Source organism: Armigeres subalbatus, chromosome 1 (assembly GCF_024139115.2).
Source record: "Armigeres subalbatus isolate Guangzhou_Male chromosome 1, GZ_Asu_2, whole genome shotgun sequence".
NCBI classification, from domain to species: Eukaryota; Metazoa; Arthropoda; class Insecta; order Diptera; family Culicidae; genus Armigeres; species Armigeres subalbatus.
In genome coordinates, this window is record NC_085139.1 from 132,514,526 (window position 1) to 132,578,279 (window position 63,754).

The following is a 63,754-nucleotide window of genomic DNA, read 5'->3' on the forward strand; positions in this document are numbered from 1 at the left end:
AGCACTTCTTTGCATTTATATGAAAATACTGTTCTCTGACTATCTATTATCGAAAATTGATAAAAAAAAATATAGAAATAGGTAAACCAACCAATCACGTACATGCATCACTAGCACAGACATCAAAAATCAATCACTTGCGGATTTGGATCTAATCCTCAGTTTGAACAAGATATCACGCAGAGCGGACGCATCAAAGCGATCGCAGCGGAGCGGACACAGCATCACGGAGGCGCTGGTAATATTTTCAATGGAAATCAATAGCATTGGTGGTGGTCCTCGGTGTGTTGTTGCAGATTATTCAACCTCAACGAACCAGCATTTTATATAAAGAAAGGGTTGACTATAAAAATAGCACTCTTTCAATCCCGTGCCGCCAGTGGCGATGCTTTTATTACATTATTGGGAAAGCACATTGGAGAAAGAAAATTGGTTCTTCTCAGGACTAGCATTTTCTGAACAGAATGGTTTAATTGCGAAAATGGACTGTTTCGGTGGCATCGGCGTTTGGCGTGGAAGCTTGGTTTCTGTTCGTGATTGCATCCATTCAAATTTACGGGCTTAATTTATTGAATACAAGAAAGCTGCTTTCCGGCGCGCGACCCATTTTAATCGGGATTCCGCAAAGAGTGGTTTAACCATTTATAAAGCAATGGCAACTATATTGTCACCAACAAATTATATGTATTTATGTTTATTAACAAGAGCTCTATTTATTATTTCCCATGTGGTCAGTATATTTACTACCAAGTAATCCCCCAGATGAATTTGAAATGTCAATTTGAGAACGGTTTTTTACGAACAGATCGTAAGTTTCGAGCGGAAGATGGATTTTCAGTTATAATTAGTTGAAAATGATGACAAAGATATACTTTTTCCCATTGGTAATAATTATTTTGAACCTCATGTGTTAGACTATGGCGTGATTACCGTGAAAAATACTTTGCCTTTCTTGTATATTTGGTTTTTGGATTTTTGACAAAATTGCTTTTGTTCTCCAACTAGGACTCTTCGCTAAAAAATGTATCGTGCCTTGTTTTGATTTGTTTTACGTAAAACCTATTTTTTTAATCTCTTATTTATTTTTTCCCCGCTTGCAATGCAGCGGCAATTAACATTCTCCGACATTGTCTGCGGAATCCCCATCAAATGGCTCGCACGCGCCGAAAAGCAGCTTTTTAATATCTAATGAAGTAATTTCATTAGCCCCGCCCCTTCATTAACCGTTATGAGTGCCCATTATATTTACACCCATATCAGATCACAAAGGGGCGGGGCTAACGGGCTTAATTTATTACATACAAGAAAGCTGCGGTTCGAGATTCGAAAATTTATTCCAAATGTTGGAGGCTTAGCGAAAAATCATCAAGTGGCGGTCGGACAGTTTTAACGCGAGGTGCTGACAAGCGTTTAGATGCACTTGCCACTCAGTTATTGAAAAGGCGCATTGGGAAATGAAAAATGGTTCTTCTCAGGATCAACATTTTATGGAAAGAAAGAGTTAATTGCGAAAATGGACTGTTTTGGTGGCATCGGGTTCAGCGTGGTAGCTTGATTGCTGTAAGTGATTCCATCCATTCAAATTTACTGCATCATTTCCTTCCGACGCGCTATGAAATTCACTATTTACGATTGAGTTTTGCACTTTGAAGAAAGTTTATTTCGTATAGTCAGATCAACCTTCTTTTGTAAAAAAATCAATGAAGATGCCACCTCTGTGGAAACTATCTACAGCAACCACCCATCAGTGAACGTCGCTCGGACAGACGGATTGTTATTCCTCGCAACAATACGCATCTTAGATAAACAACAGGATGACTGATGACAACTGGGTATGAGACCCAATTCAGAATCTTGCGAGAAAAATTCATAAGATTCTTCGAATTTGTCATTCTCCAAACGGTCCGTTGTGTGCGGAATCCCGATCAAAATGGCTCGCGCGCGCCGGAAAGCAGCTTTCTTATATCTAATGAAGAAATTCCATTAGCCCGCCCCTTCATTGATCGTTATGAGTGCACATTATATTTACTACCATAGATATCACAAAGGGGCGGGGCTAACGGGCTTAATTTATTACATACAAGAAAGCTGATGTTCGGTGCGCGCGAACCATTTTGATCGGGATTCCGCGGAAATAGCGGAATGTGCGGTTCGACAAAATTTGATTCAGCGCCGGACACAGCAGCACGAAGGCGTTGGTAGCAGTGGCAATGCTGAAAATTTATTCCAAATGGTGGAGGCTTAGCGCAAAATCATCGAGTGATTGTCGGACAATTTTGACGCATGGTACCGACAAGCGTTTGAATGCAGTTAGTTATTGGAAAGACGCAATGGGAAAAGAAAATTGGATCTTCTCAGGACCAGCATTTTATGGAAAGCATTTTATGGAAAGCATTTTATGGAAAGAAAATTTGCTAGTTACGATTGAGTTTTGAACTTTGAAGATATTCGGATCAACCTTCTTTTGTATAAAGACCTTTTTGAAGGACACCATCCTCAAAAATGGCCGAAATAATTGAGAAATAAGCAGAATCAGAAGTGGCGTGAAACCAAACGCAAATATATTTATTTGCAACGTTTGGTTTCGCCCGCGATGTAAGCGTACGTGGCAAAGTGAGGATTGTGATGTCCCCAACTGAAAGCCAGTTGAGTGGCTTCAGCGGCCGATGAGTCATGTTAATTCCACGGCTAGAGATTCAAAGTCCATCCTACTGGGAACAACTATTCAACTTCTTGATTCAGTTGGCCTCCGAGCAGTTTACTCAATGTTACTTAAACGACACAAATTATTAGGGCAAATACCATCAATCTTGAATAGCTACGTAGTCCTACGACACCTTTGCGTACAACTCGATTGGGCTGCACGTTTGAGTTTTTTTCCCAAGTTTTCTATGTTTTTTTTTTCTCGAATACATTTCCAATCAAATTGTAAATATATGTTAGTACCATATTTCTAAATCCAATTATTCAAACATCTATACACCACTACATTACTCCCCATCTATGCTATAACATAGTCTTTGATTCTTTCTTGTTGACTGTTTTGTACTTTTCTTGTTTTTTTTCATCACGTATTCTTGTATTATATTACCTCCGGTAAAAACAGGATTGAGTTTTGACTTTCAAAAGCATCATAGGTCATTATAGCAGCATGTTACATTTCTAAAAGGGAGCAAATAGATCTTTCGTTACGCGTTTTGACCTATAGCTATAGCTATAGCCGTGATTGTTGATTCTGGTGCAAAATACAATCAACGTTTATCACAAAAAAATAAAACCCTTGGCAGACTACTGCATCTCGCCACACTGCCGTAATCTGGCAAAGTGACGTATACGCCATTTTCCAAAAATGGTGATAACAGGTAGTATTCATCGTACTCTTTAACAGAAAAATGGAAAACATGCATGTTGTAAAATAGTGCATACGTCACTTTTTCATATTACGGCAGCACAATAATAAAAAGAAAACATCGAGGAAGAGAGCTCGGTCAATTCAGTTACATCCCCTATGATTCTATTCGCGAGTTTGGATTAAGTAAAAAAAACTAGAAAATTAAACAAATACTTTTTTTGTCATATTCTTTTTACATCCTCCCAAAAAGTGACGTAAAAAGAATCAATGCCATATACAGATGGGACTGACTTGTGTTTAGCGTCAGTATAACACTAATTATTGAACCAGGTTAATTGATCTGGGAATTGCAAAAATAATCTTTCTCACAAAAATAACTTGTTGCAATAAAAACATTAAATTTTGTAAAGGGTCTGATAGCGGCATGGTCATTAATGGTTTACAATAAGAGAGTTTGTACATATTTACATTTTTGATTGCTTATGTGGAAAATAGAGAAAAATAATACATCGACTGTGAGGCAATCATGCGGTGCTGGGTTTCCTAGAAGCAGGAAGTTTTGACCAACGATTTCGCTTGAACCACAGAAAAATCTCTTGCGTTATATCCCATTTTCCACTTGCCAGATAAAACCCAGATGCGAAACACGAAATCAAAATCCTTTTATTGTTTGGGCGATTTCGAAATTGCGGTGGTGGCCCCAAGCAATCAAAATCCAAACAATTTCAACGGCAATTCGATAAACAATCCACCAATTTTTTTCCTCTGTCAGTATACTGGAGGAGGACTCAACAGCAGATCATCTTTCCTTGGCCAAAAAAAATCTCGTTGTTTAATTGAACGGTTTTTATTCTTTGGGGGAAAAAGACACGCGCTCACCCACCACTAGTTTCACTTCGGTTGATGTTACACTCCATCCAACGCAGTGTTCTAATAGCCGCGGTTAGACGCATAAAATCCTCCTCTTCACGCAATATAGACCCCGAAGTGAAACATGTGCTCCATCACTGCCGCCATCGATCGCCTCAGTCCGCTGTAGGAGCAGAATAAACGGCCAGACTAACAATAAGCCGGCAGGCGAAAACTCGTTGCGCCCGGGTCGATAAAAAGTCCACCATAACACAGTAGTTATAGTACCTATCCTGCTATTTAGTTTATCGAGAGGAAAATCGTTCGCTCACTTTGGATAAACAACGGTTCTTATGTTTCAGCGGAAAAAATAACTGGTGATCATTTTCACATTCATATTGGATGCTCACTAATCTAAACAAGTACATGCCGAGTTAAAGACTCTACTGTTCGTTTGTTTGCTCAGTGGCGTAAGAACGAAGGGCAGGCAGTACGTTCATAGACCCAGACAATTATTTTCTATAATGAACATCCTTTTGCAAACCTGCGAATGTTCCACAAAGTATGTCCAATTATATTTCCTCAACAGAAAGAAAGTGGTTGAGGAAATTTAGAGATAGTAAATGTGATTGGTTCATACATCAGTTACCATCGTAATAAATGTAACTCCATCTAAACTTTGATCGGAAAACAACAAAGTTTCTCTAATGGAAACGTACGAAATTCCATGTCCTAGTACTGTGCACATCCATGATCTTGCTTGTTTCCCAAGCGTAGGTAGTTTTTACTTACTTCTCCTACGGTAGCCAGTCGGTGGCCAAATCAAGCCAATAAGGGAAAACGTTAGGAACGAGAAGAAAACATGTCTCAGTTTTTATGAAGTTCGAGTTTGCTTTTCCACGCAACGAGAGGAAAACACTGTTTATATTTGTTTCGACACGGAAAAAATCAACCGAGTTGCTAACGATATGCAATTGGGTAATGGCGATGAGCCTAGGGGTTCACCGGCTCTTGATATTTTACAAGAGCAGCAAATTGTTAACTCATCTAAACAGGAAAATATTCTTTTGAAGAACCCCCTTCTTCATCGGTTCGTGTGGACGGATTAGGTGAGGTAATTGAAAAGATTGAACATTAAAGATATTGAGTCAAAGAGTGATTTATGGGTTCCAGTATACTGAAATGATGATGAGTGGTAGGCGTGAAAAAGGGTTTCATTTTCATGCCACAACGAATTTCAGACCTTCAGCGGCAGTTTTATTCCTTTTATTGTTGTATTATGATTGTGAAAAGATAGTTACTATATATATACATATAAATATCTAGAAATGTTCACTATGATTATTTGATCTTACACGTTCATTACATCCATTATTAAGCATATGCGGTATTTCGAAAAATTTCGTTTCAGGTGGTTCGAAACGAAATTCCGCGGAATTTCGCGGAATTTGAGCATGGCGAAATCTGATTTTTTGATTTCGTTTCGTTTCGTAAAATTATAAAAATTTCGCTAGAAAAAACTAGCTTCTAACGAAATTTAACGGAATTCCGCGGAATTTCGAAACGAATTTAAACTAATCCATACTTTATACCATTAAAAAAAATTTGGCTGCGCCGCTAAACAAAATGGTTAAGTTGTTTTCAAAACTTTAGGTTATACAAATTATTCTATTAACGCTTACTCACCCCATTCTTAGTAGACAAATACGTAAGTAGTTTTCTTCTATAAAACATCTTCAGTGTTTCCATGATTAAAATTTTGGGATATTTTTTTACTATTTGCACAATATGAATGCGGAATGATCGCGTAGCAGAAATTTGTTTGACCAGTGTGCAATCGATCGTGTTGATGCTGATCACGCCAGCTAGTGTGGGAGAACGCGAAGTGATAAATATTAGCGTAACTAATGGAAAATTCTAGGGGGGTCTAACTTTTTTTAAAATTATTTCTACTTTTTCACTCAAAAAAATTCAGTTATCGTTTTCGCTCAATGCTCCAAACAACTAGTATATATTGTTCGCAAGTTGGCCGACCAAACAAACATTGACCTATTTACATACAACACATCCATTCACGACTTGAACATTATAAATTATGGTCCACGACACTCAGCCTATAAAAAAGAAATGTCGTGAAAAAATCATACGAGCCTTAGCAAAGCAAAATTGGATTGAATTGGAAATTGAATCTGAGGATTTTTATAATCCATCTAACAGTATTCTAAGTTCTTTCTCATCAAAATTTAAATTACCTTTCTTTAAAATCTGAGAGATTTGCCAAAACTTTGTCGAAAATAAAGAAACCTAAATTGTTTACTGAAAATTTTTAATTTTCAAGAAATAGCAGCATTACGGAATCCCTAAAACACTTTACCAGACAAATCGGAAATGCCTGAATTGGATAGATGCATATGAAATCAATACCAAATTTTCAAAATGACTTATCTGCTTTTGTAAACAAAGATTCAAACGACGATTTGGCGATTCTGATAGCACTCCCAAGCAAACCAAGCTTTCGCCTACGTGTTGATAGGGTTGATTTGCGTGGGAGAGCTATCAGAATCGCCAAATCGACGTTTGAATCTTTGTTTACAAAGGCAGATAAATCATTTTGAAAATTTGGTGTGGAAATATTGTATCACATTTTTGATTCTGCGCCTTATAGGTCTATTTTAGAAAGCATGAGATCATAATTGTTTTCCACTAAACTTCAAGAAATTTTTTTAAATATTGCTCATTTGCTGAGAAATTTGATTGATAAAATCAGGATTTGTTTGAAATTCTTCGGTCATCTAAGCATGCTAAAGACTTCAAGCCATATAGATAAAACTGTAGCATAATTTGAAATCTTTTTGTTTAAAGTAGTGTTATTTTTTATATAAATTTAGATCTTTTAACAACATTTTGCTTCAAATTTGAAACAAATTTTGTTGAAGAAATTTAAAACATAATAACGTATATAAACATAATAACGTTGATATAATTTTGATATGGGCTTTATCATGAGGCATAGCCCATGAATCAGTTCATTATCGCAACAGATTCCGAAAAACGTCTCTCACAGTATGCCACCTATCTAGAGAGTATACAGACATAAAAGTGAAAGATTTTGTCTTTCTCCTTTGGATTCAAACCCTGGCCAATCATGATTAGCAACTACGACGTGTACAGTTAAGAAACGTTATTAAGCTCTTCTTCGACTATTTGCACAATATGTGAGGAACATTGCAGATTTGTGGTCATCTCTAAATCTACGCATGGAATCTGCAAAAAAATCCAGAACGGTTTAAATTGCTGAAAATTCTTTACTTATGATTGCTTTCAGCACATACTGACCATAACAGCTGTTTTCATCTGCCAAGGACACACACACAATAGATCAGTTTGTCGAGCTGATTGTATAAGACTATCGGACTGTGAAATGCACATGATTCTTCTAGTGAGCAAATGTATGCTATATATGTAGACGAGGAATAAGAAGGAAAAAAAATTGGCAGACACACCCTTTTCAAATGTTGATCTAGTAATATCAATTCTATATCTGCGTATACGCCTGACAGATGTGAATACATAGTTAAGTATCCCACTAAATAAAAAAATAAATCTAAGCATTCGTTTTCGAATTTTGACTAAGCCAATACTGTAAAATCACGCTGACAAGATAATCCCAAGAAACATTTCAAGTTTTATTCCGCTCTAGGAATGGTTTTCAAGATAGAATTACAAGAACTGACAATAAAACCCATTACTACAGGGTTACCTTCTGATGACCACTATAAGAGTAAGATATGTCCAAATGGCCCTCTCTGGATTACCACTATAAACCTCTTATAAGAGTATATAAAAATCCGTTTCAAGCCTCCCGCAAAAAAGGGAATTTGGCTGCGGCAGCTGTCAAAAATGTTGTTTTGAAAAAAGAGAAACAAAACCTTGCAAACAAATAATAACAAACTAAAGTGTTGATGAAAATCATGATGAGGATGAATACAAAATAATACTTTTTCAAGTTTTTTTTTTCAACATACTTTCATTAAAATGAGGTGCGCGCTTGATTTCATGGTGAAAGCCTGTGCAAAAATGAGATTAAGCACTACGCGCCCGCAAAATAATATAATTTTGGGCAATAAATTTCAAATTATTATAACATCAATAACGTAAATCTTCACTAAATTTATTGATATTACACCCAATATGTTTGTTTTTATAGCTTTTACCAAAAACGTGTCATTTGCGGCGAAAACACCGTCTAATCATAAATTCTAGTGATAAATTTCACTGACTTGAAGATGGTTATCCATTTCCAATATGGCCATCATAGATTTCGATCAGAAAAATGTTGCTTTTATTGAACACCGTTATAAACCCTTTGCAATGTAAATATTCTTATTGGGGTTATTCATTTGACCACATTATGACCAAATATCATGGCTTTGATCAAGCTTTGTAAAATTGGACTTTTTACGCTCTTCGTTACAACCATAGAGTTGCTAACAAGACCAATCGGCATTTGACGTTTGAAGCTTTTCGAGCAGATTTATTAGAGGTTTATTGATAGCAATAAGATCGCCAATAAATCTGAGGAACTAGCCATGGTGACTGCTGTCATAAATCCGCTATAAGAATTAAATAAATCCAACAAGCATGAAAATTGTTACTTGGGATATGAAGTATGCTTCAGCATAATTACATAATTCTTAAGTGAACTAAGGTTTTAAACGAAATTTGAATCCATATATGAAAAATCCCTCAATTTCTTTATTTTTATATACTTTATATAAAACTGATATAAAATTGATCAGATTCAGGAGCACGCGCTCCACGATGAATTCCTATAAAAGCGGCACAAATGCTGGAGTATTGCCTTATCGCCAATGGCATATGCGGCGAGAATGTGGAGATTTATCACAGATTGCCTCTTTAGTTTTTATAACTCTTTTGGTCGCAAAACAGTTATTCGACTTCGAAAAAGTGAAATCAGAATTTCGTACATAATGTAAAACCAATTCAATAAAAATTCCGCGGAAAAAAAAATCAAAATTTCGTTTCGTTTCGAAAAATTTCGAATTAAACGACCCTCGATTTCGTATCGTTTCGAAGTCTCGAAAGAAATCTATATTTCGTTTCGTTTCGATCCGAATTAACATAGACATTTTAAATTTCGTTTCGTTTCGTTTCGTTAGGAAAAAGTGTGTTATCGCATACCCTTATCCATTATATAGGTAGGAGAATCATATATTTTGTTTACACTTTTTTGTATACACATTTATCTCCTTCATCTGTGAGAGCCACAAGAAAGGCGACAAGCTGGAGTGTTTTTTTTTTTTTTACAAGGGAGAATGCATTTACACACTAACCCAGTACACGTGCATTGTAGTTGCCAAACTACCACACGGAAGTGTACTGGAGTGTCGGACTCGACCATACCGGTAATACCGACTAAACTCCCTTGGGCTCCACCATCGTTTCCCCCAGGAACTACCTCCCAGTACTACTTCTGGGGGATGGCAGTACTAAACGAGTTATTGACCACAATCTAGATTCAACCATAGATCTAAAGCCATCGAACATCTAAGTGAAGACGATTACCATAAGCCATAATTATCCTTCATCATCAGCGGATTGTATCCCAACTTCCAGAAGCCCGGCACTTAGCAACAAGTTACACAGCCGAATCTGCTGATAGCGCAACATGTGGCAACGACGACGAAGACGACGCAGCACCGATGGAATTCAGGCCAACTGACACTTGCTAGGAGCTAGGTCAGCATTTTGTATGCTGTAGGGACTTTGATTCATTTTAATTTAGCAACAATAAATCATTCCGTTCCGATCGTTCGAGGTAGTTAGTTGAAATTCCCTTGTCTTTTTTAAAAATCTCTTTTGAAAGTTAAAAGTAATAATTAACGTACTCGCTCATTATCGCTCACACAGGCACCCGTCCCATGCGAGACTGACTTGGGTGCTCGCACACCATTCACTCCATTTGAGTCTTACTTGGATGCTCTCCCGGGCGCTCCGCTGCCATGCCTCGAGGTGTCAATAGCGGTAACTGCCTGGGCCTACAGATATTACGCTACGACACTCCTGCCTCAGCACGAGCAGATCAATCACACCACTGCCGAAGCAGACCACACGCTACCCTGCCGAAGCAGGGACACTCCCCATGCACCACATGTGCACAACTGTAGGTGTGTGGGTACAACCCACTGCTACCCTGCCGCCGAAGCAGCTTCTCCAAAGACCATTCGCTCCATGTGACCCTTTTTCGGGTGCTCACTCTAACACTCCACTGCCATGCCTCGAGGTGTCGATAGCTACCTCGACTCCTACCTCAGCATGTGCAGTCCATACTCAGACTTCTGCTGCGCTTCGAGGTGACAATAGCGGCGACACGCTATGACACTCCTGCCTCAGCACAAACAGATCACTCACTCCCTGCCGAAGCAGCTCACGCGCTACCCTACCGAAGTAGGGACACTCCCCAACTCACTCTAACACTCCACTGCCATGCCTCGAGGTGTCGATAGCGGTATGTAGGGACGAATCAACGATACTACGCTACGACACTCCTACCTCAGCATGAGCAGTCCATACTCAGACTTCTGCTGCGCTTCGAGGTGACAATAGCGGCGACGCGCTATGACACAGACACTCCTGCCTCAGCACAAACAGCTCACTCACTCCCTGCCGAAGCAGCTCACGCGCTACCCTACCGAAGTAGGGACACTCCCCAGCCAATTGGCACTCCCTGGGCTTGTGCTTTTGAAGCGGCACACAGTCGCTTTGATAGAGTCTGATTACGGGCACTTGTGGTTTTTTGGGAGGAATTTTAGCAGAGCCCACTGCTAAATCCCACCACGCCCTAGGCAGTTCTCTCTGACTCACAGACAGCTGGGGAGGGGTCGTCAAGCCCTTGGACATGGTCCATGCTGTCCCTGCTGTCCCTGCTGCCCCCAAGCTGGAGTGTGAGAACTTTCAAGCGATCACCATCCTCAATGCCGTCCACAAAGTGATATCCCAGATCATCTTCCGACGCCTGTCACCATTAGTGAATGAGTTCGTGGGAAGTTATCAAGCCGGCTTCGTTGACGGCCGCTCGACAACGGACCAGATCTTTACTGTACGTAGGACTGTGACGTAGGACTACGTAGCTATATGAAATGGATGGTATTGACCATAATAATTTGTGTCTCTTTATCAACATTTAGCAAACTGCTCGGAGGTCAACTGAATCAAGAAGGCGAATAGTTGCTCCCAGTTGGATGGACTTTGAGTCTCTAACCATGGAATTAACATGATTCATCGGCCGCATAGCCGCTGAACCCACTGGACTCGCTTTCAGTGGAGGATATCACAATCCAAGAAGACAACTTCTTCTTATTGGCATTACATCCCCATACTAGGACAGAGCCGCCTTGCAGCTTAGTGTTCATTAAGCACATCTCGCCCGCGGTGGGAAGGTACGTGGCAAAGTGAGGAGAACTTCAAGAAATAATTACACATAGTTCTTTTCAGGGCTTAAACTATTTATCCAAGAAGAGGTATTGGCGTCTTCATCAATTTGGCTGTCATCGGTGGAAAGTGAAATTTTCTGGCAAAATTATTTGGTTTTGTTTCTATTAGTCATTAGAATTGAAATCAGTTTTTTCCGAACCACCATTTCATACAAAAGAAAGTCAATCCGAGATAAATTTTCTTCAAAATGCAGAACTTAATCTCTTCGGTAGCAGAATCACAAGCGCCCGATGGAACAGATGATGCAATAAATTTGTTGAATAGATGTAATCACTAACAGCAACCAAACTACCACGCCAAACCCAATGCCACCGAAACAGGGCTCCATGACATGGAGGAAAATGAGCTCATCCAAGAGTTGGAAGGCAGCGGACTCAAGCCAGTCGCGGTGCACAAAATTGCTCGTCACGACAAGACGAGAAGCAGGGTAGTGCATCTTTAGAATCAGATATTGGCAAATTTTAGCCGCTGTTTGTTGCGACATCTAGTGGTAGAAGGAAAGCTTTTTACACGGAAAATTTCCATCTGTGTTATACAAGATTTCAGAAGAGATGCAAAGAGTTACATACAAAGGTGCGAAAAAAGGCCAAGTGCAAGCGTATTAGTAAATGGTAAAAAGTGTGAATCATAATAATTGAACCGTTTGTTTGAGAAACTGCATATGTGACATTTTTGGCCATAATGAGATTTTCATATATTCTGAATCCTCGTCCAAAAATACGTATTCTGGCATAAAACATGAAAAAAAAATTTTGTTCGGAAATGTATGAAGAATTTTTCGTTTGTTTGTTACATATGTACACGCACTTTGAAGAGTAATTATGAAGTACTTCTTGCAGTTTTCAAAATGGAAATGCTCCAGGATGTTGAGCTTTGTCAAAAACTATTGAGCTGTATCAAATTAATTAAAAGATTCGATGCCAATTTGTTCGAAAACAGTTTTTTGTTGTTTTCTCGGAATTGTGAAAAATGGATATATGAAGTTTCTCAAACAAATGATTCAATTGTTTACACTTTTTTACCATTCACTAATACGCTTGCATTATTTTTATTATTATTAATGACGGTTTTTTTTTATGAGAACTCAATTGTATTTGTACATAGTAGTGTAAAATAGTTTGGCAAAGAACGCCATTCTTATATGGTCGCGCTTAAATATCTTTTTCTAGAAACCGCGGTGGTCTTACGCTCGCAGGCTCGACTGCGAAGGTAAACGTCAAGATAGCCGCCGGTTTACAAGATAGGGAGAATTTTCCCACTGAAAACAAAACCACTTGTTCTTTGTCAAATGCCAGCAGTGTTCGATTGTATTAGTGAGAGACAGTCTCTAAGCACACAGAAAGTGTTTTTCATGACAAGTGCATACGATGGGGAAGATTCATATTGACTCTGTTGTATTTAGTGGTTGTTGCGATAACCTGAGAGGAGACAATCAGGAATAAGCAATATTTGTGTTTTTCTCGAGATGCATAATATTCATTCTCATTGGACTACAGTGACCGTTCGCTAAATGAGGCACGACCTCGCCCGACTAGCAAACGCTGTTCGCTAATTGGGGCGTTTTGACAATCTTCAAAGTTGTTTACTTTCTGAACTAAGCTAAACTTTGCACCTATTTTCTTAAAACTATTTTGTCGCTTACACCCCTTTGCATTCGACCCCCTCAATTACCTTTACAAAATCAGTCAACAAGTGAAACAAATTTAGAAATCAACAACACAATTATTGGAATAATTGTGACGTCATCTATAACAAAAAGTGTTGTGTCGTATTCCAGCCGAAAACGGCTGATTGGAATCCGCCGTTGAAAAGCGGTGCGACTGTTCGTTTTAAAATTCGACAACAAACTGCCAGTGCAATCTTCGTCGTTGCTACTCAACCCGATGGCGCTACCAACACCATCTCACACTGCGGTGGCAGCAATGCGCTAGCATTGCCATACCCCGCCGCGCAACCTCTCCCAGCCCCTCACAAGCTACCGATTCATTGGCACACGCTTAAATGAAGCAAAGTTCGTCAGAAAATTCAATATGTTGCTCTCCATACTTTCAAATACTCAATCATGCACAGATTCTTTCACGATAGAGATCAGTATTAGCGCATATGCAAAATTGAGAATTCGAATCAAGTCTAATTTAAAACTTGCCACATTGTACTGTAAATTGGGGCACGCGAAATATGTGATTTCACGATTGGTATATTTGATTGCTGATGCTTAATGTACTATCCGCAATAGCAGAATCAATTCATACTCTACAATCACTTAAACAAACTAAAATCATTAGCCGCTTGCTCTGAATACTACATCTTTCTCCTTCCCTACTCTTTCAACTTTGTAAAAATATGATTTCAATTTTATAAATATTTCATTATAAAGAAAAAATCATACCTAAATTGCTTCAAAATAAATTAAAACAATTCATAATATTGTAATACCATCAACATCTAATGCAAAAAAGAACAAACTTGATATGTTAAGTATCGTCATATTTTTGCTAAAAACCAATAATGATTGTGGGTCCCATTATAATTTTTTTTCGGAATTCTACTTGCTCCTGCACAATTCGGAATACACAAAAAAATGCCTCGGAGTCCTGGTCGGTACTCGCAAAGAGCAATCCTCTATAGAACTTGCAAACGTAGTCCTACGTCAACATTCTTTGGAGTTCTACTCACTCTGGAATAAATAGAAAACGCCTCGGAGTCCATTTGCAAAATGTATTCCTTCATAGAAGCCACAGTCGTAATCCTACGTCAACATGTCTCGGAGTTCTACTCGCTCCGGAACGAACAAAATTGTCTCGGAGTCCTGCTCTGCATTCGTGTGGTCTTCTATAGAATACCCAGACGAACATGTCTTGGAGTTGCATCGGAGTCCTGATCTGCACTCGCAAAGTATACTCTTCTATAGAATACACAAACGATGTCCTACCTCAAAATGCCTTGGAGTTTTTCTCGGAGTTCTACTCGCTCCGGAATAACCAAAAACGCTTTGGAGTCCTTCACATTCGCAAAGTGTACTCTTCCATAGAATACACAGACCTATTCCTACGTCAAAATGCCTCGGATTTTTACTCGCTCCGGAATGAACACAAAACGGAATAAACATAAAATGTGTTGGAGTCGTGCTCTGTATTCGCAGAGTGTGGTCCTCTACAGAATACCCAGACGAAGTCCTACGTCAACATGCCTCTGAGTTCTGCTCGCTCCGGAATAAACAAAAATGCCTCGGATTGCTTCACATTCACAAAGTGTACTCTTGTATAGAACACACAGACGTAGTCCTACCTCAATATGCTTCAGCGTTCTACTCGCTTCAGAATAAACACGAAAATGCCTCGAAGGTCGGCTCGCATTCACAAATGTTGTACCTGTTTAAGTTTAATATCTTTGCTGTGCTCATGTTTTTACTGGTATAATTTTATTTGAAATCACAGTTTTAAACTGACTTATGAGAAGGACCAATTTTTATGTGAGATCAATTTGATCAGTGGTTGAATTCAGAAGAGAATTTCGCGTTTTCTATCTATAATAATAAAACATTGGTTTTATTTCTCTTTTTGCCTTTCTCGTATACTAAGTATACGTAAAGGCTATAATTTCACTCCAAAACCAAACTTTTGATAGAAGGCTCGGAGACCCATAGTGTTATATACCAATCGACTCAGCTCGACGAATTGAGGTGATGTCTGTTTGTGTGTATGTATGTATGTGTGTGTGTGTGTATGTGTGTATGTGTACAAATTTTGTAGACACACTTTTTGGAACTTAGCATTACCCGATTTACTCGCAACAAGTCGCATTCGACGGGAAATGCGGTCCCATTGTTTGCTATTGAAAATTGGCCTGATCGGACATTGCATTTCGGAATTATTGAAAAATCATTGTTTTTTCCCAAGGGTCCCCCCTTGGAAAAAAAATTTCAAAATCGAAAAAAAATTTTTTTTTCAGGAATGGTGGGAATGCATAGTAATTAATGCAAAAACATGAAAAATTATAGAAAATATGCGATCTATCCCCCTAAAGTGCTTTTTTGACCTTTCCTATGTGATTTTTTCAGTACATTTTACGATGCACGAGAAAGGCATCATCGCCGCTAGGTGGATTAATCTGGGTTTTTTAAATTAATTATTAATTTATTAATTTATTATAATTATCAGGTGATAACAAAACTGCAGCAGCAAAAACTATTCGTTTGTTCTGCTCGATCATACACTGATAAAAATTATGTAGTATTTTCAACTATCAACTTGCGTTTACTGTTACCATGACATAATATAGTAAATTCAACCACATTGCTTATTGATATAACTATGACACAGCAAGAGTTACCATTCTGCTGTCAAACTATCATGGTAAAGGAAACAATTTGATTCAGTCAATCCAAAGCTGTTTCGAGTTGAGAATCTGCAACAGCCAGGAAAACAATCTTAGAGAAATTTGTTCTATTCTCACTGTTAACTATTATCTATTTTTTTTAGCAAAAGCCCAATTATATCAACAGAATTTTGATTGAATTACGCGGCATCATTATTTCTTTGATATGCATATATATTCATTGCTGCATATATGGTAAGTCAAATTCATAAAATATCAAAACTTTCGAGCCATTCCCTCACTGATTCCATACCACTCCCAAAAAATCCTATTTTTATATTGGCAAAATCTTTTCTGTTTCTTTGTTCTTCCAGGTTTCATTATAATCGTACGCCACTGATTAAAACCTCTTTCAAACTTCACTCGGAAACACCTGCAGTTAGCTTGCACTGATTTGCTAAACATTATTTCTGTAACAAGTCCGCCTGCGGCCATAATCATTAACATTGACTGGAGCTACGAGATGGTGCAATTGACAAAATCTTCCAGCAGAGTTGGATGTAATGAGTGTTTTATTTTAATCTTTAGGTCTACCCAAAAGCCACTACAAATTTTGATTTGCTGTTCAGAGTAGCATCAGAAAAGTTCGTTTTATTAATATTTTTCTCGGCATGCATGTGCTTAATAAATATCGTTTCTTTTGCTATGCGTATTTCAAATATGAAACCGAAAAACAATAAGATAAAATTACGACAGTAATTCCGTATGTGGTACCATTAACCTTGCTGCTATAGTAGTGCCTACTATGCTCATGCTCCACTTTGCATAGTACCCATGACGTTAACGTGGTAAAACCGACAGTTGAAGATTTCCCAAAACAACATAGTAAAACAGACTACAATTGTAGTAAGCTCAAATACATTTTGCGTTCTACCGAAATCAATCGGTAAAATGTTTTTAATTCTACCCTCGATATGGTAGCAGTTACTATGTCGTTTCTATCAGTGTATTCTAAATCAAGCATAATTTTTCATAACGACGTATCTAACAATTATGAGGATTCGAGAAATCCTTTGCAGAAAGTTGGCAAAACTTTTTTTAAAACTGTTTTAAAACTAAATCTTTTATCAATACTTTTTTCCGCTGGCATGCATCATTACATGACACGTAATAAGCGTGCTTCACAGCAAAGCTCAGTTCATTCAAATTTACTGTGAAAAACGATAAAATTATACATACACCGGTATGCTACACGTACGTCGGTGTACACTGGTCGGTTTTCCATAGTGCACGATTGACGCAACTGCAGTTTTGTTTTGTTTTGCTTTTTTTGTTACATAGGTCGCTCTCAGTTCCCATATGTTAAAGCGACGTATGTAACAGTGAGACTTCAAAAATAGACATTTTTACATACGTCGATTCGCAAAAAGATCGAATTAAATAATTTTAAGATCTGAAATCAGTAAAATCGATGCGTATTATATAAAGCCGCGTGTGATTGTCACGTTGTATTAAAAACCCCGTTTTGTTTACTTTTGTTACATACGTCGTTATGAAAAATTATGCTTGAAATGGTTATTTCTGATGAAGTATATTTATTTTAATTCGATAATGCATGTATCAATCCCACTTTACGGCCACTCTCGTTAAAATCTCTTATATGATTGAATAGTAATCTATCATGAATACCATCTTCTTCTTCTTCTTATTGGCATTACATCCCCACACTAGGACAGAGTCGCCTCGCAGCTTAGTGTTCACTTTAGCACTTCCACAGTTATTAACTGCAAGGTTTCTAAGCCAAGTTACCATTTTTTGCATTCGTATATCATGAGGCTAACACGATGATACTTTTATGCCCAGGGAAGTCGAGACAATTTCCAATCCAAAAATTGCCTAGACCGGCACCGGGAATCAAACCCAGCCACCCTCAGCATGGTTTTGCTTTGTAGCCGCGCGTCTTACCGCACGGCTAAGGAGGGCCCCATCGTGAATACCATACAGAGATGAAATATTCGTCTCTTTATTCAAACCCTTCCCAATATGTATTACTTTAAAATTGTTCCGATTTGGGTCCTTGAGAGAAACTCCACCAAAACATTAGCAGTTGCAACTCGATTTAATGTGAAAATGATGGATATTTGTTTTTCTAATTCGGTCAGCAACGCCACTTTTGTAACATCCACATCTATTTTTTCCGAGCCATTCTGGATTGAAGCCAAATGTTGAATACACTGGTCGTAACTCTAGGTGAAACCTTCCTAGCGTAAACTAATTATGTAAGGGTTCATGGGAATAGCTAAGTAGTAGGTAAGTCATTCCCAAGTAATCATGAGAGTCACGCCGACATTATTCACCAACACGAATGCACGGTTCGTGGTTGCAAATAATCCCATTTGATTGTGCCGTGATTGCAAACAAACGGTGTAAAAGTGTGAGTGAAATGTCCCTGTACATACACGCTCGCAGAAAACCTAATGAAGCTATAAATGCTTGTAAATAATACATCCCTAAAAGTTGACTAAATGAGGAACTTTTACGATTGAAATAAAGTTTCATTGCGTTGACATGTTGAAATATTGCTGATCAAGTGTATCTTGACCTGAAAATTGATAAATAAATGCATCTTTACATTGTTAAAACTGATGAGCAATTAGCAATTGGTATGCTGATGTGTAATTGATTATGTCATAATTCAATGCTTGATGGTAACTTGGGTGATCTTACACTTCATATAAATAATGATTTCATTGAATTTACTAGCTCAGGTTCTAGGTAAACCGCTGTAAAACGCATACTAGTGAAGTTAGGTTGAACGCATTTGTTAGTATAATCCAGCTTTGCTTATCGCCTATTCCAGTTGTCAATGGTTATCTTTTTTGTCATTCATTAAGAGAGAAACCCAATCAAGAATTCGTCTCCTTTCAAGTGTCATGCGAGAATTATACCACGAAAATTATACCATTATGCACTTCTAAATAGAAAGAATGAAAACTGAAACAAATGAAGTGGGATTCTGAACCCCATTTTTATCCACTTTTCGACCAATGGATTTGCACTGAGATGTACTTCCGTTCCGTGCGAGAAGGTATCGCGAACAGCTTTATCTGGTCCACCTGGAGCATGGCTCCACCACCTTCAAGGACCTGAAGCTGGTTGAGATAATCAACCATACCGTCGCTGACTGGGAGCGATATCGCCCAGTGCACCGCGACGTTACGCTGTGCACCAACTGCTTCCATTTTGGGCACGGAACCAGAAACTGTCGCATGAAGCCGCGCTGCAACAAGTGTCGCGAACCCCACCCAACTGACGAGTGCGACAAGATGGCCGATCCAAAGTGCGCTAACTCTGGCGAAAAACATCGGGCCACTACGAAAGGCTGTCTGAAATGCGCGGAGTTCCTGGAAACCCGAAGGAAAGCATCAACCAAAGCCCATCCGAAAAGAAACCGTGTTCCAGTGATCGACGAGGTGAACCTTCCTGCTATCACGGCTCCCCGACGAGCGGTACCAATACTTCCACCGTTATAGCCGCACAAGTGACTGGCCGCAGCAGCAGCATCGATTAAAGCCCCACCACCAGCTCCATCCTCCAGCGAATGGCCCCCGCTTCCTCCTTCTGGCTTCCGTTGGCAGCCGGAAAATCAAACTGTCCCACCTTAAGAATCTGCTCCGCTCTACACCCCGGAGCAGCTGATGCCGATCTTCTCCCAGCTCGCCACTCGACTGCGTGATTGCAAAACCCGATTCGACCAGGTCTTCACTCTTAGCATGTTCATCATTGAAAATGGCTGCTAGGGTGGGCCTGGTCAACTGGAGCGCTTGCTCGCTAAAGAGCAAAACAATTGAGCTGAAGGATTTCCTTGAGGAAAAGGAAATAGACGTAGTGTTCATCAGCGAAACGCACCTAAAACCGGAGGTGAACGTCAACATCCTGGACTTCCGCATAGTGTGACTCGACCGGCCGACCAGGAGAGGCGGTGTGGCCATCGCTCTTCGCTACAACATCAACTGTCGTCTGCTTCCAAGCTTCCTGCTCAGTGTCATCGAAGCCATCGGTGTCGAAATCACCACTTCTTTCCGCACAATTACCCTCATCGCGGCGCACTGTCCAACGCAAGCCAAAGCCGGCGATGGATTATCGGCTGCCCTTCGGAGGGACATCGTCAAGTTTACGCGGAGGCACGGCCAGTATATCATTTCCGGCGACCTGAATGCCAAACATCAAGCCTGGGGCAACAGTCGCGGCAATTAAAACGGCACCATCTTGAGCCCGGATTCCCCCACTCGGCTGAGTCGGTCCGGTGTCCACGCAACCCTCGATCTATACATAACCAACATGAACAACCACGTCTCGCAGCCGGTCGTCTACCAGGAACTCAGTTCGGATCACTATCTGGTGGTGGCGGAAGTGGGCTTCTCGGTCAATCGGCACCAGCGATCGGCGATCTACCATCAAGTGAACTGGCAGCGGTTCCAGCAGTGCGTCAACAACACCATCGATTACAAGGTGCGTCCAGGGACGCCGGAAAGTATCGACCGCCAGCTGTGCGCCATCGAAGATGCAATCTCGGTGGCCAGAAAGCAGCATGTCCCGACGGTTCGGCAGGTAAGCAACTCCTTAAACATCGATTCACTCACTAAAGATTTGATTCGATTGCGGAATGTCACTCGCAGGCAGTTTCAGCGTACTGGACTGCCTGAGCTTAAGGCACGCTGCAATCGAATCACAAAAATTATCAAGGCCAGAATGGTGGTCCTTGAAAATAACGACTTCTCGAATAAGATCCGCACTCTCCCAGATTATGCTAAGCCATTCTGGAAAATGACCAAAATTCTAAAATCCAAGCCTCGGCCCATTCCACCTTTGATCCCACTTGACAATACCCAAGCAGCACAAGTCATGTGAATCTAGTTGCAACAACTTAATTGTGACTGAATCTAGTCATATACAAGTTACTGTGACATATGTGTTTCATGTGTGCTGCTGGGGTAATGGCTCTAAGGATCGCTTGAGAACTCCTGCAGAGAAGATCGCTGAAATAGGTCGTCAATTCGTCAGCTCACACAATCTTGGGCAGAACATCGTCAGTCCACATGAAGCAGCCGTCAACGAGCATGCTAACAACATCCATTTGATTCCCAACGACTTCTCGGAGGAGTTGGAGATCTCAGCTGGCGAATTGACGGCCTATATCAAATTATCGAAGAACAAGAAGGCCCCAGGCTTCGACAGCATCCTAAATCTCGAGCTCAAACACATTAGTGCTCCGTTCTTTGAGCACCTTTTGCTGATCTTTAATCAGTGTCTCCGGTTCAGCTACTTCCCATCGTTCTAGAAGTCAGCGAAAGTCATCCCCATCCGGAAGCCTGGGAAGGATCCTTCCTCCCCCAAAAGTTATCGTCCCATCAGCCTTCTCTCAGGGTTATTCAAGCTATTCGAAAAAGCTATTCATCACCGAATAATTGAGTCTGCCGAAAATCTCAACATCTTGCTCGAGCAACAGTTTGGTTTCCGACGCGGTCGGTCAACTGTACACAAACTGACACGAGTTACCAACGTCCTCAGACGGAACAAGTTTGTCTCGAAAACATCCGCCATGGCCTTACTCGATGTCGAGAAGGCATTTGACAATGTATGGCATGATGGCCTGGTGTACAAACTACAACGCTACAATCTTCCCAGCTACCTGGTGAAAATCATCAACAATTACCTGTCGGCAGTGGAGCGAGTTCCAATGCGCACAACATCGTCGCAGGCGTCCCCCAGGGCAGTATCTTTGGGCCCCTGCTTTTCAATCTGTTCACCTCCGACATGCCAGAACCTCCAGAAGGCGGCATTCTGTCTCTGTTCACAGATGACACCTCCATCGTCTACAACGGTAGAGTGATCAGAGCGCTAGTGGCAAAACTCCAACGAGGCCTGGATGGCCTGACAGAGTACCTCACCAGCTGGAAGATATGTATCAACGCGGCGAAGACCCAGGTCATCATTTTCCCTCACTCTAAATCCCCTAAACATGTTCCGCCTGAGGACAGTAAAATCATCCTCAATGGCAAATCCATCTTCCACTCGAAACTTACAATCTACTCGTAACCGTTCTCAAATTGACATTTCAATTTTTATGGCTCAAATTCATCTGGGGGATGACTAAGTAGTAAATATAGCCAATACATGGGAAATAATAAGTAGAGCTCTTGTTTATAAACAGAAAAACATATAATTTGTTGATGGCAATATAGTTGCAACTGCATTATAAATGGTTAAACCGCTCTTTGCGGAATCCCGATCAAAATGGGTCGCGCGCCGGAAAGCAGCTTTCTTGTATTCAATAAATTAGCCCGTGAATTTCAATGGATGGAATCACTAACAGAAACCAAGCTTCCACGCCAAACGCCGAAGCCACCGAAACAGTCCATTTTCACAATTAAACCTCTCTGTTCAGAAAATGCTAATCCTTAGAAGAACCAATTTTCTTTCCCCAATGCGCCTTTCCAACAACTAACTGACACCACAATCTATATAATAAAAATGAAATGGTCTGTGTTCGTATCCGCATAACTCGAAAACGGCTGGACGGATTTTCTTCATTCCTTCAGCAGATATGTTTGTTATCCTTTCCGACGGGTTTATATGATATTTCCTTATGCGAAAATCACGGTTAGGTTGAGTAAATCGTGAAAAACTAAATTTGAGATTCGTATGGGCATTTTGCATGGGTAGTTCAGAACGGAACGGAAGTTCGCCTACTACGCAGGACAACGTCTGCCGGGTCAACTAGTTTGTAATAAAAGTAATGTAATAAAAGCACCGCCACTGGCGATGTGTCCGCTCCGCTGCGATCGCTTTAATGCGTTCGCTCTGCGTGAAATCTTGTTCAAACTGAGGATTAGATCCAAACCCGCAAGTGATTGATTTTTGATGTCTGTGCTAGTGATGCATGTACGTGATTGGTTGGTTACCCATTTCTAAACTATTTATTAATTATCGATAATAAATAGTAAAAAATCAGTATTTTCAAATAAATACAAAGAAGCATTGACTCATCCTTGATCGAATGGTCAAAAAAAAAATTGTAAATCCATCGAGAAACGGCTGAGATATTAAAGTTTAAAGTCTATCATATTTTCGTGACAGTCCCCGATTTTTGCAATCATAAAGTGTACCTCAAAATAGAAAAGACAGACGTAGTCCTACGTCAAAATCAATAGAAACGATGCTATTAAAAAAGTGCACGAAATCAGTAAAAAGCAACACTGTGCACTGGCGTTACGTGCAGTAAAACTAAAACTTTATTCGGTTTTCCGTACTAGACTAGACTTTACAAGGTTCGCTTCTTTTATCTAGGGGGAATGACGGCTTTGGCAGGTTTTGTTCTATTATTGGCAGGGTTTTTTTATGACTAACTATGCTCAAATTTGGTCTAAACATTCTGTGCATATCAAAGAATATTGTGGCCAAATTTCATAAAATTTGGTCGACAAAAACCCCCCTGACAATAATAGAACAGAACCTGCCAAAGCCGTCTTTCCCCCTATATATGTACAACACAGAATCCACTGTTCGCAGCTGTTTCTTTCAAAAACTCCGAGTGCGTATTGGTCCACCATAAGCATTATCCAGGTAATACATTTTCAATAGGGTGGCTAAAAAAAAAACACTTTTTCATTTTTTTGATGGGCCGCCCTCTTATTCTGTTCTATTTGATGCCCTGATGTTCTGGACAAAATTTCAGCCAAATCGGTCAACGTTTGGGCGGTGCTAAACTCGTTGGAAGTTTATATGAAAAAATGTATGCAGAAACATCCAAAAACAGTGATTTGCAGTTGGAAGGGACAATTTACACTGAAAACCGCGAGAAGATTAGAGTTTATTAGGCAAAGATATTAGCAAGTTACTGGAGTGTTGTAGAGGTGAATTTATTTCATTTCAAAGGTAAAAGAAACGAAATTTGCTCAAACCCCACTTCAGAGAAATGTTAATAACTTAGCCGGGAAAACTCTAACTTCTCGCGGTTTTCTGCATCACATTCTGTATTAAATCCTTAAAGAATGAGTATCATAGTTCTTCATCGTAAGTTGTGCCGCCCAACTGCACTTCACTGTTTTTGGATGTTTCTGCATACATTTTTCCATACACTGGTGGAAATAAGTATAAAGACATGCTCGGTTTCCATACAAAATGGCCATATTGGGAAGTCAATATCTCGATTCTTAGCGATTCGATTGGGCTGATTTTTTGCCAACAAGCCTAAAATGACTTGAATTTTTATTCAATGATGGTTACATTTATGCATATATTCTGGTTAAACGCGTTTCTGTTGGAAATAATTATAAAGACAGTTCCGTTGTATGGAGCTCCATATAAAAAAGTGGCGTCTTTATAATTATTTCCAGATTTTGAGGTCAAAATCAACAGAGATGTATACAATTTACTCAAAGATCGAAAGTCCAAGTTAAAAACAGGTGCCTAGTAAAATTTCAGGCAAATCGAATCGCTACGAATCGAGATATCGATCCTCAATCATGATGAAAATGTATGAAAATCATGCTTGTCTTTATACTTATTTCCGGCGGTATATAAGCTTCCAACGAGTTTAGCACCGCCCAAACGTTGACCGATTTGGCTGAAATTTTGTCCACAGCATCAGGACATCAAATAGAACCGAATAAGAGGGCCCATCAAAAAAATGAAAAAAGTCAAAAACAATGAAAAAAATTATATTTAACAGAGTTTCCTAAAACTAGAAGACAGTGTACTTACCTCAGAAAAATAATTTACCGATAAAATTCAGCGGATTCTGATGGCGGGAAAATGAGCTTCAAAACCTTTCATTTTTTTTCTCATCTGATGCGAATTGAATAAAAGTTGAAAGAATAGTAAAAATCAAAAACGATCAAGCTGAACCTGCTTCTATCTCCTCATTTATATTAACGTTCTTTAATTGGAAGCCACGGATGTTCATCAGAATAAAAGCAAATTTTCTGGTTAACTAATAAATTTATTGCATTTTTCCGTACACACTCTTACTTTAGATTCTTTTGGTACTTGATATACATAATTTATTCTCAATATAACATAATCTATGTACAAATCTTCTTCTCACTAAGCACATACACACGAAATGTGTTAAAATCATCTTTGAACATTTTTTTATTCTCGATCACTCGGATGACGAAAACGAGTTACAAATCAATCTATTTCTACATTTTCACTTTCGTCAGCTTCTTCTGCCGACAGCATCTCGCAGTCTCGACTGCTGCATCTTTCCCGCCTGTGGTGACCTTCGGGTTTCATTTCCCGATCGTAGCATCCGTCTTCATCGTTTTTCGCCGCTTCTCTCGGTGCCGTGGGCGATGGGTGTCGCTCATGACTGTCGTGGACCAAGTCGGATGGCGAGGAACGGGTTGAAAAATTGAGTGGCTGCTTTGAGGCAACAGCGGCCGCGGCAGCCATTACAGGGATTGTGCCCGGAAGCTTGGTAGGGTAGAAGTAGGAAAACGGCATCGGGGGCACTGGCATACCGTAGGCCATTTGTATCTGTTGAAACATTTGAGGATTAGTTTTGCATCTTGGCCAAAACTGTACTGTTCTTACCTGATGTCGATAAACGTTCAACAGGGCAGGATCTAGCCCCGAGGCATAGTGCGGTTGTCCAGCCAGAACAGCCGCCGGACCGTAGGTCCCGTCCTCGCGAACAAGCACCTGCACGGGAACTCGCTTCGTTGCACTAAGTATGGCTGCCTCGTGTTGCTGGATTTGCTTTCGTTTGGTTTTGTAGCGACGATTTTGGAACCAGATTTTGACCTGTGTTTCGGTGAGCCTTAGGCTTTTCGCCAACTCGGATCGTTCCGGGCCGGAGAGGTAACGCTGCTGGGCGAAACGTCGCTCCAGTTCGAAGACCTGCGAGTGACTGAAAGCGGCACGGGAACGTTTTTTTCGTGTCGCCGCAGGGGCGTCATCACCGGGGATTGATCCGTTGTGGTGAGTTAGGTTTCCGTACGGGGAAGGTGTGTCACAGTCTAGGAAAAATGGAGAAAAGTGTACAAAATTGTTAGATTGTACAACAAATCTTTTGGATACTATCATACATATCTATCTTTTAGATAGATATGTATGACAGTATTTTTCACCTCGTTATGCTCTTAAGATCTAGTTGATAATTGAATTATCATTTGATGAAAAAAAAATATAAAAGTTCTGTCGAATAATTTGGGACAGTTTCTTGATTTTTATACCTTTTTCTATTTGTATATGAGGATTCATTCACAACTTTACCCGAATATTACACTACTTTTAATAGATCCCAACCCTGTACAAGAGCGAGCTGTATTTGTATAAGTTTCCAGTGGTTGTTTCAGTGCCTTTTCGACGATAAAACAAATCTAATATTTCACTTTCCTAAAAAAAATGCGTGCTTCGAAAAGGAATTCCGATCGCTCTATTCCGAGAAAATAATCAATTAATCCACCTAGCCAGCCTGCGATGATGATGCCTTTCGCGTTCGATAATAAGGGTTCAGCAGTACATAAAAAAAAGTCCAAAGTGAAATCAATACACTTTTGTTTTTACTTATTGTACAATTTCCTGCGAGCGCAACGAATTCCAAGCCAGTCGTATGAGCATAAGGGCCAAAAAAAAGGAATTTTTCTATACAGATTTTTTTTCATATGTAGTTTACCGAACAAACAAGTAGTTGGCAGTACTTTTTGTATCAAACACTTGTCTTGTGTGTGTTTTATTTTACTAAAATGCGCATTTTTAGATGAGTATTCATAAGAATAAACTATTTTCCATCGTACTGGAATTCATCGCACTCTCCTTTTTTATAATCAGCCTATTTGCAGCATGATACGAATGTTTTCATCGGTTGAATCTGCTATCGATTTTGTAGTTTCCACATCCCAGTTTGTGAACCGATTGAAAAGACAGATACAGTCGCTTCTCCACATCTCGATATTGAAGGGACCATCGAGATAGGGAGAGATCGAGAAATGGAAGGAAAATTAAAATGGATACTAGATCAAGAAAAGCTGAATCCAGAACAAAATACAGACCCCATTCGATTATGGCAACAGCTTCGGAGCATTTATGTTGCCAAAATCGAATGTTGCCAAAATCGAATGTTGTCAAAATCGAATGTCTCATGATACTTCAACATTTCTTCACTTTTTGTGACGCTAGACACACTTTGACCCTTTTCATGCGAATTTTGAAATCTAAACGTTCACACTAAACAAAAATTATGCGGTTTCGGGGACTAACCAATTTCTTTTACGAAAATTTCAATATTTAGGCGCTCTACTTAAAAAAAAATTTACGCGATTTTTTACCATTTTTTTATGTCGGTTTAAGGGTCTAACCAATTTTTGTAACGAGGTTTACGATATTTACGTGGATTATAAGCAATTTGTTTTGCCAAAATCGAATAATTGTTGCCAAAATCGAATGGGGTTTGTATAATCAGAACACATCGAGAAAGAGAGATATCGAGTTATGGAGGTTTTTGAGATGTAGAATGCCCAAATGTACGTAGATTGAAGGGACCCATTGACATAGGGAGAGATATCGAGATATAGAACATCGAGATGTAGAGAGTCGACTGTACATACTTGAGCACTCATGTTGTTCATAAGACTGTTGAATGTCAAGGATTTTCCTTGCCTCAGAATAGGAAGTTGTGTTGGTAAGCCAAATGTATTATCTAGGAAAGGTTCATTCTTGTGCTTGTGAGTGATGCGATCTGCCGACAAACATAAAGCTTTCGAGAGGAGGAAGCAAAAGAGGTCGCTTTGATTATGATTCTTGTAACAACCAGAAATAAAACAAAAGAAATTCGCGACGTTCCCATAAGAACCAATCTACAAACCGATGTACACCAATCCGCACTAACTACATTAACCCTGCTATCGGAGTCATAAAAATTCCATCTTGGCTGTGTTTCGATATAAAATTTGCGAAAAAGAATCCATGTGTCTTGGAGGGACTCGAACCCTTAAACTCCTGCTCTCTAGATAGGCGTAATAACCTGTAGCATGATGGCTATTGTAAATATGTAAATAGAACTATAATGGATGATTACGGTAAATGAATGAAATAGATATTAATTCTCGCTTAACTTTTCAAAAGGACCTAAGTAATATTTTTTTCATGATTTAATTTGAGTACTGCAATCAAAAGCTTTCATGTTTTTCTGTTGATTGCGCTATTCAAATTAATTCATGAAAAAAATGTTACTTAGGACCTTTTGAAAAGTTAAGCGAGAATTAATTTAAATTGTTTTGGTTCTTGTTATGTAAATCTTGTATTCAAGTTATGGTTCAATGTTCATTAGATCTTTTTGTGTATAAATTATTCAATATAGATACCAATTCGACACCTGACAAGTTCACTCAACGCATATATGTTAAATGTTCCACGTAAACGTTCATTCAAAGAATGAACGTTCAAGTTCATCTAAGATGAACCGCCAAAGCTTCACAGGTCGCTTCGTGAACTTCCACGACCGTCTGAACCAAGGGGTGGGACTTAAGAGGGTTCAGAAGGATGAGAACCCTTTCAGATCCGATACGTTATGAGGGAATGAGATGGCAGTTTCATTCGTAGGTTTATGATGGCTAAAGATTTAGATCGGGAAGGTTGATGGCCTTTGGGAAGGTTCAACAACCCCGGACACGATTCGAACAACCTCACGACCTATCTGAGGCAATTTGGGACCACACTGGATCATTTCAACCGAGACCGTGGAAAGATCCGGGAGTGCTAGTATCGTGAATCTGTTGTGGTATGTTAAAACGACATTATAAGTCTTTGGTGTTCTAGATTTTACGTTTAGTCCTTTCCGTTAGGCTAAAGTCCAGTTAAAGAGTGTTGTGCGGTTCGTTAGTATTTTTGTGCGAGTATCCTAGAAATAGAAGGTAATTTGTTAAATATGTGTGTTCCAAAATGTGTGTGCTTATACGCGTCAAACAGCCGTTTGACGGCTTCTTATTGCCAGTTTTTGAAAACGAGATTCGAACCGACGCCTCTACCGACCTCTGGATATCGACCGCATCGCCCAACCCTCTCGGCCACCATTTTCGTCGATCCACGCGCTCTCGTTGAAAACTCTCCGAGTTGCGGATTTTGGTCCGTGAACCGGAAAGGGACCGCCATTTTGTTGTCATCTTCGGTGGCGCGTTCCACGAGACGCTGTATTGTTCGACCATCGTTATTGTCCGAACCCCACCATCCGTCCGCTATTGTGTAGCAGCCATCGATCGCCATTGCGATCTGCAGCGTCCAACGACACGCGTTGGCAACCGTCCCTCAGCAAGACCAACCATCATCGAACAGTCCGTTCGCCGGGTCGCGAACCTCGCGGTCACTTGGAGGAGTTGCCGCAATACCATTTCGACAGCGAGCCACATCAGGAAAGGTCGGTAAAGCAGAGCACCAGAAAACATCCACGGTACCGTGAGTAGAAATGCGCATGCGTAAATGAATTGACACACACACATAAAAGCTAGCTAAAATTATAAATACCGCACATATGAAGTAGACAGACAAGATAAAGTAGAGAGAAAGGAAAGGAAAAGAGGAAGTGAAATGATCCTAGGATAAGTTTGTAATTCAAATAAAAGCATGCTTGTTAATCGTTGCCGTTTTGCCCTACAAAAATAAATGTTTTTCCCATTCAAATGCAACGAGTTTGTAATGTCTAGGTACTAAAGGTTTTTGATGTCGTTCGGTTAGTGTTTTTTTTGTCGTACTTTGTGATTTTTACTCCTAGTTGGACTGCTAGGGAAACTCAGTCCCTCCTTTTCCGTTCTTAAAACGAGAAGGGAGAATTGTGAAGGTTGGTTCTGCCAATGATGATAATTTGAGCTACAGTGACTAACCGAACGACGATCTCTAGCCATCGCAAATTTACGCGTGAGACGGTCATCTCGCCGAAAAAGAACGGAAGTACTTTATAACCGTTCGGGTTTGCTAGTGCGTTTCTCATCCACTGAATTCTTTCAAGAAACCTGCCCTGAGGTTTGGATTCTTGCCGGGCACAAAAACAGACGGGCGGCCCTCAATGTTGATTGAGGTGGCGCTTAAGCCGCTCGTTTACGGATTCAAGGTTGAGAGACCCCATAGCCGCTACGGCGTGCTATAAACCCCTACACGACAAGACCGCTTAAAGGTCAAGTTTGCGGAAAAGCTATCAGAACAGAATCCGTACCAACCTCCACCGCGGTAAGCTCTTTTTTGCAAATTGAATATCTTTCGTATGCTTGATTTATCCAATCTTCACATATGCTTCATATGGGGCTGTACACATATTACGTAAGCACTTATGGGGGGAGGAGGGGTCGGTCAATATCTTACGCTCCATATAAATAAAAAATCATTTGCATGAAAAAAATCTTACATGACCCCTTACTTTACTTACTTACGGATCCTGTACACCTCCGGTGGTGCAAAGGGCCGACTTGAAAGATTTCCATCCTGAGCGTTGCCCGGCTATCGCTTTAACCTGTTGCCAGGTTAGATTTCGGTCGACTTCTTTTATTTCTTTATTGAGGCTTCGCCGCCATGGGCCTCTGGGTCTGCCTCTGCTGCGATGTCCCGCTGGGTTCCAGTCTAATGCTTGTTTACAGATTTCGTTTCCGCCCCTACGTAGAGTGTGGCCGACCCAGCCCCACTTCCGATCCCGAATTTCTGTTGCTATCAGCCTCTGGTGACAACGACGATGGAGCTCATTGTTTGAGATCCAGTTGTGAGGCCACCAGGCTCGAATTATATACCGCAGGCATCTGTTAATGAACACCTGCAGCCTTTGAGTGTTCTCCACTGATACACACCATCTTTCGCTAGCGTATAACAGCACAGATTTCACGTTAGAGTTGAAAATTCGTATTTTGGTGCGTTCAATTATCTGCCTGTTTTTCCAGATATTTCTTAAACTCGCAAAGGCAGCCCTTGCTTTCTTGATCCGTGCGCCTATGTCGATCTTGGTACCGCCGTCAGACGCCATTTGGCTACCAAGATATTGGAAGCTTTCAACATTCTCCACTGGTTGCCCGGCTACTGTGAAACTGGAAGGAGTCGCCGTGTTTACATCCAACGATTTGGTTTTGTTGACGTTGATGACTAAACCTGCCGAAGAGGAGCGCTCGGCAAGGTCGTTGAGTTTACTCTGCATATCAGAGCGCCGTTGCGCGAGGAGTGCAACGTCATCAGCCAATTCGAAGTCGTTTAGATGCTCCATGGTTATAGGCTACCATAACAGCCCGCGGTTTGATTCACGGTCAATCGCACCTACCAGAATCTCATCGATTACGATGAGGAACAGTAACGGTGATAGGATACATCCTTGCCTCATGACCCCCCTTACATGACCCCCCCGGTCGAAAAAATCAGAAAAATTGCTTACGTAATAAGTGTACGACCCCTATGTGCTATATACAGCAATATCCACAGCCTTATGCAAAGCTGTACACATAACAGCTGCAATTAAAACTGAGTATAGAGACAAATATTTAATACATAGGCAAATTCCCGAACAGCAAACATATTGCGCAAAAGCTTTTGTGACCCATATGCAATCAAATTTAGTCACATTTGAGTTGCTGCAACCAAATCAGTCTAGATTGTGCTGCTAGGGTTGCTGTTTTATTCACAGATTTTTTAGCTGTTGTGATACAGATCATAAAGATTTCTTTTTTTGCATAAAGGAAGTTACACAAAAAACAGGCTGCAATTTGTTTTTTCCGAAAATTCCATTTGGCCGATGAACCTAATGGACCAATACCCATTTAGATAAAATGAATATACGACCAAAAATGTGGTTCGACTGAACTGGTTATTTGACCAAAAAAGTCATTTGGCCTAACAGGTCAGTTAGTCGAAAAAATCATTTGGTCAAGTAGGTCATTCGGCCGAAAATTCTGTTTGACTATGAAAATGCTGATGACCACTATAAGAGTAAGATATGGTCAAATAGCCCTCTCTAGATTACCACTATAACCGACTGGGGGGCAGCAGGGACAGCATGGACCATGTCCAAGGGCTTGACGACCCCTCCCCAGCTGTCTGTGAGTCAAGGAGAACTGCCTAGGGCGTGGTTTGATTTAGCAATGGGCTCTGCTAAAATCCCTCCCAAAAAACCACAAGTGCCCGTAAGCAGACTCTATCAAAGCGACTGTGTGCCGCTTCAAAAGCACAAGCCCAGGGAGTGCCAATTGGCATGGGGAATGTCCCTACTTCGGTAGGGTAGCGCGTGAGCTGCTTCGGCAGGGAGTGAGTGATCTGGTTGTGCTGAGGCAGGAGTGTCATAGCGTGTCGCCGCTATTGTCACCTCGAAGCGCAGCAGAAGTCTGAGTATGGACTGCACATGCTGAGGTAGGAGTCGAGGGACCTATCGACACCTCGAGGCATGGCAGTGGAGTGTTAGAGTGAGCACCCGAAAAAGGGTCACATGGAGCGAATGGTCTTTGGAGAAGCTGCTTCGGCGGCAGGGTAGCAGTGGGTTGTACCCACACACCTACAGTTGTGCACATGTGGTGCATGGGGAGTGTCCCTGCTTCGGCAGGGTAGCGTGTGGTCTGCTTCGGCAGTGGTGTGATTGATCTGCTCGTGCTGAGGCAGGAGTGTCGTAGCGTTATATCTGTAGGCCCAGGCAGTTACCGCTATTGACACCTCGAGGCATGGCAGCGGAGCGCCCGGGAGAGCATCCAAGTAAGACTCAAATGGAGTGAATGGTGTGCGAGCACCCAAGTCAGTCTCGCATGGGACGAGTGCCTGTGTGAGCGATAATGAGCGAGTACGCTTAGTACTGCCATCCCCCCAGAAGTAGTACTGCGAGGTAGTTCCTGGGGGAAACGATGGTGGAGCCCAAGGGAGTTTAGTCGGTATTACCGGTATGGTCGAGTCCGACACTCCAGTACACTTCCGTGTGGTAGTTTGGCAACTACAATGCACGTGTACTGGGTTAGTGTGTAAATGCATTCTCCCTTGTAAAAAAAAAAAAAAAGATTACCACTATAAACCTATTATAAGAGTATATAACAATCCGTTTTCAGCCGGCTGCAAAAAAAAAGAAATCTGGCTGTGGCAGCTATCGAAAATATTGCTTTGAAAAAAGAGAAACAAAACTTTGCAAACAAATAATAACAGTTGTTGATGAAAATAATGATGAGGATAACTATAAAATAATACTTTTTTCAGTTTACAGTGAAAACTCAGATGTGAATATGTACATTGTGTGGAAGATAATTATTTAAAAATGGGACTCGAACCCACGACGTCTTTTTTCAGGTTTGTTTCTCAATGTAATTCCATGGAAATGAGGTGCGAATTCGATTTCACGGTGAAAGGTAGTGCAAACATGAGATTGAACACTACGCGCCTGCAAAATAATATACTTATGGGCAATCAATTTGAAATGATTATAATAACTTCACTGACTTTATTGATTTTTCACCCAAATATATTTGTTATTCAAACCGATTACAAAAAAAAATGTGATTTTCGCGGAGATAACACCGTCTTATCGTGAGTTTCTAGATTTCGATAAAAAAAACGTTGCTCTTATTAAACACCGTTATAAACCCTTTAGAATGTAAATATTCTTACTGGGGTTTTTCATATGACCACAATACGACCAAAAATAGTGGCTTTGACCGAGCTTTTAAAATAGGACTAAGATCAATCGACATTTGACGGTTGAAGATTTTTCAGCAGATTTATTATTGATAGCAATAAGAATGCCAATAAATCTGAGCAACTGGCTATGGTGAATGCTGCCATAAATCCGCTATAAGAAATAAATAAATCCAACAACCATGAAAATTGTTTCTTGGGATTAGTACCGCGCACGATGACCAGGTGACGGTTACGGTCATTTGCTGCGATGGTATACGACAAAAAGTGCATGTCTTGTTATAACTATGCTGGTGCAATGGGGAAAACTACTGAATGTATTTATATGTAGTAAATATTTTAATTTGTAGAGGATTTTAAGGAGCTACGGGGCAGTTGGTTTGAAGCTTCAAGTGTTGTATGTCAATCGGTACAGCGTTAGAGTTTACTTGCCGCTGAATAGCGTGATATAATATCAAGATTGTATATAGAATGCAGATAATATTCGAATTTGACCAAGGATAACAACTAGTTAAGGCAAGTCAGGATAGTTATTCTTCGAGAGTGAGGGATAACTGTTAAGTGTCACATAGTAGAAGAAAATATTGTAGTTAACAATCCTAAGAAGAATAACAACAATCATAAGAAAGAAAAAGCACGTTAAAGCTGACTATAGCTAAAGAGAATATAACAACCAAACCACTTAACATATAAGCATCTTTGCCGTGGAATGTGGTTCTTTCATGATTTTGAAACGCTAGCGAACCTAGCGGTGGAAGTCAAGCTTTACTGAACAACGCGCATAAGACAAAACAGCAACGCATGCTTTGCTGTCTCTTTCTTTCGCTTTGGATATACGGGAGTGCCGTTCGTCGATTGTTGATATCCAAAGAGCCTACTTTGAAAATTGCAGTTTGTTCTATGATGCCTATCTGTTTAGTGACCAAACCCAAGTAACATTTCAAGTTTTATTCCGTTCTAGGGATGGTTTTTAAGATCAATTTATAAGATCTAACATTAATACCCACAAAAACAACCTTTTGATTACCACTATAAGTGTGATATATGACCAAGTGGCCCTCTCTAGATAACCACTATAAACCTGTTATAAGAGTATTTAGAAATCCTTTTTAAACCGCCTGCAAAAAAGAGAATTTGGCTGCGGCAGCTGTCAAAAATGTTGCTTTGAAAAAAAGAGAAATAAAACTTTGCAGAAAAATAATAACAACATAAATGTTGATGAAAATCATGATGAGGATGACTACTAAATCATATTTTTAGGATTGTTTTACAATGTGCTTCCATCAAAATAAGGTGCGCGTTCAATTTCATGATGAAAGCTAGGAAAAAAAATAAGGTTGAACACCACGCGCTTTCAAAATAATGTAGCTTTGGGCCTTAAATTTAAAATAATTGTAACAGCAATATCCCTAATCTCCCTTGAATATATTGATATTTCTCGCCAATATATTTCTAATGCAAATTAATGATCAAAAAAGTGTTTTGCGTGGTGAAAACATTTTCTAATCATGAATGTCAGTGATAAATTTTACCGACTTGAAAATGCTTCTTCATTTTCAATATGGCCATCCTAAATTTCGTTTAAAATATGTTGCTCTTATTGAACACCTTTATAAACTCCTTGTAATGCAAATATTCTTATTGGGGTAACTCGTTTGACCACATTACGTCAAAAAAAATTGGTTTTGATCGAGCTATGAAAATAGGATTTATGACGCTCTCCACCACAACTGTAGAGCCGCTCATAAGGTCATTAGACGGTTGACGTTTGAAGCTTTTTCAGCATATCGATAATAAAACTGAGCAACTAGCTATGATGATTGCTATTATAAATCCACTATAAGAATTAAATAAATCCAAGAAGCATGGAAATTGCTATTTGGGAAGTGTTTGTTTTTGAATTGAGAGTGCGGTTTCAGTGGAATAAAGATATATATTCCTGTTCATATTGTTTCGACTGCAAAGTTTTTAACTATTCAACCGTTTTCAGCAGAACCGGATTGTCGAAAATGTTGTTTGCTGAAAAAGTAACATACTAACATGGCTAAAAATGTGGTCTTTTGAGAAAAAGGAGCGAAAAATAAAAAGTGTGAAGCAGAGCAAAGGAAATTTCACTAAGGAATGCTACGTTAAAACGAGGCTTCGAAGAATGCATTGTTGATTGGATTGGATTGCCGAAATGTTATTAAAAAGAAAAATATCAGCTAACCTTGGAAGCTCATCAATGAGTGTTATAACAGTAAAAGGATGTCCTCAAGGAAGCGAACTGTCACCTCTATTGTGGTCTTTAATTTGTGATGATCTTTTTAATCAACTGGAAGCTCGAGATTTCGAAGTAATTGGCTTCGCGGATGATATTGTTATACTGGTGACAGGAAAATATGACTGTATTATTTTAACCGAATTCAAATTGCTCTAAATTGGATCACATTATGGTGTGAAATGAAGTATTAAATATAAATCCATCAAAGATCACTTATGTCGTGTTTACAAAGAGAAGAAATTATTCTTGTTCTACTTTAAAACTGAAAGGAGAAGATTAGAAACCTTAAGTCAGTCAAGCACCTTTGATTTTGTTTCATATTTTTGGATTAGCTACCCACCCTCAATGTACACGTTGCAAAAGCTGGAATATTTTTAGTAAATTACGGCGCCGGCCTCGTCCTTACGGTCATATAGGAAGGGAAAGATTATTAGTCCGACTCTCACTGCATCTCCACGATTGTCTTGGGATAGGACATTGTGTTAGTTACAAAGGATAATTTATCTGGATTCACTTCGACAAGCGATGCGATCTAAGGGATGGGCGCATTTAATATATTCTACGTACTTTCGTTTCTATCGAACCGGCATGCTAACCTTAAATATAATTCACCGCGCACCACTTGATTTAATTACCTGCCGCACAAAGCATCATCAAGCGATCGTTCTGCATACTTCTCGAAAACACGCACGAACAATCCTTTACTTATTGACCGCACAAAGCACAAGCACTAACTTGAATTTCGCAACTGTTCATCGCTTCCTTTGAATTTGCTAGTAATTATGTTATTTACCGATGCCATCGTTTTACGAACAGTCCGAACAGTCGGATATCTAGATAGCTCGAAACGTTATCTTGTATATAATTAGCTTGTCCTTGGATACATTAATTCCACTATAAAGTCATTCTAAGTTGTTGAAAACACGGCCCAGTCCTAACCCTATTTGGCTATTTGTTATCCCCGATGACGGTACCAAAATAATAGTTTTTCTTTGTATTGTTTTCAAAACTACGGCTTCAATATTTTAATCAATTTTGTAACTTCGACTTTTTGTCCCTTCAACCTTTTCTCCTTTCGACCTTTTGTTCATTCGACCTTTTATCCGTTCGACCTTTTGCCCGTTCGACCTTTTGTCCTTTGACATTTTGTCGACCTTTTTTACATAGATTCGTTCAAGTTTCAGGGGCATTCTCGAGTCCGTTTGAAATGCGCAGAGGGTTAGAGTCTGTTCAAAAATTACGTAACGCTTTTGGGGGGAGAGGGAGGTCTAACTTTCGTTGTACTTTGTTACACAAATGAATGAATATTTACGATTACTACAGGCTATTTCATATACTCGGAAACGACGCTTTTATTGGTATTGTATTTCATGTGCTTTTAGAATAGGTCGTATGTGCGAAAAAGAGGCTCTCTTTGCTTGCGCCCTCTTTGCTTGCGCTTTCTTTTGCTAATAAATAAGCTAGTTTTGCATTTTTTGCTACATTTTTACCTCAGCATGCTAGACAAAGCTGTCGTCTTTAGATATATGCAAAGAAATCCGAAGCAAACTTTAGTATAGTTTTGTAATAATCGAAAGAGAAAGGACTCAAATAGAGACTCTCTTTTGCACATACGACCTATTCTCAAAGCACTCTAGATCAGATCTTTGAAACCAAGCCAAAGTTAATAGAGTTAACCCAGAGCAGAGAGTTAATTCTAAGCAATTGCATTTTAACTCAACCACTTCATTCCTAATATCCTTGGTTTTTGACCATGTGTCATTCCTATTATAACAATGTTAATAAATACTGAAACCCACAAACCCACCCAGGATCGACACGAGTGGTCAGATATATAGTTTCACTGACGACATTGATATTATGGCACGTAATTTTGAGAAGATAGAGGAAGCCTACATAAGACTAAAAAGCGAAGCTAAGCAGGTTGGACTTGTCATCAACACGTCGAAGACGAAGTATATGATAGGAAGAGGCTTAGGAGATGACAATGTAAGCTACCCACCACGCGTCTGTATCGGTGGTGACGGAATTGAGGTGGTTGAACAATTTGTGTACTTGGGCTCACTGATGATCTCCGATAACGATACCAGCAGAAACATTTGGAGACGTATTATTGCAGGAAATCGTACGTATTTTGAACTCCGCAAAACGCTTCAATCGAATAGAGTTTGCCGCCTTACCAAAATGACTATCTACATTTGACCGGAAATTTTCTACGGACACAAGACCTGGACGATGTTCGTGGAGGACCAACGCGCACTGGGAGTTTTCGAAAGGAAAGTGCTGCGTACCATCTATCTATGCTGGGGTGCAGATGGCGGACGGTACGGCACCATGAGTTGCATCAGCTGTTGGGAGAACTATCCATCGTTTACACCACGAAAATTGGAAGACTGTGGTAGGCCGGGTACGTAGCCATAATGTCGGACAGTAATCCGGTGAAAATGGTTCTCGACAACGATCTGACGGGAACAAGAAGGCGCTCGCACAGCGGGCAAGGTGGATCGATCAAGTGGAGGACGATTTGCGGACCCTCCGCAGACTGCGTGGTTGGCGAGCCGTGCACCGAGCTGAATGGAGGAGACTTTTATGCACTGCACAGGCCACTCCGGCCTTAGTCTGCTGCGATGTCCAACTATGTTCCAGTCTAATTCTTGTTAACAGATTTCGTTTCCCTACGTAAGGGGTGGCCGGCCAAACCCCACTTCCGATCACGAATTTCTGTTGCTATCGTGCGCCTATGTTGATCTCAGTACCACCATCTGACGCCATTTGACTACGAAGATATTGAAACATTTCAACATTCTCCACTGATTGTCCGACTACTGTGAAACTAGAAGGAGTCGTTGACCTGTCTTGTTGATGCGGAGCAGGACAATATGGTCAACACAGGATCTTCTGGTACGGAATCCGACCTTCTTCCGCCGGAAAGTCGCATCGATCTTCTCCTGAATCCGGGCTAGAACTTTGAGAACGGTACACAACAACATAATGCCTCGCCAGTTATCGCAAACAGTCAGGTCACCCTTTCTTGGGCACCTTCAGCCCGCATCCAGTCGACCGGGAAAGTTGTGGTATCCCAGATATTACAAAAAAAAACATTGTTGTAATGCTTAATTACTAGTGATGGAGCTTCAGTATTGATGGGTGTTATACGTCGCAACTTAAATAGGCAGAAAAAGTTGTTCGAAGTGCTCGAACCAGTGTTTCAGCTGCTCAGTTGGGTCGGTCACGTCTAAAGACGTAGATATCTGTAGATATCGCATATATTGCATTCATCTTCGCCCCGCTAAAGCATCGTGAGATATCGTAGAGGAGGCGTAAGTCCACGGTTGCTGCGGCTTTCTCTTCTTCGATGGCCAGAGAGTCCCGCATGCTCGCTTGTTCCGTCGTCAATAGCGTTTCACTGCCTTCTCCAGAACCGAGAACAGGAAATTTCAAAACATCGAACCACCCAGGGTCAGAAGGAAGGACATCTAAAAAGTTTGCCTTCAAGCCTTTTCGAATGCTTTGCGAAATAACTTGAATCCTTTTTTGAAAGTTAACTATTCGAAACGAAATAATAAAATCAGATTTCTCTAGTGACAAACTCCGTGAAATACCGGCTATTCTGTTTCGATTCACCTCAAGATTTTAGCAATCTTGATGTCGTGAAATAGTTACATCGTCAAAACAATCGAGCAATCCGTCGACTCAAAGGATTAATAAATAGGCATGTTTATATGCCAAATCGAAAACTGATGGATTTTTTTTCGGTAGTTTGTGTGATCTTAAAAATTAATTTCGTCAAAAAGAGGCTGGAAGGAGGACGGGAGGACATTGTATGCAAAAGGAGGACATGTCCTCCCAAAGAATAACATTTGATAAGCCTATGAATCGACCACCAGGGTTTATTCCTAAAATTCCCAAGGAACTCACTTGGCCAAAAGTCAAACGCACTTTATTGTTCTCTCGTACAACCGATCTTCTAAAATGAATCCACTTTATGGGCACTTGATGGCGTTATTTGAAACCTAAGAATCGAGGGAGTTCAAAAAAGGTTTATACGGATCGCCCTTAAGAATTTGCCGTGAAGAGATCCGTTGAACCTTCTATCATAGATAGATGTCCTGTCCATTGATTGGTCCGTACACGCTGGACCCGAGACGCAGAATACGACAAGCCACATTAGATGTTATTTGATGCAACCTGAATTTCATTCCATTCTTGCACCTTGTCCCTGTGTGGATCTACCCAGCATATTAAGTGTGCAATGGTCCGATTGCATGCGATCCTTGAGTCTGTGTTCGACTTTAGCATGTCTACAACGCAATTTGTTAAATTAAAACTCAAATTAATTTAAAGATCCGCATCATCTCAATATTCGGTATCCCATGATTTATTGTTAAGTTGATATCAAAAAAATTGAAATAGTTTTCAAAAAGAAAACGAAATGCGTATCTGCTGAAAAAAACCCTAATTAATCCACTTAGAGGTGATGGTGCCTTTCTCGTACAAATAAAAAAATGTATTTTGTCCATAGCTTCCGAGCCCATGATCTGATTTGGCCATTTTTTTCAAAAGGAAATAATGGAACAGAATTCTGCGTCAAATGCAACTTGTTGCAAGCAAATCGGGTAAAGATAAGTGCCTGAAAAATGAGTAACACTTTTGCTATATGTTGTTACGTGGGTGCGCACAGACACACAAACATACACACGGACATCACCTCAATTCGGCGAACTGAGTCAGTCGGTATATAACACTATGGGTCTCCGGGCCTTCTATAAAAAGTTTGCTTTTGGAGCGATCATATAGCCTTTACGTATACTTAGTATACGAGATAGGCAAAAATGTTGTTTAGGGAAAATAAAAGAAAAACCCAGATTAATCCACCTAGCGGTGATGATGCCTTTCTCGTGCGGTAAAAAAATAGTATTTCGGGCATTACTTTTAAGCCCATCGTCCGATCGGGCCAATTTTCAATAGGAAATAATTAGACAAGACCTGTTGCGAGGAAATCGGTTCAGGGTAAGTGCATTAAAAGTGAGCTAGATTTTTTTTGCGCGCTTTTTTCTGAGAAAAAGTGTTTTGGCCATAACTACCAAGCCCATTGTCCGATCCGTCCAATTTTCAATAGGAAACAATGGGGCAGTATACTGCGTCGAATGCAGCCTGTTGTGAGGGAATCCGTTCAGGGTAAGTGCATTAAAAATGAGCTAGATTTTTTTACGCGCTTTTTTATGAGAAAAAGTATTTTGGCCATAACTTCTAAGCCCATAGTCCGAATCGGCCAATTTTCAATAGGAAACAATGGGGCAGTATACTGCGTCGAATGCAACCTGTTGCGAGTAAATTGGTTGAGGGTAAGTGCAAAAAAAGTGAGCTAAACTTTTTGCTCTTTTGGTGCGCACATACACACACATACACACACACACACACACACACACACAGACATCACCTCAATTCGTCGAGCTGAGTCGATTGGTATATAACACTATGGGTCTCCGAGCCTTCTATAAAAAGTTTGTTTTTGGAGTGAACATATAGCCTTTACGTATACTTAGTATACGAGAAAGGCAAAAACTTACTGTGCACACAAAATATGTTATGTAATAAAAATGATACATCATTGTAGTCAACGTATTTTTGCACAAACAATGTTTTCCACTCATTATTAGTACACAATGAAAGTTTGTATGGTGTTTTGAAGAACCATTAAAATGTTATGCAGGAGCACAATGCAGAGCCTGATAATTATAGTCATTTCTTTGTAAAGACATTTGAATCCAATCATCGAAGTCACGTGAACGGAAATGACAATGCTCCGTTTTTTCATCCACGAGCTATCACTTTTCAAATTCCTTAAAAGCTTCGCACTCATTCAAACATTCAAAAAGTAATTTACTTCCATTACCCTAATTGTTTACTAAACGTCACCATGGTTACCTGAATCGTTCTCCGCCGATCGTCGCATATCCAAAGGGCTGTCGTTCCGGCTTGCTTTTATCCGGTAACAGTCGGTTTCACCTCCACTAACCCCACCAGTAAACCGCTTTTCAAACCGTTCCCCATCGCAATCACCTCCGGAATCGATTTGACATCGCGACGATGCCAAACTGCGTTCGGCGCGTTCCGCCGGAACCATATAACAATCCAGCGAGCTTCGCCTCAGCGATGGATGCAGGCTGGCCAAGTTGAAACTGCTGTTATTGTTGTTGTGGTAGTATGCAGCCATGTTCAATTTCCCATAAAAATCCGCGTGTTCCACTTGCCGGGGACTGGTTTCACTTGTATTTCCACTTTTATAGTATTTCATCTTTGCCAAAACACCTAGTTCTTCTTCGTTACCGGATGATTCCACTGAACTTCGGCGTTCACTATCCCCGCCACGTGACCGAGTCAAAATATCGTTTATCGAGAACGGAGTCGAAGCAATCGATTTCACCGCCGACGTTGTCAGACTCATTTTCACGTCCAATCACCAGAACGATTTTCCAACGACTAAAATCAAGGCGCCCAAATCATCCGCCTTAAGAGTATCCACTCACTATATTCGAACTGGAGGGCAATCTCGAAACACTAACCGGTAGCGACCGCACTTAACGAGCTCCCAAAGGGAAATGATGGATTTTCCGTTCGCATTTTCCACCGCATTTTACCAGCAACAACGCGGGTCGAGCGAGAGCAAAGAAAAACAAAACGAGCATCTATTTCACCACTCGTTCACGTCTCCCATATCGTCGCTGTTGTACCGAACCAAACAAGCATTGCGCTATTAGAAGCAAAGTGAACACGTGCAAGCTAGACTGGTTGAGGGGGATGGAGTTATGACCAGTAGGTGCTGCTGAACTGATCTACAACGGGAACATGAACTCCTTTCTTTTTTAAGATCTTGAGGTCCTTGTTTGTAACACAAAGTATATAATCTACTATTTGAAACCGCGCACGTTGTCCTGCATATGCGCCTTGTTTTAGTTTTTAGTTTTCATTTTAGTTTTTCCAGATACAGTTTCCAATATATCCTCATACAAAAATCACGGATGTGATTACAATAAGTAACGTGAACAATTTAAATTAAGATTCGTATGGAAATTTTGCATGCGTAGTTCACAACAAAAACTGCTATTATTTCGATCAGTTTGACATAGTACCTATCTCATGTTTCAACAAGTGATTCGAAACATATTTGTACATTATAACATATTTGTAGTACTACTAAAATTTCAGCTCAATCGGAAAATAAAGCTACAGCATGTCAAAGAAAACCATTTTCAATTAAAATCGGCTCCTGCTGCTATTATTCCGTTATTCTGTTAAGTCTAACTTGAACAAACAAACAGTTCAAGTCAGATAACGCATATGACGACAAATACCGTCAACTGGGGGGAAGATGATCATTGAGGTGAAGATGATCATTTGATGTGTCAGTCAAAAGTGCCAAATTTTTTTATGAAACGGTAGTCAACAATATTCTCCGTTCAAGTAATGTTACCGCTAGGTAGAAATCCGAGTTTTTCGATTATAATCATGAAAATGTATTTTGTGGAAGAAAGAGAGAGATAGTCATAAATGACGCTATTTTCGTTTCAAATATTGACTTCGAAGACTTCTTTACGTAGTAAATTCAACATTCATACAAATAACCTAGTGTATTTTGACGGCAAGATCATAATGATTTTAGTAGAGCTGTCTTGATCAACTTCACCCCAAACCAGATTACTCAAAAAATGTGTGATAATTTAATTTATTTTAATAAATGCGAACGCATTTCAGAAAACTAAAGTTGTTGATTATTGCAACGTATAGCAGTACATGTTTTGAAAATATTTGTTTCGATTTAAAATGTAAACACACATTGTTATTGCATGTTTTGTATTAAAAATGATCATCTTCCCCCCAGTTGACGGTAACAGAAATAATTTCCTCGCAATTATCGTGCCGATGCGTCGGGTAAATAATAAACTCCTTCTGACATTTTAAGACTGAGTATATTTTTTTTTTATTCTTTATTTAAGTGTTTGGGCGATAATGAGTGAGTAATGGGAAGTGGGAGATAAGAAGTGAGAAGTAGGGAGAAGTAAGACCAACAGAAGCAAGAGGGTAAAAGCGAGATGTTGAGAAGAAGGTACCCAAGTAACATTCTAAGTTTTATGACGCTCTTGAAGACCCTAAATTAATCTACAAGAGTGTTATAAAACCAGTATAAAACCAAAATGTTACTAGGGTAGTGAGATATAAGACAGAAATGAGATGGAAGAAGGAATAGGAAAATGGAAGAAAGAAGAACGAACAAAGAATCATAAAGATGAATCAAGAAAGAAGGGGCAAAGAATAATACAAAACGAAGAATGCTAAAGGAAGAATAAAAAGAAAGAAGACAGAAAGAATAAGGGAGAAGAAAGAATAAAGAGCGAAGAAGTAAGAATAAAAAACAAAGAAAGAAGAAGAAGGAAAAGAGATTTTAATAAGAAAGAAGGAAAAAGATAGAAGAGAAAAGGAAGATGGCAAAAAGAAGAAAGAAGAGAGAGAACGAAGAAGGTAAAAAAACAAGAAGAAGTACAATGATATGGAAATGCTAATATCATCTTCCAAACTTGGACGTACATGTTCATGATAGAATTAGAGGCGAAAGTATAGAATTGATAGTTCCGTTAGGATACGGCAGGCATGAAGAATGTTTTTATAGAAGTCGATTTGAAAGCGAGCGGAGGGCAATATTTGTGATGGCACATATCACACGACCTTCCTTCTGTCAAGCTCCCGTATGAAGCGGGAGGGAAGAATATCAGTGTGGAAGCTGATATATCTCCACTGGCAAAAGGAAGGTGGTTTGACTTGCTCATATGCCATCGCGTGCGGAAGGATTTGCTATCGACGAGTACTGTCTCCAAATTTCTAATATGACATCAGCATTTAGTCGAATAGGATTTTTATTGCACAGTTCTGTTTTCTCATTGCGAAGTAATAAGAACGGCTCACTTCATACTTACCACTTCTCTTCACCAACTTCTCACTTTCACCTTTCACTTGTCATTTGTTACCTTTCACTTTTCAATTTTCACTTTTTATTTGCCACATCGCACTTCTTCCTTCTCACTTCTCACTTTTCACGTCTCACTTCTTACTTCTATTTTTCACTTCTTACTTTTTACTTTTCAATTTTCACTTTTTGCTTCTTCTTCTTCTATGGCTCTACATTCCAACTGGAACTTGGCCTGTTTTTCAACTTAGTATTCTATTAGCATTTCCTCAGTTATTAAAAGAAAGCTTTTTATGCCCGCCATCGCACGAGTATGTATCTTGTGTGACAAGTAAAATAGATACGCTATGCCCAGGGAGTCGAGAATGTTTCCCACCCGGAAACATCCTAGACCAGACCGAGAATCGAACTCGCCATCTCCGGATTGGCAATCCTACGCCTTTACTCGCAAGGCTACTGGAGACCCCCTTTTTACTATTCACTTTGACTTTTACTTTTCATTTTTCATCTTTCACTTTATACCCACTCATATCTGAAACTTAGCAAAAATCCGCACAGCCCTGTTCCCAGCAAAATAAAAAATGAAATCCCGGCAGAAATGACGTTTGTTAGCTTATTTTGGGCAAATTATTTGCTGGTTTTCTGCAATTTTGACAGAAATCTCAGCAAATCTCAGCTCAACTGTGCGAATCGTGGTAAGAGTTTAATAATTTGCTGAGTTCCCGGTGAAAAAAAATTGTGTCCTTGGCATTTGGCACTTGGCACTTGTTATCTCTCACTGTTCACTTCTTGCTTCTCACTTTGCACTTCTCCCTTCTCTCTCTCTTTTACTTCTTACTTTTCATTTATCACTTTCCACTTTTCACTTCTTTCTTCTCACTCCTCACTTCTCACTTCTCACTTCCTACTCACCATTTCTCTCTTTTTTTTTATTGTCTTTATTAATGAGGTTTTCGGCCATTTCTCTCTTCTCACTCCTTACTTCTTACTTCTATTTTTTTTCATTTTTCCCACATCACTTTTCACTTCTCATTTTTCATTTTTCCTTTCTCAAAATACCGTTTGGCAGAAAGAGTCTTTTAACCGATGTGTGTCAATTGGCAGAACGGGTAATACGGCCAAAAAACGTCGTTTGGTCATTTGGCAAAAAAATCCGTTTTGCCAAAAAAATACGTTTGGCTTAAAAAGCATGTTGGTGGAGAATTATATTTGACCGAACGGGCCTACGGCCAAAACTATCGTATGGCCGCATAGGTTATATAACCAAAAATATAAGAAATGACGTTTGACAGAAACGTCCCACATCTCTTTTTTTCGCTTCTCACTGTTATTTTTTTTCACTTGTCACTTTTCTCTTCGCATTTCTTACTTCTCAATTAGTATTAAGCACTTCACACTTTTCACATTCACTATTGGCCGGCCGAAAGACATGTTAGCGTCAATAAATGCCCCTTTCTGCCAAATGATCACTTCAGCTAAACGGATTTCTCAGCCAAATGGCCTAGTCGGGCAAACGATTTTTCAGACCAAATTACATTTTTAATCAAACGTTATTTTCCGGCGTATGATCCGCTCGTCAAAATTGCCTTTCTGTCAAAATGACAATTTAGACTAAACGGTATTTTCGGCCAAATGACGCATTGAGCCAAATGTCCTGTCCGGTCAGATGAAATTTTCGGCCGTATGACCTGCTCGGCCTAACGATGTTTTGAGCCAAATCTTTCGACCATGTATCGCTTTCAGCCAAACCGGTTTTCGGCCTTGCCTTGTGCTGTGTAGTCATTCGGCCAGAACCATTAGTCTTTACGCCATTATGCCGAATATGTTATTTGTCAGAACAATTTTTTAGGCAGACACCCATCTGCCTGAAAGTCATAGCCGAGATGGATAAACGGACGAAAATGTCGGTCGGCCGATTTGGTCATTTGGCTGAAATGTTGTTAAACTGAACACGTTATTTTAATAGAAAGGTCGTTTGGCAAAATAGGTAATTTCGCCGAAAATGACATTTAACTGAAACGGTAATTTGGCAAACAGAGCCATTTGTCCGAAATGTCCTTTAGCCAAGCGGGTCATACGACCGACAACAAAATATGACTAGACTCAAATGTCGTTTAGCCGAACTGGTCTTATTTGATGAGCTACAGTATCCTCCTCCACTGGACTCGATCCTGGGCCAATCGCTTCCAGTCGCCTTGAACATTTAGCGCCCTCAGGTCCTCTTCAACTGAAAAAAGCCATCGTGTACGCGGCCTTCCACGAAGCCTGCGGCCTCTTCCGGGTTCTCTTCGCTTGACATTCTTCCGGCATACGAACAACGTGTCCAGCCCACCGTAGTCTTCCGTGTTGTATAAGCTTAATAATATCCAGCCTTTTATACACCTGGTACAACTCGTGATTCATGCGACGCCGCCAGATACCGTTCTCCTGTTTACCGCCGGGTATTGTCCGCATCACCTTATGCTCAAACACTCTGAAAGCTCTCCGATCAGCCTCCTTTAACGTCCATGTTTCATGGCCTATAAAGCCACCGGAAGAATCAGAGTAGTATACAGCGCGAGTTTTGTTTTCGTTTGCAAATTACGGGATGAAGTCCGTTATAAGCCCTATTTGCAGCTGCAATACGACTTTTCACCTTTTCACGGGTAACATCTTTATCGCATGTCACTAATGTTCCAAGATACACAAATTCTTCCACCACCAAATTTTTCACCATCCAGCACCATTTCGCTATCACCACCACTAATGAACCCACGTTGATTGCCAGCGACCATGTACTTCGTTTTGCTAGTATTGATCGTAAGTCCATTCCTCGCTGTCTTCCTCTTGAAAGGCGCCAAAGCATCTTTCACGATAATATCGATTCGTCCGCAAATCTCAGAAGCATATGCAATCTTGTGATAATGGTACCGCTTCTTTGCACACCAGCTCTCCCCATCGCTCCCTCGAGCGCTATATTGAACAGTAGATTCGAGAGTGGATCACCCTGCTTCAATCCATTTAGGGTAACAAATGATGTCGATATTTCAGCCGCAACCCTTACACTTGATTTCGATCCGTCCAACGTTATACGAGTCAGCCCTATCAGTTTCGCCGGAAAACCATGTTCTAGCATAACTTGCCATAATTCATTCCGTTTCACTGAATTGTACGCCGCCTTGAAATCAATAAACAGATGACGTGTCTGCCAGTTGTACTCCCGAAATTTATCAAGGATTCGTCTCAGGGTAAACATTTGATCCGACGTTGATCGGCCCTCGCGAAAACCTGCTTGGTATTCGCCGACGGAGGTCTCTTCAAACGGTCTCAAACTGTTGAACAGAATATGGATATAGTTTTGTACGCCGAATTAAGGAGAGTTATTCCTCGGTAATTGGCGCACTCCAGTCTGTGCCATTTCTTAAAGATAAAGCAAATGAGGCCGTCCAACCAGCTTTCAGGCAATTCCTCGTCTTCCCATATTTTCGACATAATACCACAGTGGCGGCGGTAAAGCAGAGCTTGGAGTTGGTTTCGTAGTGATTGGCAAGCAGATGAATCAAGTGATGCGGTGGAAACCCATTAACGAACGAATCTGTTGAGGATACTGGGCAAATTCTTCAATTACAGCCTAATCAACGTTTACGCACCGACATACGATAAATCCGACGACGTGAAGGACATGTTTCATGAATGTCTTGATAAAGCCCATGGAGAGTACCCAAAGCATGACGTGAAAATTTTTATCGAAGACGCTAACGCTCAGATCGGTAGAGAAGACCTTTTCCGTCCCATAATCGATAGGGAGAGCCTCCACTCCGCTACCAATGACAACGGCTTACGGCTAGTAAATTTCGCTGCTGCCAGAGGGATGGCCATCAGTAGCACCTACTTTGCACGAAAAAATAGCCGAGAGCACACCTGTAGACACCCAAATGGTGAAACTTGCAACCAGATAGACCATGTTCTGATGGATGGGCGCCATTTCTCGGATGTTATCGATATGCGGACATTCAGAGGTCCGAACATTGACTCTAATCACTACCTCGTTGTCAGTAAAATTCGATCACGGTTGTCATCTGTATTGAACGAAAGATCAAAGTACACGATGCATTACAATATCCAGCGAAGGAGTATCGGCTGAGTACCGCCAGAAGGTCTACGAACGGATAAGTGCAATCAACGCTGGCGACAACATCAACGATTTATGGAAGTCGATCTATGGAGCGGTGAGCACAACAGCACGAGTGGTAGGCACTGCATAGAGGCGATCCAGGACGGGTTGGATCGATGTGGAGTGTCAGAGAGTGTTAGACGAGAAGAACGTTACCAGAAGCCGGATGTTGGCATCGGGTCCCCGATCGAATAGAGATCGGTACAAGGAAGCAAGAGCAGCGAAAAACAAACCCACCGCAGGAAGAAGAAAGAATATGAAGAACAAGTGATTAGCGAGGTGCAGTAAGAAATGGAGCAGAATGATATGCGGAGGTTTTATGAGACTTTCAATGACGTGCGGAGAAAGACATCGCCATCTCCCATCATGTGCAACGACCAAGAAGGGAACTTGCTGACAGATAAGACCGAAGTGGCTGCCAGGTGGAAGCAACACTTCGAGACTTTGTTGAATAGTGGAAGTGACAGCCGAACTGGTCATTTGGCGGAAAAAGACGTTTCGTCAAACAGATCAATTGATGAAAACACCATTTTGCGGGAAAGGTCGTTTGACAGAAAGGACTATTTGGCAGAAAATATCATTTGGCTGAACAGGTCATACGACCGAGAATTTCGCTAGGCCGAAAAGGTCATTTGGACGAAAATTACGATAAGCTGAATCGGTCATTAGGTCATTTGGTCGGAAATGCCGTTTTGCAAATAGGGCTTAATGTTCATTAAGCACTTCCACAGTTATTAACTGCGAGGTTTCTAAGCCAAGTTACCAATTTTGCATTCGTATATCATGAGGCTAACACTATGATACTTTTATGCCCAAGGAAATCGAGACCATTTCCAAACCGAAAACTGCCTAGACCGTCACCGGAAATCGACCAGGTCCGAAAAAAAATTTGTCCGAAAATGACGTTTGACCGAACTTGTAATTTCGCCAAAAAAGTTATTTGGCTAAAATGGTCGTGCGACTCCAAGGACCAGAATACATGGTTTTACCGAAAGTCATTCCGCAGAATGCCATTTGTCGGAATTCAGTTGGAATAAATTATTATTAAATTATTTTGCATCCAAAGTGGAAGTGCCAAATGACCACTAAGTTGCGTGACGGCAATGTTCTAATGTGGGATGCAATACCAATAAGAACAAAACGAAGCCGCTATTATAAGCCACGCTAATCTGATAAAAATGCCAAACGTGAGATATGCAATGTAAGAAATGGAAAATGATTAGTAAGAAATAGTAGTGAAGCTATCGTTTCATATTCCTCATTTCTCACTCCTCACTCTTAAAAGAGTGAAGCTATAAGATAGAAATAAAGAGTGAGAAGTAATACATAAGACGTTTCATTTCTCGTTTCTCAATACTCATTTCTTACTTTTATTATCCTAAATCGTTTCACGCTTTTCACATTTACTTTTATTCGGCCAAACCACATTTTCTGCCATATGATTTATTCCGCAAAACTACATTTTCGACCGTACGACTAAATAAGCCGAATATTTTTCGCCAAATGGCCCTTTCTGCCAAACGACATTTTCGTCCAAACGCCATTTTCGGCTAAATGATCTGTTCGACTAAACGAATTTTTCGGCCAAATGGCTTGTTCGAGCACATAGCATTAACACCATAAATGGTCCTTTCTGCCAAACGACATTTTTGGCCAAACGGCATTTTAGTCCCTGTTCAGCCTTCTTGCGCGGGCAAACATATTTGCAAATTTGAAGGAATATATCACGCCTTATTTTTCATGCAATTTGCATCGTTTCACTCAATTTCTAGAAAATCATTTCGCTCCAAAAAGTGTTTAAAATCAATTGGGAGGTATTTTATTGTTTACACTAGCAAAAGTAACCATTACTTTATGTAACGAACGTCAATTTACTGTTTTTAACGAATGAGACAAAAGAACACCCACGATGATTCAAATGGATGATTCATCCCATCCATAATTTTTTACATGCTGAGTTGGGTGCGTTTCAACTAACGAATAATTTAAATCGTTCATGACTTTCAATATTTTAAGTTTTTACCAACACTGCTTACCATCTGCTATAATATACAGAAACATAGTTTGGACATCTAGTGTTTGTATATTATGGATTTTTTTTCTATCGTATTTTTGTAAGAATACGTCTTTTGGAAACAAGCTTATTGTAAATTCTTAGTTCAAACACAAACCTGCACTTGAAATACATTTTCTACACCAGCCTAACGTGTGCCAATGTGCCAACCAATCGTCATCGCATTGCAGCATGGCACATCAGTATTCGAGAAAGCTAACAAGTGGCAACGCTATAAGTGACGATGATGAGCAACAGGAGGAAATCCAAAAATACTCACCACCAACTGCCACGTTCACCACAGACTTCTCCCTTTCAGCTGAACGGTGGAAGAGGCGGATACTTGGCATCGCTGGAAAATGTTGTGCGGGGGCAACCGTAGAATAAACAGCTTCTTGATTGGATGGCAGCCCGTAACGTGATTGGTCGAACGCCAGTGCCGCGCCGGTTGTTTGCCGAGCTAAAGTGATGACGAGTGAGCGAGTGTGGTGAATTCAAGTGCGTCCACTCTCTCGTAGCGTTATAATCTTCAGAAGTGGGTGAAGAGCGAAAGAGATATGGTGATTTTTGTTCACTCTTTGGAGGGCATTTATTTTATATGCGAATAAGAAAGGGTGAGATAGAGACGCTGGCAGTCGAGAAAGAATGTGACAGCATATTGTTTCTTTCGTAAGTCCATTAATTGTGGATTTCCATGTTTGTTTGATCGATACGATGCATTACCTACTTTCCTTTCTTCAAAGTGGTTTTCTATTATTCAATTTTTGTTCGGCAAGACGTTTGGTTGCCTCTTTTTTAAAGTTTTATTCAGTGAGTAACCAAGTTGAATACAAATACCATTCATGTACATATGAAAAACCCCAAAAAACCCCTAAGTCGGACCAGAATGCAAAACCACATCTTTAGGCATGGACTACCGAGATTCAAAGGTCAAAAATCACATTATTCAAAAATCACAGCATTAGCATAGCATTAGCATAGCATTAGCATAGCATTAGCATAGCATTAGCATAGCATTAGCATAGCATTAGCATAGCATTAGCATAGCATTAGTATAGCATTAGCATAGCATTAGCATAGCATTAGCATAGCATTAGCATAGCATTAGCATAGCATTAGCATAGCATTAGCATAGCATTAGCATAGCATTAGCATAGCATTAGCATAGCATTAGCATAGCATTAGCATAGCATTAGCATAGCATTAGCATAGCATTAGCATAGCATTAGCATAGCATTAGCATAGCATTAGCATAGCATTAGCATAGCATTAGCATAGCATTAGCATAGCATTAGCATAGCATTAGCATAGCATTAGAATTGGGAGTATAGTCAAAACTAAAATAAGCTGAATTTAGACCAACATCTATTTCACTTAAATTCTAAATAATAACACTTATTTGAAAAGCTGGCCTAGTTTCAGTTGGGAATGTTGAGCCATTGATGGAAAAGAACATACAAAACTTATGTTCTTGATCAATGGGTCAGTGCGAATATTGGCAAAATCGTACAATACACCCTTGATTCCACTCATTCATTCCCATGATAAGAACCCTCTCAACCGAAGAGCAACTTTTCACCGCTCTTCACGCAGAAAGTGAATAATTTACACTACAATAGAAAGTCCGCACGCGGCTACCTGCTACCAGCAACACGCGTCCAGGAAAAAAAGTCAACGAGGTAATTGCAGCAAAGAGGGATTCATTTGAATCCCTATTGTATCGCCACATTGTCACCATTATACTGGATACGCCAAATGAAAATATTTGGCCTGCGGCTTTCCGCCTTGTTTCCGCCACTCTATTACGAAATCCCCTTATCGAGCGCTGGTCGGTTCTGGCAGTTCCGGCTCGATGAAAATTGAACAATAATGGCATTAAAACAGTTTGATTCACTTCAGACGAGATGAGACAATCTCATCTTTCAATGTGGCCTTGTCGGTCGGTTGTCAATTATTATGAGTTAATTAGGACTCTAGATGTGCAGTGCGGAAGTTCACTCTTTGGTGTTATTTCCTGCTTTACAGAAATTAGGTTCTATTGTATTGATGATTTCTTTCACACGCATGCAGACTGTAGTAAAAAGTGGCGATGCCAGCAAAAATGTTGAACTTGGAATTAATAGAATTCAAAAGGAATGATTTATGGTTCCAAATTTCTAAAACGTATTCGTCTTTTCAAGACATTTTCATTGTTTTTAATAATGTTCTTTCGAATTCCTCTGAAAAATAATTAAACATAATACCATCGAATTACATTTCCATCGCAATACGTTTCTATCAAGCGTGTTAATCTCTAATCGAGAGCCATCGAAAGTGATGAATTCAATATGCTCTTACGAGGCCACTTGTTCATTATGATTTTTCCCTACATGACTGCTTAAGTTGCGCCCTCTTACATCTGAAGGGACACATTCTATGAATGCACTCAATTGTGTTCCCTGGGAAAACCTCGAGGCAAGTGATAATTGATCGCTTTATTGAAGTCGTGGGCCCCCTCCTCGTTGCTGTGAATTCCGTTTTTCGTACGTATAGTGCGCCGAGCTTCTGTAAACATAATAAACATCTCGAACTACAAAGGCAGTTCAGCGCGCGTTCGGGCAAGCAAGTGAGTTTTATGAGCTGCTAAAGACGCTCGAGAAAACGAGCCCGGAAAGTGTTTACACTATGAATCAATATGCAGCATAAGGCAGTATGAACTGCAGGAAGATTTTCCTCGGTGAGTGATTTTGTGTACACTCATTTATGTGCTTTGAATCGGAAATATGATCCCCGCTTTCATCGCTCTGGCGAGAGTCGACATATGTAGCTATGAGTGTTTATGGAGTTAAACGGCGAGCCAAGTTGGACTATTTGTTTGCACTGGCATCATCACCATCATCATAATCGTCATCTTTATGGCTTGTATTGGCGCGCACTTGATAGGATGGAGAATTCAATTAAGCGAAGTGATCACTCATCTGGTGCTTGTCCGTTCGCTTTTGTGCCGTTGGTGTTTGGGAAGTTAGATTGTACTCTTAGAGGATCGATTTCATAGACCCTTCTTTTTCTACTTGTAGTCTGGTACTATAGCTATACAATATAGATTAAATAAGAGTAATGTTGTTGTTTGTTTACTATCTATATTTTTAATTATTGAATATGTTAAATATGTCTGCTGGAAGAAAATAGGCATATTGGGCTACCCTTACTAACATACTTGAACTAAAAAATTTGAACAGTTGTAGAATATTGCGGATGTAAAACTTTACCAGTACCTCGGGGTGTGCAAAAGCAATTTTTTTTTCTAATTTTTTTTTTTAGTTTCATATACCGAGGGTGAAAGATGTATGAATGATTCCACAAAATGATATTTTAATGAAAATATAATTGTTCGGGGAATTGGGTTAATTACCGTCGATGATTGGGCTCACTAGTGGATTGCAGATGTTGTTTCATCCCCGACATCGATGGAGGATTCTAACCATCAGCCAACAAGCTCGTTGCATTCATACACCAATTTGGTCCAGGCACTTGATCGACAAGATTTCCAATCTTTTGAGATTTCGGGTTACCACATAGAAACTCGCGGCGGTTGTAGAAACACGACACTTTTATTAGTTATTTGACACGAAACATGCATAAAACTTATATATTATTTCTTCATCAGTAATTACAAATATATGATATACAACACGTATGATAAGAACCGATCATGCTGCCCGGTGGCTGGATTGAAGTGGACTGGTCATCGTTTTACACTGCAGACGGTGGACTGGTCCTCGTTGCTCTTGATGCGATGATTTTGTCGGTAAGCCCGAGAGCGATTCTCCCCGCTCTTATCTGTTGACCAGTCGTCCTTATCACTCCTTTGTGGTTGATGACGATGATGATGACCGTGCTGTGCATGATGATGCTGGAGATGAGCAGATCTTAAGGGAGAGTGCGTGGTTCGGCGAGCTTCTCTGCCTAACCACCCGAGTTGGCGTACAGCCTCCGTCGATATTGCGATGATGAAGTTGCCTTGCTGGATCCATTGGTGTATACGAACAATGGGAATGCCTTGCTACCGATCGTCTGAACTTGTGCAGCAACATCAGGACGGAGACGATATTTTTCACAGAGTAGTGATAGCAGGGTTGTAGCTAGTGGGATGATTTTGCTATTACTAAACATCCTCACCCATCCTGAGATTGTCAAATTTCTGAAAAGAGAAAAAACAGATCCTCTTCGCCGGGATGGGATGGTGGATAGGGATGATTCTACTGTGGCTGGTTTGTTGTTCCACTTGGCCTGTCGTCCTCTTCTGGAAGCGGCAGGAAACAAAGCTTCTCAATAGGTCGAATTAATGATCCATTGGCAGTTTTAAGTGTAACAACGCGGACAATTCCGTCACTGCCAGGATGGATATCGCTGATTCGCCCCATTCTCCACTTCATCGGAGGCTGATTATCGTCTTTGATGACGACCAGCTTGCCTACTTCTATTTGAATCCCTGATTTGAATCTTTTATTCCTAGACTGTAGCTGACATAAATATTCTCTGCGCCATCTCTTCCAGAAATCCTGCAATCTTTTTTGTATGAGTTGCAGGGCATTAAGGCGATTGTTCGGAAGTGAACCCAATTCGGGCTCCGGAATGGATAGCAGGGATGTGCCGATCAGAAAATGGGCGGGCGTCAGTGGTTCGAGGTCATTGGGGTCGTCAGAGAGAGGCGTAAGGGGGCGAGAGTTGAGGCAAGCTTCGACCTGGGTAAGAAGTGTGGTAAAGTCCTCCGGAGACACGGGTGATTCTCCTATTACACGCAGCAAATGGTGTTTGGTTGATCGTACGGCCGCTTCCCATAAACCACCGAAGTGCGGGGCACTCGGTGGTATGAAATGCCACTGAATTCCAACCTTGGCACACTCCTTGGATACGGCGCTGTTATGATCATTGCTCTTCAGCAGCTTCAGCAGATCCTTCAACTGGTTGCGTGCACCGACGAAATTAGTGCCATTGTCGGAGTAAATGTTAGTACACAGTCCTCTCCTCGCCACAAATCTGCGAAGCGCCTGCAGGAACCTGTCAGTGGATAAATCTGACACTAGTTCCAGATGAACTGCCTTCATACAAAGGCAAACAAAAACTGCTACGTAGGCCTTAACTGTAGCACGTCGTGGGATTGGGCGTAAATAAACAGGGCCAAAGTAGTCGACTCCTGCGTCAGAAAACGGGCGGGATACGGTAACCCTAGCTGCTGGTAAATCTCCCATAAATTGTTGCACTGAAGTGGGTTTACATCGAAAGCATTTCTGGCATCTATGTACGATGTTTCTGATCACGCTTCTACCTCCAAGCGGCCAGAATCGGAGTCTAAGTACACTTAGCATTAGTTGCGGCCCCGCGTGAAGTAGGTGTTCATGATAATGCTGAAGGAGCAGTCGGGTGAACTGATGCCGAGCTGGAAGAACAACTGGGTGCTTTGCTTCGTCTGACTCTAAAGAGTGCTTCAGTCGTCCTCCTAGTTTAAGAAGTTGGTCCTTGGAAAGGAATGGGTTGAACCAGCGTAGTTGTGACCTATTTGGAACCTTGCCTCCCGATGAGATTGCTTTCAATTCCTCGGCGAACACTTCCTTCTGCACCAAACGAACCAACGTACCTTCTGCGTCCCTTAATTCTGACGTGGTGAGAAATCCCACATCATTCCGACTAGTTATTGGTGTTCGGAGCAACTTCATCAGACGCAACCAGTATGCGGTGCGGCGTATGAGGTCGTTGTATGAAGAAAACTTGCTGATGTATTCCTGGTTAAACTCGCTGACACTGGAAGCAGTTGTTGCGATAATTGTCCGCCGTTTTTCGGACTCTTCCTCTCCAGATGTTAGGGGTTCTAATGATCTTGGCCATTTGTCCGAGCTCTCTTCCAACCAGGTGGGACCTCGCCACCAGAATTGGTTGTCGATGATGTCTTGAGGGGCGATGCCTCGGGAAATAAGGTCGGCCGGATTTTGGATTCCGGGCACGTGACTCCACCGACAGCCTTCTGTGATAGATTGAATTTTTGCCGTACGATTAGCGACAAACGTGGTCCACGTTGTTGGGTAAGCCTGTAACCATCGTAGAACGCAAGTGGAATCCGTCCAGAAGTAACCGTTGGCTGATGTTTTTATAGACGTTCGGACCTTCTCATACAATTGTGCAGCCAAAACCGCTCCGCAAAGTTCCAGCCTAGGGATTGTCTGGCATTTTAACGGAGCCACCTTTGATTTGGAAGAAAGTAGTCGAACCTTAACCCTCCCGTCTGCATCAGTGCTCCGGACGTACAGACAAGCACCGTAAGCCTTCTCCGAGGCGTCGGAGAAACAATGGAGTTCAACATCAACCGATTCCGGAATTATTACGCATCTTTCGATTCGTGCTTGATTGAGCATGGGTAGTTGCTCGTGGAACCTTCTCCAGGACTCACCCACCATCGGAGGTAGCGGCTGATCCCAGGTTAAGGGTTGTTCATTCTTGTCGCGTATGATCCACAGAAGCTGCATAAATATCTTTGCCGTAGTAATAGCAGCTCCCAGAAGCCCTAAGGGATCGAATAAAGTGGCAATCACTGACAACACGCTGCGTTTGGTAAGAACTGTATCGCTGTCCAGCGAAGGAATGATGAACTGGAACCTTAGAATGTCCGAAGAAGGAATCCAAGTCAACCCTAAGGACTGCTGGATCAGGGTCCAAGTTAATCCCATGCGAGGTGCGAATCGCCAAATTTTCTTCAGGAATACCTGCTAGGGCTGCTGGACAGTTGGATGCCCATTTGCGAAGTTGAAAACCTCCTCTTGACAGCATCGCATTCAGTTGAATCTGCATCTGCGTTGCTGTTTCCACATCATTCGCACCGGTGATGACGTCATCTATGTAGGTGTCGTCCATGGTTGCACGTGCTGCAAGAGGAAAACGCCCTTTCTCATCCACAGCGAGTTGTTGAAGCGTCCTGGTAGCCAAAAACGGCGCGGGTTTTGTGCCGTACGTTACCGTATTCAGCTCATACGTAAGGACACTTTCCGATGGTGAATTTCGCCAGAGAATGCACTGTAGAGGGCGGTCTTCGGGACGAACGATGACTTGGCGGAACATTTTCTCCACATCTGACACCAGCATGATCTGTTTGGTCCGACATCGAAGAATTATGGAACGAAGATCATCCTGTACTATTGGCCGCACCAGTAGTACGTCATTAAGCGAAACTCCAGAAGACGTTTTACAGGACGCATCGAAAACAACGCGAACCTTGGTTGTTGTTGAAGCTTCTTTCACCACAGGATGATGGGGTAAATAGCATCTTCGAATCGAACTTTGGGAATCTTCAACCAGCATCTTCATATGTCCGAGATTGAGGTATTCTTCCATAAAGGCGACGTACTGTTTTCGAAGTGATGAGTCCCTGGCCAACCTTCTTTCGGTTCCTTGCAGTCGTCGAAATGCAATGTCCCTTGATTTACCCAACCTTGACACAGCGCCTTTCATCATCGGTAGAGCAACGGTGTACCGACCATGCGTATCCCGTTGAACCGTATTTGAGAACCACTCCTCGCAACGCTTCTCTTCTGGTGAATGAGCCTTACCTGACTCTACCGCCTCGCAGGACCAAAAACGCGCGATTAAAGTATCCAAGCCATCCAACGCGGACACGTTGCAGCTAATGTGAAGAGAGCTTGTTGGAACCGAAATGCCACCGCTGATAACCCAGCCAAACACGGACTCGTTGAGGGTTGGAAGTTGTTCCCCCAGAGAAATCCTTTTTCCTGTTTCGAAAAGTCGAAGAAGTACTCGATGCCAAGTACAATATCCACTCCATTAGATTCGAAGAATGTAGGATCCGCCAACTGAATTCCGCTTGGCAGTGTCCAAGCAGCCGTATTGATAGTGGTTGTTGGAAGATTCACCGTGACCTTTGGAAGGACCAACAAGGCTAGTTCACGGGAATATTCCGAAACTCGTGAATGAAGTACCGCTTGAATCCTTTGCCGAACCTTGGTCGCCGCCTGACCAATTCCTGCCACCGAAATATCCACTCGATCTCGATGAACCTTTAACCGCTGACTCAGCCGCTCTGTAATGAAATTACTTTCGGATCCGGAGTCCAGTAATGCACGAGCAGGAAATCGGTTGCCGATGTCATCTTCAATCATCACAACTGCTGTTGCCAAAAGAACCCGTTTGAGATGTTGGTGAGCTGTAGCGGACACTACAGTTTCCGTGGCTGCCACGTTGGCCACTTGGGTGTTGGATGAATCTCTTTGATTCTTGGGTACCGATGGCTGGTTGCCACTGCCGCCACCTTGGGTTCTTTCTCCTTCCCCTGCTTAAAACATACTAGGGTATGGTGCCGACCCTTGCAGTTCTTACAGGAGTATTTTGATTGGCATTCCTTGGCATGGTGCCCCGTCCTGAAGCAATTCCGACAAAGTCCATGAGTTTTAAGTAGACTATCCCTGTCCGATACCGTCATTCGATGAAACTCGTTGCACTGGTACAGAAAATGATCTGATGAACAGACAACGCAGCGTCCCCTTGACGCCTGGGTAGAACTATAGCTGGTCTTCACCGTTGATTGCTTCGCCTTCGAGTACTGCTGTATTTGACCGGCACCCCTAGTGTCGGTAGATTTTGCCGGAAGGCTGTCCAAAACCTGGATTCGACGCCGCAGAAACTCGAATAAATCCTCCAATGTATCCTGTTGCTTCGCCGATGAGACCTCTTCCCACCCCCTACGCGTAACTGGATCCAATCGTGCAGTGAGGATGTTCACAAACAGAAGATCCTTGTACTCGTTCGGCTGGACGACCTGGTCGAGTGTGTGCACGATTCGTTCAAAGCCTTCAATCAGGGTATGCAGGTCTGCACCTGATTCCTTCGAGAGTGTGGGCAGCTTGAAGAGAGCTTGTACCTGCCGCTTCCTTAGCTGCTTGCTGTTATTGTAGCGCTTCAACAGCAAATCCCACGCCACTTGATAGTTGGCCTTTGTGATTGGAAGTGGATCAATGAGAGCCTTGGGTTCTCCTTGAAGACAGCCCTTCAAGTAATGAAGTTTTTCCACTTCCGGTAGATCCACTTTCCAGTGGATGAGCGATGTGAATAGGTCGCGGAAACTCAGCCACTCGTCGATGTCCCCGTTGAACGTCTGCAGCTGGATCTGCGGCAAACGTACGTGATCGACAATTGCTGAAGCCCCATTTCCACCTCGGTTCGGCTGTTCCAGAACCAGGGGTTTCTGGAACGATTTGATCTTGTCCGTTAGGAAGGACTTGATCTCATAACATCGATCGCTGAATTCCGCACGTTCCTTCTCAAGCGACGTCTTTTCCTCGTTGTATTCTTCGTGAGCGAAGATCTCCACCATGGTAGCACTGTAGCTCTCCCACAGCTCATCCAGTTTTGCAATACGTATTTCCACCTCTGTAACAGTATTGGCATCAGAAAATGCCTCGGTGAACCGCTGAATGTCGTTGAAGGACAGTTGAGCTGCCTTCAGTCGCGCTGTCAATGCCCTCATTGACGGCGCCTTGGAAGCTGATGCTCCAGCGGGTGGTGCCATGTTGCCGTCGTCACAATGGTGATAATTAGGAAGAGAGAGATACGGTGTAGTATACTGCGAGAGGCCTAGCTTCGCCAGGCATATACTATTTTAATTTACCCGGAGAAACGAGTAATGATACTCCAGATCTGAATTCTATAACCGCAACAAGATGACGTCACACCGACAAAACAGGAAGTGATGCTCCAAGTTCAATCAATCAGTCATACAAACAGCCTTGCGTTCAGTTCCACATAAAATGTCACATCAAATCGTCATAACTCGAACAGAACCAGATATGGATGAAGAGGAGAGAATTTGGTGTAGTATCCAAAAGAGATGGCTTCGGCCAGGCATATACTGCGGCAACTCACCACAGGAAACAGTTACAGCACCGATCAATCCACCAAATGTCCACAGAAAACACCCCGAATACAATCGAATCCAACTTATAGCAATCCAAACTCAAAGATGGTGGAGCCCAGAAGGGCAACAGGGCTCAGTGGTCAGAGAGGTAAAACGAAGAGGTTTTGTCCAAATTAAAATGGTGTAATATCATTGACCTTGCTTCGGCAGTACACTAAATTCCTAATTTACCTGGACAAAAGTGATGCGATGCTTCCTCTCTGTGCTGAAACCCTTTGCACCGGGTAGAAGTAGCTCGAGTTCTCCCGGTTTGGTATGCCAATCGATGTTCAGTTCGGTTTATCCTATTCCGAACCAGGATAGCCCGTCGTCGACTTGTCCACCAGTAGTTATGCCCGATGTCCACCAGTTAGACAGCTAGTCCATGGCCTTCTCAAATTACTCGATGATCCATGAATTGTACACGCCTATGATTTTTCCCGAATGTTGACGTCAGATAGGGTAATTGGATTCGATCACCTTAAAATATCCGCTTTCGATCGAATCCACTCCAAACCGTCCGTTTGGTTCACGTTCAAGTCACCAGGTCACGCAAGATAACAGATGTTAGTAGGTTGTAAGATGCCTAGCTTGGCTGGACATATATGCGAAGCAATGGGTTCACTAACCTGCACAAAACTCTATTCCGATGAAGTCCAAGCCAAACCGATGGCGGTCATCCGCGATGGCGATCCAGAAAAGACAAATCCTTTAGCAGATCCTTTCAAAGGAACAAAGCCACCGATTGTTTACCAGTATGATGGCGGTTTTGGATCCTGTGCGCGCAGCACCTTCTATGGAATCAATTGTCTCCGGCGTGATGGCGCCAAGTTTATTAGTTGATACTGTTCTAATAACGTGTCGTAGCCTCGATCCGTAATAGAGCTTCCGTAGTTCCCAAATCCGGGTGGTCCTCATCCGGTTCGTAGGATCAAAATGTTCGGGGAATTGGGTTAATTACCGTCGATGATTGGGCTCAGTAGTGGATTGCAGATGTTGTTTCATCCCCGACATCGATGGAGGATTCTAACCATCAGCCAACAAGCTCGTTGCATTCATACACCAATTTGGTCCAGGCACTTGATCGACAAGATTTCCAATCTTTTGAGATTTCGGGTTACCACATAGAAACTCGCGGCGGTTGTAGAAACACGACACTTTTATTAGTTATTTGACACGAAACATGCATAAAACTTATATATTATTTCTTCATCAGTAATTACAAATATATGATATACAACACGTATGATAAGAACCGATCATGCTGCCCGGTGGCTGGATTGAAGTGGACTGGTCATCGTTTTACACTGCAGACGGTGGACTGGTCCTCATTGCTCTTGATGCGATGATTTTGTCGGTAAGCCCGAGAGCGATTCTCCCGCTCTTATCTGTTGACCAGTCGTCCTTATCACTCCTTTGTGGTTGATGACGATGATGATGACCGTGCTGTGCATGCTGATGCTGGAGATGAGCAGATCTTAAGGGAGAGTGCGTGGTTCGGCGAGCTTCTCTGCCTAACCACCCGAGTTGGCGTACAGCCTCCGTCGATATTGCGATGATGAAGTTGCCTTGCTGGATCCATTGGTGTATACGAACAATGGGAATGCCTTGCTACCGATCGTCTGAACTTGTGCAGCAACATCAGGACGGAGACGATATTTTTCACAGAGTAGTGATAGCAGGGTTGTAGCTAGTGGGATGATTTTGCTATTACTAAACAATAATATACAATAATGGCACGGCAAATGCTGGGTAAAGCGTACTATTGGTACTTCGCGTACCTGAAGGAATAAAATAGACACCATCTCGCGATCCTTAGCCTTTTACCCAGCAACTCCTATCCCTACCTCTCCGTGGTGCTGACCCGGATACGAGCAACCTTAGGGAAGATCGGGTAACCAACCCCGGTGGAAACTATGGTCGTATGCTGACACTCCTCTCCGGAGTTGCAAATCTTACTGAGCGTATGTTCTCCATGTCATTATCGGCTCACAACAGCGTCTGTTTTCCATGTTAGGGGTGGCTGATCATCGTCCGAGTGCCAGCGAGGGACTCTAAGTGAAACTGTGCACCATAGTCCACCGGGAATAAAGAGGAATGGTTCTCCGGAAATTTAGGGGGTTTGGTGTCAGGCCCTGCAAGCCAGCCCTTCAAAAACATACGCATCGAACAATCAACAAGAGAGTATGGACCGGAACCATCGGTGAAGACCACCGCGACGAAAAGGGACTAGCGATTGGAAACTCGGTTCGTGGAACTGCAAATCTCTCAACTTCATCGAGAGCACACGCAAACTCGCCGATGTGCTCAAGGACTGTGGATTCAGCATCATAGCGCTGCAGGGGGGAAGGGATCAATGGTGCGAACGTTTAAAGGTAATCATACCATCTACCAGAGCTGCGGCAACACACACGAGCTGGGAACAGCTTTCGATTTCAGTGATGGGCGATATGCAAAGGCGCGTGACCGGGTAGCGGCTGATCAATGAGAGAATGTGCAGGTGGAGGATCAAAGGCCGATTCTTCAACTTCAGCATAATCAACATCCATAGCCCACACTCCGGAAGCACTGACGATGATAAGGACGCATTCTAAGCGCAGCTGGAACGTGAGTACGATAGCTGCCAAGCCACGACGTCAAAATCATCATAGGAGATTTGAACGCTCAGGTTGGCCAAGAGGAGGATTTTAGACAGACTATTGGGAAGTTCAGCGCTCACCGG

At 41.3% G+C, this 63,754-nt stretch overlaps 2 protein-coding genes across 2 annotated transcripts; both read right to left on the minus strand.

The window, feature by feature from the left end:
• Window positions 1-25,023: 25,023 nt before the first annotated feature.
• LOC134206479 (homeobox protein bagpipe) lies at window positions 25,024-42,513 on the minus strand. Its single transcript, XM_062682200.1, has 3 exons — window positions 41,859-42,513; window positions 25,634-26,058; window positions 25,024-25,576 (listed from the first exon to the last, which is right to left on the minus strand). Exons 1-3 carry the CDS (start codon window positions 42,376-42,378, stop codon window positions 25,229-25,231), a joined length of 1,293 nt encoding a protein of 430 aa, XP_062538184.1. The 5' UTR covers window positions 42,379-42,513; the 3' UTR covers window positions 25,024-25,228.
• A 12,823-nt stretch (window positions 42,514-55,336) lies between these two features.
• LOC134206557 (uncharacterized) lies at window positions 55,337-60,648 on the minus strand. The gene is made up of 4 exons (XM_062682286.1): window positions 59,460-60,648; window positions 58,797-59,412; window positions 57,836-58,749; window positions 55,337-57,636 (listed from the first exon to the last, which is right to left on the minus strand). The coding sequence occupies exons 1-4, from the start codon at window positions 60,646-60,648 to the stop codon at window positions 55,337-55,339; spliced, it is 5,019 nt and encodes a 1,672-aa protein (XP_062538270.1).
• Window positions 60,649-63,754: the final 3,106 nt, after the last annotated feature.

Coding starts and splice junctions, on each gene's coding strand:
- LOC134206479 (XM_062682200.1), bottom strand. CDS start 42,378: ATGAGTCTGACAACGTCGGCGGTGAAATCGATTGCTTCGACTCCGTTC. Junction 26,059..41,858: donor ATCGGCGGAGAACGATTCAG/GTAACCATGGTG, acceptor CATTTTTCCTAG/ACTGTGACACACCTTCCCCG. Junction 25,577..25,633: donor TGAACGTTTATCGACATCAG/GTAAGAACAGTA, acceptor ATGTTTCAACAG/ATACAAATGGCCTACGGTAT.
- LOC134206557 (XM_062682286.1), bottom strand. CDS start 60,648: ATGGCACCACCCGCTGGAGCATCAGCTTCCAAGGCGCCGTCAATGAGG. Junction 58,750..58,796: donor ACGAGTCCGTGTTTGGCTGG/GTTATCAGCGGT, acceptor TCTTCACATTAG/CTGCAACGTGTCCGCGTTGG. Junction 57,637..57,835: donor CTGTCCAGCAGCCCTAGCAG/GTATTCCTGAAG, acceptor TCGATCCCTTAG/GGCTTCTGGGAGCTGCTATT.